Consider the following 72089-nt stretch of genomic DNA (forward strand, 5'->3'; position numbering starts at 1 on the left):
TACAGGTTAGTAGTTAGTCATCTATATTAATCAAACCTGTAGTCATGTGAGGTATGTTTTCAAGATCAAACAAAGATATATTTTATATAGATATGTGGTCTTCAAATACTTCAGAGATCTACAGAATATGGCATTTAAGATATTTTAATAGCATAAGGCTTTTCAAGACAGTGAGACACATCTCTTTCTGACAGTACCAATTTACTTCAAAAAAGTATGAGAGGCATCAAATACCTCCATATGCAGTTTGACAGTTTGCTTTCAATATAACAAAGCTAGTCATTTGGGTAAGAAACTGCCCTTGCCTTGACTGCTGACAATATACTGTCCAAACTGAACAAACAAAATACAGAAGAAAGGAACAGTTAAACTTCACCAAGACAAGGTGGAACAGCCCTTCAAAATTCCTGCTTCACAGAAAGTCTGTCAGATATTCAAGGCCTGTAGGCTGAATATTGTTGCTGCAACATTGCAGAGGAATCTTAGGTAACTTTCCAGGAAGCCAGATATCTTTGTTATTTCTATAGTTTTGGAAGTTGCTTGCTCTGCACTTTTTGTGTACTCAGGGAATATTATATCTTTCTTGGATCTTTAATGGGATTGAGTACTAGGTAGTTATAGTTACAGTTTTTCTTGTTACCAAATTCATAAAGGAAATTCACAAAAGAGGTGTAAAATATATAGAATTGAGAGATGTAAAAGTTTAAGTTATTTAAAAAAATGTTTTGGGGTATAAAAAGATAGTTTGGGGTTCTTAATACAAGTTAAGATAAAAAGTAAGTTAGGTACAAAGCGTTGAACATACAAAGATAAGATAGATAATGGAATATTTTCTCTGAGTTTGACAAATACAGATAGACTGGACAATGTAAATGCATCTCTTACCTGATAGTTGTTCTTATTGTATATAGTTTTACTATCTTAGAGCTAAAAACTTTTCTTTTTATTTAGACAACAGGGGGAAATGTTGTGGGATATTTGTACACTGTGAGAAGATATATTGCTTGATTTATGTAATAAAAAGCTGAACAGCCATAGCTTGGCAGAAGGTATAGGTGGGACTTCCAGGCAGAGAGAGGAAGAAAGAGGAGGAACCTAGTTATGAATGAGAGAGACATACAAGGAGACACAATAGAAGTGGGGTGGGTGGTAAGTGATGGAATGTATATTAATACAAATGGGTTACATTAATAGATTAATGCATAGATTTATAGAAATGGCCCAAAGGAAAGTCCAACTACAGATGATAATGGATTAAACCTTTGAAAGTGTGAGCCAATCCCAGTTAAATGTTTTCCTTAATATGAGTTGCCACTTCCATATTCATTATTTCACCAGCTCACTGAAGTAATAATTGGAGGTAAGTAAAGTGTTAATAGGCCCATTTTTAGATAAATAAGCATTTTCAAAATGCTTATGAAACTTAACAAAGGTTATTCATCCGGTGATGCATATTCATAGTGGTGAACTCTAGACCTCATAAGAATAGCTGAACATGACCTACACTGCTTGTGTTAATTATGCAGTCTTATTTTATTTCAATTCATTGAAAATATGCAATCTAAGTGTAATAAAAGGGGACACTCAGGATTATCCAGAATATTTGATTAACCTTAATGCCCTAAAACAGTCTTGAACAACCCAGTTTTCATGGTTTAGAAATAAGCCCAAATTTGTAAATGACTTTAGGAAAGCAGAGAAACCCTGGGTTAGATTTTTTTTGAGGTATAAATATCCAACTTTCCCTTGAAAGCAACAATTCATCAAAATCTGTCTTTGATGAAAAACTGGGCTGAGACCTTGGAGGCATGTGATTGCAGTTGGTTTATGCACCAAGTGTCCAAAAACATATTCCACACCACCGACAGCTTCAAGAATGACAGAGAGAGCTGTGAGAGTTTTTCTTTTTCTCTCCAGTTCAGCCTCCTTGGATTGACAAATTGGTTTCCCTGCATCCTTCCTAAAAGACATTACTCAGGGCTTTGCTGATTTCCTTGCCCAGCTGGGTAGAATCTGGGAGGAGACTGAAAGGAAGGAACTGAGTGTCAAACTTAGACTCCAGTGGAGGGAGCTCTTACTTAAGAGCTAAACCGGCTGCACTCTGAGAACACACTGAAATTTTCAACTTTGGTTACCCATGCTTAAGATAAGTAGGAGTACCAGCAACACCCAAAGCTGTGTCTGGGTCTGTGTTTACAGAGGCATACAGAAGAAAGTGTTGCATTTTTCATCTGCTAAGCTACTCTATCAATTCCGCAAATGTTTACTACTAAAAGGGCCAAAGAATTTAACTCAGGTATTCCGATGATTAAAAACAAAATTTTATATTAAAAGGCTTTTCTCATTTCGTTGGGGGTAATTCCACTTAAAGGTGTTAATGCTATCTACCTGAATTTTTAAGGTAGGCCTAGAGATAATTTCATCATCTTTAGAATTCGAAAATATTTTTGCCCCTTTGTGATCAAATCCTTCTAAAAGGTACTAAAAGGTTTTCCAAGAAACTGGGGGTTCTTTTAGAGACAATGTGGTACTCATCACACATACTAGTAAAAGTAGTCTGCTGTAATGAATTACTTAAGAAATGCAAAGCAGGTGTGGATCTGAGTAATAATGAAGGCACTGGCAAAAATGCCTTCCCACTCTTCTCTGGAAGGCAGTAAACAAGCCACTTCATAGCAAGCTACCGAGTTCTAAAGGGAGGTGACCAGGGACAACTCTAAATCCCTGATAAAATGGACACAATGTTGTATGAAGGCCGCTTGTTTGTTTTTCCCCGGCTGCTCAGCCCCGAAATAATCACATAGAAAGTATATTATTTAAATCACCGCTTGGCCCATTAGCTCTAGCTTCTTATTGGCTAGCACTTATATATTAATTTAACCCATCCTTATTAATCTGTGTATCACCACGTGGCAGTGGCTTACCAGCAAAGTTTTGGCGTGTCTGACTCTGGCAGCAGCTCCATGGTTTTTCTCTTACTACACAACCTCATTCCCATTCTTCTTTTCCAAGGCTTTCTTTAGGTCAATGTTTTGAATGAGAGTTAAATGTGGAAAGAAAGTAGAAGGAGGAAAGATAAAGGGTTGACTCAACTTCTTGATCCCTTAGTCTTTCCAACTCATATGGCTTTATTAACATGTCTGTGCTAATTCTCTTGCCACTCTATTTCTAAAATTGATGGCTATGGAGATATACCATGAGAAAATGAACATGTTTTTAGGTGATCACTGAAAGTGATCATTCTGCCTCTATTTCCCTTCAATTCTCCTTATTCCCTGTACTAGGTAATGCAACAGCCTACTGGATTATAGGCTGACCTCCCAGCAGCCCTTTCTAATCTAGAATTTATCACTGCATGGCAACAGTTCATGGCAAAGGAGTCAGAATGTTACAAGAGAAATGACTCAGTGGGTGAAGAGTCTTGTGGTGCAAGCCTGGCAACCTGAATTCAATCCCTAGAAGCTACATGAAAGTGAATGAGAAACCAAGTTCACAAGTGTGTCCTCTGCTGCACTGTGGTATACAAGGAGATACACATGTACACACACACATACACTTACACACACACAGAGAGAGAGAGAGAGAGAGAGAGAGAGAGAGAGAGAGAGAGAGAGAAAGAGAGAGAGAGAAAGAGAGAGGACTACAGGCATTCCTGGGACTAGAGTGTATTAAATTCAGGCTGACCAAACATTGTGCTTCCTATGGTACAGGGTGAATTGTAGATAGTAACTTACTTGAAAGGAAATAACCCAATGCACCCTCTACCCTGCATGCTAAGATGGTTAAAGACTGGCAAGTCTCTGGGACCCTTTCCTCCTCCTGTGATGCCTCATCCAGATTTGATAGGAGAGGAGGTGCCTACTCTCTTTTTAACTTGATACGCCATGGCTGGCTGATATACATGGGAAGTCTGCCCTTTTTTGAAGAAGCAGGAGGAGGAGTGGATCGGGGGACTGCAGAGAGGGAATGGGAAGAGAGGAGAGAGGGAATGGAAACTGCAATCAGGCTGGGAAAAATTAACTAATTAATTTTTTATAAAAAAGAATGGCAGGCCCTTAAGTGCTAGCTTCCATCTCCTATAGGGCATATTTCCCTTCCAAGATCTCCAAGCCCTCTTCTTGTTCACCCCCCTGCTCATCAGCACTCCATCACGTAAATGACTGGCCTAGAGACTTGAAGGATGTCCATATGATCTAGACTTCCTCTGCCTTCACCATGACAGGGACTGAGAAAATTCTACCTTGAGGCAAAATGATAGATAAAATAGGGTGTCTGAAAAAAAAAAAAAGAAAAAAAAATAGGGTGTCTGGTTTTGTTTTGTCTTCTTATGAAAGGGAATTGTTTCTAGTCTTCTTTCTTGACTAAAGGAGAAACAAAAAGACACTCACTGTATCACTGAATCTTTACTGTTTAATCCACATTTATCTTCTCTAGCAGTGAACAACCAGGGCCACGTGCAGCAGCTATGATCGGTACTACAACACAAATGACGCGGGTCTGTGCTGATTTCCTAGGACTCATGTGGGTTCTATGTGGGATGAATGGAATGAAACAGGAATATGTTTGAGACCACCACCACAGAATTCTTTAGATTTTAAAAATTATTTTCTTCAACATCTGCCCCTTTGGTACAATACCATTTTACTTATTTGTGATTATGGCCAAAGCATAAAGAAACACTTCAACTTACTCAATACAATGGTTATTATGCCTTAATACCAAAATGTAGTGTAAAACTTACCACCTAGCAATCTCAATTATACACATTAAAATACTATGTCTATTTTATGATACATGTAGGACCTGGGGTGACTATTAGGAGCCTTCATATTTAGGGGGTCAACAACAGCCATTATTGACAAAGGTTTATTACCTTCCATCCTTATGCTCCTCGATAGCATAAAGATGCTTTTACATTCTTAGATATTCATGTCAATACAGATCTTGCATTCAGACAGACTCGAGACAGTTAAGTATTATGCTTCCTTCAATATAAAGTCACACATGTAGGTTATTGAGTCCGTTGAAGAAGGACTGGAAGGATCCTTATGATTGGTAACAGGGACTGGTCACCTGAGCTACCTATCCTATCCACTTAATAGATTCTACTTTAAAAACTATTTTTGGTCCAAAAATCATTCAAAGAAATATAGCTTTATTTGAGAAACAGTAACCGGCCACCTGCTAAACAGCTGTTCATCCTTTACTGCAGTTCGACTATTCTACCCAATGAGAAAGCTCTCTTAACCACCTCCCCAGTTCTCTGCAGGCCAAGACCCTTTGACTCTCACTCTGACCTTGTCTGTTCTTGAAAAAAGGAATTGGTTTAAGGGGGAAAGTAGATCAAGCTTGATTCCCCTGGTTCATTTTATTTTTACTTGGAAAAGTTTGACTATATTTCTGTTTAGATTTAAAGAATGCATAAGAATACTTTTATGCATGTCATCTGCTGCCTTGAAGAGAAGCATTAAATTAGTGGTGAGATGTTCAAGTCTACGTAGATGAGGCTAAGCAAGATCAAGCTGAGATTGTCATCCCTCTGTCTTTGCCGATGACCGGTTTGAGAGTGCATTCAATGAGACTGTACAAAAGCGTATGTCACAAGTAGTTCAAATAAACTGTTTTACCAGAGAAGTTTACTCCACAGTCAGAGGAGCACTGAAGTCATGATTGTACCACCTATATTTGCAGTCAACTGATGCTACTAGAGCACAGAGAGCTGCTGACAATTTAAGATAATACAGAAATCTGCTAAAAATGACATCAGGGTTCCATCCAGGCTAGAAAGCTCAGAATTCCTTTACAAGTCCTTCCTCGTTGTCCATCACTCCTCCTGCAGATTGCTACCTTCCAAATCAAGATGGAAAAATGTAAAGCACCAAATTTTAAAATGCTAAACTTAAAAATCTACATATTTCTAAGAGTAGTAACTAGTGGTTTGTTTGTTTGTTTGTTATAAATGACTGGGGAAATCTTTTCCTCACCTTTTGCTGAACTAAAAGACATTCTGCTCCCTTAACTACATAGAAGCAATATGAACTGCAAACGCCTGGCTGAAAAAATTGGAGAGATGGGAAATACGAATGGTTAATGATTAGAATGGACAGTTCTCTAGTGAATGTGACCAAAATACACTCAGGAGAAGGATCTTGGAATGAAATTAAAGTCAAAGTTGGAAAAATAAATTTGGAGGGATGCCATGGCAGATTTAGAGGCAGGCAAATTAACAGTAGTGAATTTCAAATTAATTTCACAGATGGTATCCAATTCTGGTGTGGCTGGCAAGGGTCCAGATTATATAGGAAACATAAAGAAAAAGAAAAAAAAATCTTACTTCAGTTTTCTTGTGAGATGTGAGATGCCTGATCTCTGTAATTGTATATATATATATATATATATATATATATATATGTTGGTATGTGTTTGTGCACATGAGTGTGGGTGTTTTATGTGTATCTAGTCAATATGGTATAAAAATTAACAAGGAGAAAAAGTGAACCAGCCTGCTAGTCTGCTAGGAAATAAATTCTCAGACACTTGTCAAGGGAAATATCAAGTAAATATTTATTGGATCTACTTTTAGGAACCGCCAGGCACAGCTTGTTATGACATTGAAAATAAACTTGATCCTTACTCAAGGGACATAGCTGAGCACCAATGACATATATATGAAATCTGGAGTCTTGAATCTATGCTACTCCCGTAAAAGTAGTGAAAAACATAGCTGCCCTGAATCTATATAATATTGAATACTTTATAGCCAATATCACATATATACACATTTTACTAACCCAGAGAACTGTAGGATATTATTTTACTGGTAGTTACATACTTAAGGATTGTTTATCTGGTTCTTCATTCTTGTCCCCTGAGAGATTCTGTTCTCTTTTTGTATTGATAAGCATATCTGTATCAATTTTGAGACTTCTTAATTCCCCAACATTATGAAGTTTAAAACCTTCTATATAATTTAATAATTCTATATAATTTCAAACATAAGACTCTTATCAGATTTAAATATAATTTCTCTATAATTTTAGATGCTTTTCACAAATTTTAAAGTACATGTTTCCTTGAAGGTGAATGTTTGTTTTGCTCTCATGAATGACATTTATAATTTTCATAACTCAACACAGATGGACTGAAATGCACTTCATGTAATATTACACTCTGTGGGCATTTAATTATACTTGTATTAATTTCAAGTTTTAGATTTTTTTCCCCTGATTTGAAAGCCAATAGATGTTTTTCCACATTTCAAAAATTCCATTGCAAGGTGGTAGACTCATCTAGACACTGTGCCCATAATGCTTAATGGCTAAAACGGCTGTTACGTTACCACTAATGATCCTATATTTTGTATAAAACCAAGGTTTCCATGCTGGCCTAAAATGTCCCACAGGCCTTTTTTTGTGCCTTCCTCAGTTCTGTCTCTTACATTCTTTTCTTTTTGACTCTGTTCAAGCCACACTGTGAATGTTTTGTTTTGTCTTAAAGATTTTCTTAGAAAAATGATCAAAGTTTGAGAAAATACCAGGGAAGACCGACCATGCTTATTGGCAGATAGGAAAAGAAAACAACAACAACAACAACAAAAAACAGCTGGAAAACAACAGAAGACTTCCTTTTTATTATTAAACTTTTTTCCTAATTTATTGCCTGGGTATCACATGGAAGGAGACTTCAGACCAATCTTGAAGGAAAGAGTCAGGTACAGTGGAATTTGCCTGAAATCTTAGAATTTGCAAGGTTGAGGGTTGATGATCAAGAGTTTAAAGTTCTTGGCTACATATCAAGTTCAAGGCTAGCCTGGGATATATGAGACCCTGTCTCAAACAAATAAGCAAAATAATATTAATAGTATATGTAATGTATATGTTTTGTAACCAAAGAGACAGGGATTATTTATTACTGGCAAAGAGTGTCTTCTAAGCCCTTTCAAGGGATTCTGGACAGGCACAAGTTCTGCATAGACTATGAATGAAATGCTCCATTGCCTACCTTCAGCTAGAAACTTCCTTCAGTTTCTTGTGACACAGGTGTCATTGCACAACTCACAGCATGGCAGCTTTCTCCTCTCAAAACAACTAAAAGCAAGAGCAAGTCAGCATTCAAGACAGAAACTGTCTGTGTAACTGTTTCATTGCTGTGAAGAGACACACTGACTACAGCAACTCTTATAAAGAAAAGCGTTTAACTGGAGGATTGCTCATGGTTTCAGAGGTAAGCTAAGGTACATTATCATCATGTGGAGGAGTATGGTGGCAGGCAGGCAGGCACTGTGCTGGAGAAGTAGTGGAGAGTTTTACGTTCTGATTCTTAGGCAGCAGGCACACACAGAGAGAGAGAGAGAGATAGAGATAGAGAGAGAGAGAGACAGAGACAGAGACAGAGACAGAGAGACAGAGAGACAGAGAGTCAGAGATAGAGACTAGGCCTGTCTTGGACTTTTGATATCTCAAAGCCCTCTCCCCATCCCCAACCTCACCACTATGACACTCCTCCAATAAGGCCACAGGTACTCCTATAAGGCCACACCTCCTAGACCTTTCAAATAGTTCTACTCTCTGGTGGCAAAGCATTCAAATACATGATCCTACAGGGCTATCCTTATTCAAACCACCACAGAAGCCACAGCCTTTCCCTATAACCAATATAACCTGTTCAACATGGATCCTATTTCTTCTTCCCCTATCCCAGGAAGGGGATTTCACCTGGGCATGACTCTCTGGAAGTGAGCATTGATGAGAGTCATTCTAAAGTCATGATCATTCCTAGTAGGAGATTCAGAATACCTGAACAACTATCACTAGAGTATGAAACTAAAATTTGAAAAGACGAAGAAGAAGAAGAAGAAGAAGAAGAAGAAGAAGAAGAAGAAGAGGAAGAGGAAGAGGAAGAGGAAGAGGAAGAGGAAGAGGAAGAGGAAGAGGAAGAGGAAGAGGAAGAAGAAGAAGAAGAAGAAGAAGAAGAAGAAGAAGAAGAAGAAGAAGAAGAAGAAGAAGAAGAAGAAGAAGAAGATAAGAAAGTCAGATTTTCAGATGTTTCTGGTACAATTTGAGTGTTCTGGGATTTCAGTGAGCTTGAAGGATGTTAGAGAAAAAGATTTTCTCTTCCATTTATACTGAAGAATTTAGGGTCCATCATCTATGTATGCATAAGTAACCAAGGAGGAAATCACAAAAGTCATATCTTAGGAAAGTACTCCCGTGTTAGGGCACAGACAAACTGAGCATGGGAAAAACAGAGGTCAAGTACGGCTCCGTAGCATGGCCTGATCTGGTTGGTAGACACGGCTCTAAACAGAGTCAGAGAAACTCTAAACAGAGTCAGAGACTGTGAAAAAGGAGAGGTAGAGATGTACCTGACAAATATAGACATAGATTGAAAGTGGAAAAAGAAACCACAACAATGAATTGACTTTAAAGATTCCTGGCATGTCTGACTAAGCAGATGTTGTTGGCGTGAATCAGATAAGGGAAAGAAAGAACGGCTTTCTCTTTAGATACACAGAGTTTTAAGGACTTTACAGCACTCATCGTAGTACAATATGGACAGGCTCGACTCCAGAGACAAGGAAAGGGAGGGAACTCAGAGCTTTGGATGGAGACATGCAGGACTGAATTTAGTTTTATGAATATTTATTAAACGTTTGCTGTAATTCTTGGCAACATCCTGACTATAGTGTCATAATGACTTATACCAAAGCACTAACACATAAATTCTATTATAAGGGGGAAAATGAGATGTTCTGACTTATCAATGAGTTCTATTTTACCCTTCTAGCCAAACTGTCCTCAGAACATACTCTGAACTTTCAAAATAAATGTAGACATCAAGATGGATATGAAAAATAAGGAAAATGAATGGCTGATACATACACCAAGCAACTGTATTTCATCATGTTGCAGTCACATATACTGTTTCCTTTCCCCGAGTTTACCTTTTATTGCAATTTATTTCCTCTTGATTCAATTAGAACTCCAGCCCATAATTTGGAAGCAAGTCCACACTTTATGTGAGTGAGTTTCACATGAACTGCTAATAAAAATGTATTATTAAAAGACAATGCTCAATGAATCTTGCAGGCTTCGACTTGATTACTAGAATTAACATGGCCAGTTCCATTTAGCACATAATGCTCATGTAGCTCGGGCCAGTTTGCATTTCTCAGCTTCGTTAATTAAAGTTGTAGTTACTTATTAAAACTGTAATTGCACAATGTTGTGATTGGGGGACTTTTAAAAATTGAACTGTTGTTTACCCAAGTGGTGCTGAGGTTTTAGCATTGGGTATATCTGAAGAGTAAAATATTTAAGACATTTTCCCCTCGTAAATCTGTTCTTACAAAAAAAAAAAAAAAAAAAAAACTGGCTACAGCTGTTTAGTTTGGGTATCAGGTTAGTTTGTTCTGGCTCCAAGTGCATGCCTTCCTGCTTTTTCTCTCACTTGCCAGAAGCATGACTCAACGAGCTTTCTGTATTGTGTAAGGCTCCTACTCGTCACAAATTTTGCTTCAATTTATACACACTTGGGAGGTGGCTAATTTGGTAAAGTACTGGGCCTGAGTTTGGATCCCCAGCACCTACATGAAGAGTCAGATACAGGAAGTGCTCTATAACCCTAGCGCTGGGAGGCAGGAGCTGAGGACCTCTGGAGATCCTTGGCCACCAACCTAGCCAAGTCAGTGAGCTCCAGATTCAGTGAGAGACGCTATCTAAAAACACAGGGTTGATAGTGACTGAGGAAGGTACCCAACATCAATCTATGACCCCCATATGAACACACATTCTCATGTACACAAGGACATGGGGTGGAGGCCCCAAAAATGTGAGCCTATTTCCACCTTGTCTGACAGTCAGAGTGAGTTTGGAGGTTGCTCAAAATGGTTGACAAGTGTAGCTGCCCATCCCGGCTCAGGATGTGATTACCTGGTTCTTTTGACATTAAGCTGGCTCATACAAGTAGATCCATTCCATCCTGACAGATGGTCAGGATATGCAAATGTACTTCTGCTCCTTCTTTTATAATATGAGGTTACTTGGGAAGTGGCTGCCTTCGGGGACACTTGGTCTAGAATGGCTTCACTGCCTAAACAACAGAATGCTAATGATTTGATGCCTCAAAGTGTTAAAACAATAAAGTGTTTGAGTTGTCCTTTGTATCATGTTAATAAAGTCTTTTGTTACCTTCTTCTCCCTTTTGTACTGGGTATAAAAGTGTATGGAAAATTAAATGCGGATTTCAGTATTCACTGGAATGCCCTCCCCGTACTTTCTATGGTTTCTGTTTTTATTATTTTCACACATCTTTAAATTTTTTACTTTCATTTCTAATTCCCCATGCCCCTACCCTGGTAAGAGTAAAATTGTCGAGACTGATCCACAACATTTGGAGCCCAACGTGGCATGGTCACCAACAGTTATGCGCACGCACGCACGTGTGCGCACAAGCACACACACACAATCAATCAAATATGCTCCATCAATTTCATGTCAGTTTGTCCATTTTAACCATGAAACCTAAGCCAACAATGTGGTAATCTTTCAAGGTATTTAATGCTACCCACTGTGTCCAAGAAGTACTTCATCACAAACCCACAATGGTTGTAATAATGACCACTTGGGATTAGGTTAATATTAGAGGTTATTGTTCAAAATTATGCATTTCATCACATTTTCATAGATCTATGTAGTATACTTTGACCATATTCACCTGCATTTCCTCTTGTGCCCTATCCCTCCCCGCTTCTTCTTACCAAACCATTCCCTTTCTTTCACAGCTTTTATCTTAAACGAGAGGAAGTGATTTTTTTTTTTTACTGTTATCAACAGACATTGAGCTTACATTCCTAAGGAATGAAAGAAAAAAAGCAGAGTGACCCTCCCCTCCCCACCCATGAATGTGGAAAGCAAGACCTCCAAAGAACAGCAGCACCTCTTATTTTGTGGGATGGGAGAACCACTGGTTCTAGGTGGGAGCTAAACTTTTTTTTTCTCTCATTTTCCGGTTGTATGAAAGAGCTCGGGTATTTATACTTTCCCTTATTAGGAACACACTTGGCTACCTGTACCTTTTCTTTAGTTCCCTTTTGACTTTATAGAAATGTGATTGTAAGATTTTTGGTTTCTTGCAGTGCTCTATTTATACCTAAAGACTACTTATATATATTTTCAATTTTTGGTCTAAAAAAAACCCACCTGACTGGAATGTTGTAGTAGTCAAATTTTTATGAAGAAATGTAAGTATACAAGCAGTGTTTCAGTAATGGAAAGAATATCTCTGTTGTATTCAGTGTATCTACCTCAACATAGCCCAAAACCTAGCACATAGAAAACATTCATAAACTATTTTCTGATTGAAATAAGTAATGATTTACCAATGACAGTCCTGTATCTAATTTATCTACTGGATAAATTAGAGTTAAGAAAAGTAAGTAGGCATTAGGATGACAATTCCCCAATTCTCCTTTGGCCCATGGCCTGGATACATAGAGTGAGGCCAACATGAAGTGTGTTAAGTGCTGAGCTATACCAAGACCAAGAATGCAGCCTAACAGCGGATCCAGCACCCTCTTCTGGCCATCACCAACACCAACAGTCATGTGCAAGTACCCACACACATATCCAAATGCACACATATAGTTTAAAAACCTTTCAGTCTTCACAGTGTTTACCTGCTGGAACACCATCTTCTTTAATGACCAGCAATTAAAAGTAGTGAGCTAAAAATGCAAAGTTAGAGATGGAAACCACATGCTCTCCAATTAATTCTTCCAAGAGCTAGCTGATAAGTCCTTGGCTCCAGTTCCCCTCACTTTGACAAGTGAAAGAATTGATCTCCTCTAGCTTTACGTTTTTCAATACAATCAATAATTTATTATGCCTTTGTATTACATGCCAAAACACTCTACAATTTACAATTTCTTCTTACTAAGATTTTTGGTAATTGAGCAGAAATCTAGTATTCTCTGCCAAAATATTCAACCTCTCCTCACTCCTCTGAATACAACATCCACCCCTTTTTCTTGGTCTGAAGTCTTTCATTATGTCCCAGACTCCATTCTTTCTCACTCCTATGCTCAGTCAATGTACCCCCATCTCTCCTGAATCAGTTTGCCTTTTATAGGATCAATCTAGGGAGCCAGAGATATGGTATGCCTTCTCTCTCAACTTATTAAATAGGAAGAACTGTAATGAGTCTCCATCTATCGCCAGCTACTCCCTATTGTTTCTCCCTTTTAGAAAAAGCTCCAAAAAGTATTATTTAAGTTGGCCATCTGCTTTCTCCCTCTTTCAGTTATCTCTGAAAGAGTTTGCAGCCCGTCTTTTGGATCCTCTACTCTGATTGAACTGATTTCACATGACCATGCGCTCCAATGGCCTCCACATTGGTGTTTCTTGAGTTATTTGATCTGTTAGAATCACTAGTACATCTGTTGCTAACACTTGACCTCTTTTGTGAATTTAGGATCTAGGACACGATCCGGTTTTCACTGGCCACACCTCCCCAGAGCACCTCTTATTGATGTTCCTCATCTCATGGATCTGTTATTTTCATAGCATTCTGTAGAATGAGGAGGACTTGTTTGTTCCTGGCCGCCTGGCTAACTTAGACCCAAAATAATCATACAGAGACTGTATTAATTAAATCACTGTTTAGCTATAACTTCTTATTGGCTAATTCTCACATCTTAGTTTCACCCAGTTATAGTAATATGTGTATTGCCACGAGGCTGTTGCTTACCACGAGGCTAAAGTTTCAGCATATCTGACTCTGGCGGCTCCATGGCATCTCACACTCCACCTTCCTTCTCCCAACATTCTGTTCAGTTTTCCTGCCTAGCTCTGTTCTTTTGCCCTATCACAGGCCAAGACAGTTTCCTTATTCATTAACCAATAAAAGCAACACAGAGACAGAAGGAACTCCCACACCAATTCTGGGGTCAGTAGGGTACATGTCTTAGTTACTTTTCTATTGAGGTGAAGAGATAGCATGACCAAGGCAACTGAGGAAACAAAATATTTATTTGGGCTTTTGGTTCCAGAGGGTTAGATTCATGGCTATCATGATGGGGGAAATGGTAGCAGGCAGGCATAGCTCTGGAGCAGTAGCTGAGAACTCACCTGTGGAGAAAACAATCACAAGATAGAGATAACTGGAACAGGGTGGACCTTTTGAAATCTCACCGTCTGGCCCCAGAGACACACCTCCCCCAATAAATTTAAACTTTCTAAACTCTTTCCTAAACAGTTCCACCAACTAGGAACCAAGTACTCAAATATGTTAGTCTATGGGAGCCATTCTCATCCAAACCACTAGAATAATATAACCATACTCGTGGTATTAAATGACACCTATAGTCTGATAACACCCAGGTTACTTGTCATCAATTTGAATTTTGGATTTTTGTGTCCGGGTACCAACTGACCACTAGGGTATTTGAAGACCGTTTCATACTTTACATTTAATACCTGTGTTCTTATTATTTGACTCTAGCATGGTTCTCTCACACCTTTCTCTCTCTTCATTTATGGTAACCATGTTGTTGTTGTTGCTGCTGCTGCTGCTGTTGTTGCTGCTGTTGCTGCACAGGCCACAGGCTTAGATTCACCTTTGAATTCTCCAATTATTTCATAATCCATTCAGCAAGTCCTTTCAGCTCTCCTTTCACAATGTACCACTGTGTGAGCACTGTTCATCTTTCTCCCTGTCATTGTCTGGGCTCCAGTTTTCAAGATGTCTTTTTACAATTGCTTCATCAGCCTCACCTACTTTTCTCCTCTGTTCTCAGTCTCATACAATCTCTCATGTTCCACGAAATTCTGCTAAATAAGAGATGAGAGTCAGACCATTTTTTCCTCTGCTCATCTATTTCCTCTGCTCATCTAAACCACCTTCATGTCTTAACCTAGAATAAATGCTTTCTGTGGCTTGGATCTCTCTCTCTCTCTCTCTCTCTCTCTCTCTCTCTCTCTCTCTCTCTCTCTCTCCTTCCCTAAAGTGTGCTACTCCAATTAAAATTCCTGCTGAAACTCCCTACTCAAGGCTTTCTGTGAGCTGCTTCTTCAAGCCATTGGTTCCATGAACTGCCGGTGGCTTTGGCTATGCAGTACTTTTATCCAGTACCTCACAATTTGATCTCATATCTTTTAGTTCTTTTGCGTAAAGTCATGTGCTATGCACATAAACTCTTATTTACCTACCTTATTTAAAACAGCATGGAAACACTTTTCTTTCTTAAGTATTTTTCCATATCCCTTATCACTACTGGCACAGTATATATTTTACTCTTATTAGTATTGTATGTAGCTAATCATTTATCATTTGTTTCTCCCACTTAAACATGGATAGCAATGATTTTTGTTATTTTACTCACCCAGGACCAAGAACATTACCTGCCATGTTTTAGATTCTAAATAAATGTTTAGCGGATGAACACTGAACGAGTCAAAGAAAGAAAGAATAAAAGGAAGAAGAAAGATCAGGCCATTTCACTAATCAATTTCACAGACACAAACAGAAATATAATGTTGTGTTAATAATAATAGTAAGAACATTCACAAGATTTTCTATTATTGATTTTAAAAAAACAACCAATAGACAAAAACCAAAAAAAGAGAGCTCTACAAAAGAGTTATTGTTTTAAGACTGTATAAAACTTCCTGATATTGACATTTTCATTCATTAGTCTTCATCTCTTCTTGTGTGAAACAGAGGGGGAAAAAAAGAAAAGAAAGAAGTTTTGCAAGTGAAGGCAACCATTGATCATCAGAGACAGAAAACAAGCTCCTAATGAGCTCTGAGTTGTTACAGTGCTCACGTTCAGGTACAAGGGAAGGAGCTAATAGATCTAAGCTCTGTATAATTCTGAGCAGGCATGATCCATTCAACCATTTGCTTGATCTAATACTTTCCCAAGGATGCAATTCATTGCATTGAGCACCTATCTATTCAAGGTTTCTATGAGTAAATACCTGGAATGACATTTTGATAAAAGAACTCCCTAGAGAGTAAGTCTCCAACGTTTATGAACTCTGGAAATACATCGCTTAAATGGGTATCACTCTGAGAGGGGTCCTAGCTCCTAAGCCATCAAAAATAAATGATGCACATGAAAAAGAAGTTCCGAGGCAGCACAGTGGCCCACACCTGGACTCTTCCCACACCTGGGGTCTCAGCACTTGGAAGCTAAAGCAGGAGGGTTATCCTAACTCTGAAGCCATCCTGGTACATATAGTGAGTTACAGACCAGGCTGGCAAGAGTGAGATAGCTTGTCCCAAGAAGTGGAGAACAAAAGGGGAGTTCATCAGTTTTCATCAGGAGGAAAATGAAAAATAAGTTACCTTTAAACACCCTTTAGAATGATTAAAATTAACCAACTTTCCATATTCAATGTTGAGGATAATGTGCCCCAAAAACACTGCTGCTGGGAGCATAGGGGGTGAAACAGCCCAGCAGGGCTCTATACATCCATATAAAGGCACTGCAAAAGTGTTCAGGTCATCTTTTCTGTGACCACCCAAAATTGGAAATGACCCAAATGTCTATTCATAGTGACTAGATAAACAAAAGAGGTGAAATCATAGAACCGCATGAGGGGTTTGTCTTTAGTACATGCTTGACGCGGATCATTTTAGCATCAAACAAAAGAATATTGGGAAAAAGAAGTGCCTTCAATATGTTCCCATTTTTATAGAAACCTCGAAATAGTGACTATAGTTCTATAAAGACAAATTAGTGATTTCCTGGTATATGGTACAAAGACAGAAGCTTTTGTGAGTGGAGGACATATGTGCCGTCTTGACTGTGCCTATAGGTTCGGGTATAAAAATGTATCAAGGCCTAGCACAGTATTTGACACACTTCTACAGTTCCATCAACGGGGAGGTTGAAGCAAGCCCAGCCCAGGTTATGTAATAAACCCCCATCTTAACAGAAAGTTCAAACTTCTTAAACTATATGTATATAGTTTTATTATATATATAATCAGCTTTATTTAGTAGAAGTAAACTATTAAAATAGTAAGCACTAATTCTTTTAAAATAAGAATATATGACATCTACTTACTATAAAATATTTTCATGATCTAAATGTAGAATGTGGTAAAGATAAAATGGTCAGTTGTAATCAAACCTTTTTGTGGAAACTTCTGGCTCCCCAGTAACTACATGGAGACATTATTCATCATAAAAATGGCCATAGCTTAGGCTTGTTACTAACTAGCTCTTACAACTTAAATTAACCCATTTCTGTTAATTTGCATATTGCCACATGGCTCATGTCTTTACCTGCCTGTCCTACAGTATGTCTTGCTCCCTACGTGTCTCCTGGTGACCTCATCTTTCTTCTTCCCAGCATCCTCTATGTCTCTGTGTCTGGCTGTCAAACCTATACCTCCTGCCTAGCTAACTGACATTTAGCTTTTTATTAAATCATTAAGAAGGCACCTTGGCAAAGACATATCTTCACAGTGTACCAATAGAGCACTTCACAACAGTCAATAAATAAGGTAGAGTAAGTCCAGAAAGCAGATAAAAAGACAATGATTTTGAATTGGGAAGATTTGATCTAAAAAAATGTTAAGTGCGACTTTGGATGCATAAGCAAAGCCTACTTGCCATTTATGATTTCTTTCACACAAAAGCAAGCAGGGAATCTGATTCTTAGGATTCAAGGCACAACATGTGTCCTGGTTGTCTGTTTGAGCTTTAATTGAAAAGCACATTAGAACTATGGTTGAGAACGGACCTTAACAGTCCCACAGTGCTTGCTCCAGAGCGCTGCATCTGTGGACCTCCTGTTATTGATCATTAGCACAATGATCATAGAAACCATGATTTTTTTTAAAATATTTATTTATTTATTTATTATGTATACAATATTCTGTCTGTGTGTATGCCTGAAGGCCAGGAGAGGGCGCCAGACCTCTTTACAGATGGTTGTGAGCCACCATGTGGTTGCTGGGAATTGAACTCAGGACCTTTGGAAGAGCAGGCAATGCTCTTAACCACTGAGCCATCTCTCCAGCCCCTGAAACCATGATTTTAAAGACTCCTAATGTGTGAGGAACAACAAGAAAGAATGGGGTCTGCCCCTGTAGCCCACTTCTGGGGACCCCAACCTCATCACATAACTGCCCCACAGACATTGGAAAGAGCAAGTGAGGAACAGAAAATCTTGGCTTAGACAGCTTATTCCTGAAAATTTGGCAGGCAACACATACTTACCTCCTTTATATCCTGCACATCTGTGACTACCCTCACTTGATTTGACAGCTGCATCCACTACCAACATACATGATATACCGTCTTCATTATTATCAGCAGCCCTTCTTGCAAAAGTTTAAGTCAAAGGTGAGAACATATACCTCTAATCTTAGTAGAGAGGAAGCTGATGCAGGACCACACATGAGTTCAAAGCCAGCAGGAATACCCTGTAAGAACCTTTATCAAAAATGGGGGGGGGATCCTGCCAAATTTCATTCTTCCTTTGTTATTCTGTGAGAAACCCTGTGACTTATCATCCCTTCACTTTTCACCCCTCAGAATATAAAAATGCATTACAATACAGATTAATTTGACCTAATATTGCCATCCTATGTAAATAAAATTACTAAAGCAATTCTCTCTAAAGCAATCATGCCTGTTTTGAAAGAGCTCACTGTGTTTAAGTTTCATTTGTTATATAAGGAAGCTGTAAATTTTGTCTGATTTGGAATAGACCAAGTCTAGGCAACAAAGGTATTTTTGAACACATGTACAGTTTTTTTTGCATTAAAAAAATCTAAAGACTATTTTGTAAACCATTAGCAATAATGCCAAGCACATTTCATGAAGAACTCTCTGAAAAACTGTAAGAACAAGAAACTTCAGAGAATGTGTATGAGAGAACATAGCAGAAACTCTGGTACATGGATTTTTTTTTTTTTTTTGCTTTACACTCCTTCAATAACTACTCCTCTTGAAATTTTAGCAATCACAAGACCTTAATGTGTTCTAATAGTTCTTTTGATGTCTGTAAAACTTTGAAAAGAGGATGGGGTACTGATTTCTAGCATAACAAAGAGCCCCTCCCCATCACGTACTGGGATATGTGGTTACAAAATGATTCAACCGCAAGCAATCGGATAATTCCCATGCAGCAAGGCTCCTTTCATCCCAAACCATGTTTATTTAATTAAATCTGATGCCCTCATTAATGGTGTTTTCAAGTATCTTTTGATCCCAGCTAAGTGTTTCTAAATACTGGACTGCAGTTGGCAATAGCCATGACGTTAATGGAAAGATGTTAGACATTTAAATTATCCAAAGCAGTTGAGGAGAGCTTATAAGTCACGAAAGTTGCATGAGGAACCGTTCTGTGATGTCAAGTTGTGATTTAAATCTTGCATGTTCTTAAGTATGGGATTCTAAGTGAGCATTTGGGAAGCAAAGGAAACTTTCACTAATGAACCTTCAGGGACCAGTTAGCACAGTTTGTTAAATTGGAATGCTTATTAGGTCTAGGCAATAGTCTAAATCAACCTAAGTGCTTGTTAGTTTGACCAATTATAGGTGCTCGATAAGTGTTTGTAAAAATTCAATAATTCTGTGTCCAGAAGGGATAGTCTATGAACAGTTGAATTGGAAAAAAAAATAGGTGATTAGTCATGAGTAAATTTTACATAAACTGGGACATTTTGTCACAACTACTAGAGGACCAACGTTGCACCAAAGTTATAACAGTGATAGCTTAGTCACAACCTTTACTTCTGCCAGGCCCTATAAACAATGTTTCCTGGTGAATGCAGATAATTTGAAGGATCTTTTGGTGGCATATGCCATCTAACAAAGAAAGCAAGAGCTGAAGATGAAGCACAGTTATTAGTCAGACCCAGACACCAAACCATTAAATGACAATAGCTCCATACATTCATATATTTGAATATATGAATATATTGAATGGAATTGTTTAGGAAGCATTAGGAAGTGTGGCCTTGTTGGAGGAGGTATGTCACTGGGGTTGAGTTTGAGGTTTCAAAAACCCACACCATTCCCAGTTGTCATATTCTCATTTTCTCTCTTTCTCTCTCTCTTCTTTATCTCTGCCTCGTGTTTATGGATCAGATGTAAATTTTCAACTTTTGCTTCAGTGATAAACTAGCCTACCTGCTGCTGCCGTGTTTCCTGCCTTGGTGGTTATAGACGCTACTGGATTTGAACATAAAATTTATGCCCTGGCAATGCTAAGGCATCCACGGGCAGCCTGCATATGGCGGTTTTGTATAGACTCTACTACCTTTGAGAAAATGAGCCTCAAATCAAATGCTTTCTTTCATGAGTTGCCTTGGTCATGTATCTTAGCATAGCAATAGAAAAGTAAGACAATGACAAGCCAAGTCTGGAACCTACGATGGTCACCTATGGGGTGGCTTCCTCCATATTGTTTCTTAGATCTTTTTCCATTTTATAACTTCATCACCTATCCCTAAAGCTTCATCCTTCAACTCAGTGTGTTTTTTAAATACTAATTCTTGGGTTTAAACAAGCGGTGGCCAATGGCTTTTTAAATTACCCTTTAATTACACTGTCCTGACTCCACAAAACCATCTCAGAATATTTTACATATTTCCTGGGTACTAGAAACGCAAAGGCCAGCATGTCTCATGACAACATACACAAGGCTGACTTAAACTTGAAATTACATAAGAACCAGGGGCACTGCTATGGGGAGTGAGCAAGACCAAAAGAGATTATAATTTGCCTTATGGGGAACTTGAGTAGAGTCATTGAATCACTGTGTTGAGGGAGGATGCTTTAATTTCAAATACAAAGGTGGTATTTAGGGAAAATGTAACCAAACTGCTGGCTTCAGCAGTAAGTATTAAATTTATTTGAAAGTAGCAGAAAACCCCTAAGCAAGGATTTATTTGAGATACAGTCATGATTTCGCTCTTAAATTACTCGGAAGAAAAAAGCAGGAAGCCCTTTCACATTAAGGATAATCACCAATAGTCACATTCATAGCTGACTGACCAGATCTTAATGAAATAGCCTGGACAAGATACAAGGAAGGCTGAGACTTATTTTTTCACCCTGGGTATCCTAATAAAAACCATGTATCCTCTCTTTAGAGAGGAAGATACTGTAGACAGATGCTAGAGACCTCACTAGCACCAGGTCTTTGAGTAAGAATTTTCTGCCGGAAGCCTAAATGAAGGTGATACTTATTGTCTTAGCTGATTTTCCTGGTGCTGTGATCAAATACCCTGACAAAACCACCTTAAGACAGAAGTGATTTATTCTGACTTGTGTTCAAGGATCTAGTCCATCATGGCAGGGAAGCCGAGGCAGCAGGAGCACATTAGGAAACCAAGGAGAATCAGCACATGCATGCTTGTCCTTAGCTCACTTCTCTGCTTCAGAGTCCCGCCCAGGGAAAGCCGTGCCCACAATCAGCATGTGTCTCTCCACATCAATTATCATGATCACGATATTCCCAAACACAAATGCCAAAAGGTTCATCTCCTGATGATTCTGGAGCCTGTCAAGTTGAGATTTGGCACTAATCATTCGGCTTTTGTTGTTTCTTAATCTTCAGTAGTTTATAATACTCTCCTGCATTAGCTACTTCTCGGAGTAGTTTTTCCCTGATAGCGTGATATTGTCATGATTTTCCCTGGATCTCTCCAGCTGGTCCCAACTTTCGTTATTATTGTTCTTCTTTGTCCTCTTTCTGTCTCTTAGTGTTCCTGTGGCTCTGTCCTGGAAAAAAAAAAATCTTCCTCTTTTTCTTGTGATGCACAGTGAAAGAAAATACAGCACAAATGTATTTATACACACTCTAGGCTGGAAACTATAAATGCTTTCCACACAACATCTCATTAAAGCCTACTAGCAACCCTGAAGGTAGGTAATGTTCTTACTCCTGTATTTTATATGGAAGATAATGTAGTTTTTGCTCATCACTGAGTAGAATATCACTGAGTTGTACCATTTTTAAAAGATTTTAGCCCAGGATGTCTACACACACAGATGCATGCGCATGCACACACACACACACACACACACACACACACACACCAGGGAGGTTTCATCATTCATTATTCTGCCCCCCCAATTTACCTTCCCGGTAAATTCGTAGTTCTTTGACTGGTTGTTTATTGAGCTTTAGCATGGTCAGATCCTGCTGGTGGTGCTGAATCTACCAAAGTAAACAAAAGAAACAATCTGAATTCATGAAGGTTACTGTCTCTTTAGGGAGATGAGCTATTAAAAAAATCAGTTTGTGATAAGTAATAGAACTGAACATAAAATGAAACAGGTAGAAAGATCCAGAAGGCTATGTGGCAGGTAGAAGAGTGGCCCACAAAACATCCATTGCAAATCCTTGGAGACTGAATATCTTAATAAAGTTTATAGAAATGGGGATTTTATAGAGACGATTAAGGAACCTAACATCATGAGATTATCTTAGGTAGTGTGGTCAGCCCCAGTTTAAGCACATAGGCCCTTAACTGTAAAATGTCAGTGGTTGTTTACTATGAAAGAAGAAGCAGGAAACATTTAAAAGCTGAGAGACCCAATGGTCATGACTATCTTTTTAGTAGAGGGATAGACCACAAAGACAATGAATGGAGCATTTTCCAGAAGCGAGCTTGGCTTATAACCATTGATAAAATGTGAGTATTGGTCATCCTCTAAATACAAGGTGCAGGATTTCTAGTGGTGTGAGCAGAAAGGTTCTCCAGGACTCATGAGAAACAGTATGGCACTGTTGGTAGATTACATTAGGCTGATAAAACCTATGATGATCTTCTGACCTACTGAAGTGTTTCCATAACTCTACGCCACTGGACTCTGATAAGTCATTGTGGTGGTTGGATAAAAGCATTTCCATAAGCTCCTGTAGGTGAACACTAGTGGTACTAGTTCAAGGATGCTTAGGAGGTACAGCCCTGTTGGAAGAAGTATGTCACTAAAGGAGTACCTCTCTGTGTCTCCTTCTAGCTGGACTGATTAACTGAGACTTTCTCTGAGGAAGAACCTGATGTATGGAAATGGAACATAGCTCCTTCCCCAAACCAAGAACTTGCTTGACAGAGCTGGTAATGGTTTGGGACCAGGGCCTTGGGGGAGCTGCAGCTTCAGATCCTGAGAAATCAACTCTCCCGACCTTAGGGGCTACGGTTATTGGTCCCACCAGTCCGAAGGCCACTATACTGGGTCTCTGGTGTGTTTCAGACGGCTTGTGTTTCCTTTGTGCAACATGGTTTGATTTAGTCCCATTGTATTATAGTTTTTGTCCCATTTCGTCCCTGGATTCAATGTTCTTATTACTAAGCTTGCTTGGCCTAAGACATAGCTTGTGCAAGACCTCTTCACTCCAGCTTTTCTCTGTCTCATATCTTTTCTGTCTTTCTCAACCACTGGAACCTCCCCTTGAGGACCTTGTCACTGAAAGATGAACTGCTGGTTCAAGTGTTGGTCTGCCCGACACACCTCGTGTGTGTGTGTGTGTGTTTGCCATTCAGGATGTGAGCTGTCAGCTTGCTGCTCTATCCATCATACCTACCTGTTCCTATTCCCCTGAAACCATAAGCCCAAAAAAGTTCTCCTTTCTATACATTATCCTGGTCATAGTTTTTTATTACATCGTTTTTTTATGACAGCAACTGTTGTAGCAGCAAAACAAACTAAGTTAGGTTCTTATTAATTATAGTAGCCGTGGAAAACACTCTTTGTGGAGATCTTGAGAGACAAGCTTCCCAAGCAAAAGAATGGGAAGTCAAAAACGAGCAATAAGGCCACTGTGCCTGGCATGGAAAGACGCTAGGGCAATGGGATGGTAGGAGACCAGACAGCACATGGGCGATATGCAGGTCATTCGGTGTTTATTTTTCTCTCAGAATTATAGGAAGGCTCTTCCACCAATGTTTAAACAGCCCCTCAAACCTCCCCATGCCGAAGTGCTGCTCTTCCTCTGCTCACTCCAACTTTCTTCTACCGCACTTTTCTTCATCTCACTGGCAGGCATCTGTGCTTAGCTATGAGTTCTGCATTTCTCTTTTCTATCCCAATTCCAAACTTGGTTTGGGGTGAGGAAACTTTCCCGTTATAGTTGGTTTTCCAACCCAGGTCCCTGAGTCTTGATTCACATGTAGTTTGGAATGGAGGCATGTAGTGAACAGAATAGCTACTTTCCCAAAATATTTATATCCAAAACCTCTGAATCTATGAATATATTGACAAGGGGCTGAAGATTGTTGTCAGGGTTTCTGTCCTGCCCAGTTTCTGCAATTGTTAATTCCCAAAGAAATCACACAAAGGTTGACATTAACTATAAACTGATTGGCCCATTAGCTCAGGCTTCTTATTAACTCTTAAAACTTATATTAGCCCATTATTGTTATCTGTGTTAGCCATGTGGCTCAGTGCTTTTTTCAGCGGGGCAATCACATCTTGCATCTTCTGTGGTCAGGTCAGGACTGCAGAGGAATGGGCTTCCTCCTTTCCAGAATTCTTCTATTCTCATTGACCTGCCTCTGCTTCCTGTCTGGTTGTCCTGCCTATACTTCCTGCCTGGCTACTGGCCAATCAACATTTATTTAAAATAAAATTGACAGAATACAGACCATTCGCCCACACCAGGAGATCAAGGTAGTAAATGGAATTGAAGTTGAAGAACATCTGACCTTAAAACTAAAAGATATCATGAACTGCTTGGGGACATTCCAATGCAAGTATAAGATCCTTGAATGAAGAAGAGGAAAGCAGAGGACTCAGAAGCAGGATGGTATTGTGAGAAAATCTTGAGGGGGTCAATGATGGCTCCAAAGATGGTAGGAATTGGGTGCTGAGCAGGTAAGGAGCCGCAAGGCATAGGATGGATAGAGCTCTTAGGAACTAGAAGAGACATGGAATCAGAAACTCCCTGATAGTTTAGAAAGTCACAGCCCTGCCAACATCTGAAGTTGGTTCGGGGAATCTGAGCTCTAAAACTGAGTCACCCACTGTGCCCTTCCCTAATTCAGATCACCAGGATCAATACCTTTCAGAAAAGAGGGAAGCAATATTCACCCACCAGCCATGCCCCATCGAAAAGCAAGAGTAAGTCTTCTACCCTGGAGATTTCTTGGTCTCCTGAAAATACTGCAATGACTTGCGTTTTCACTCAGATTCAGAGCCTTTTGCGCTGTGTTGGGTCCTCCAATCTGTCTTCAATCATATTTCCCAGTACTTATCCTCATATTAAATTTCTTTTACTTTATGGAAAGCATTCCTGCCAGTGCTGGTGACGGCTTCTGGGTCTCCGAAGCTACAATGTGGGCACAGTTAGCTCTGCGCCTCCACACACTTTGAAGTCCCAGATTACCCCTTTCATCTTGTACCAGCTCTGCTAAAGAGTTCGTGCCCTGATGTCAGGACCTCAAATCTTCCCTCCAATATAGTCATCACAGTAATTAGTGTTTATTCCTCACGAGAGCGGTTTTTACTAAACTTTCTACACCATTTCTATCCTAGCACTCAGCCCACAGAAGGTGCACCGTTAATGCTCTTCTGATCATCAGCAGATTAATAAACAAATAAATCTCCATAGCAACGGTTCTCAGCATGTGGGCCATGACCCTTCTGTTGGTCACGCAACAGATTTCCTGCCTATCAGATATTTACATTCTGGTTGCAGCAAAATAACAGTTATGAAGTAGCAGGAAAATAAATTATGGTTTGGGTCACCACAACATGAGTAACTGTATTAAAGGGTCACAGCATTTGGAAGGCTGAGAACCACTGTTCTACAATGTTTCCTAAGCCATTTTTAGTAGCTGTTTTCTGGAAAGTCTGAAGTACATACTTCTTAAGATGTCATCATTCTGTCCCTGTTACCAATTTTCACATTCTTGACTTTTTCTTTTTCATTTGAAATGCACAGTAAACTGTAAGAGAATAGTTTTTCTTTCTTTTCCTTTTTGTAATTGTTTATACATTCCTTAAGCTATTTAAAAAAAATCATTTACTAGTTACTTATTGAGCCATTTCCATTAAATCCAGAGACTACAGGAATTGAATAAAATAGAACAAGTTTGTTTTTTACTGAGATTGAGTTTTAGCATGTCCATAGAGTAAGGGGAAATCAGAAAGTAAACAAACCGCACTATCAGGCAGTAGAACAACTGTCCTTGGCTTGCGATTTCACTTTTTACTATTTTAGGTAGTTTAGGTCAACTGTGGTTCAAAACTGTTAAATTACAATTTCTAGAAATAATTACCAAGTCGGAAATAACTGTGACAATATATTGCTTTTTTTTTTTTTTTGGTTTTTCGAGACAGGGTTTCTCTGTGGTTTTGGAGCCTGTCCTGGAACTAGCTCTTGTAGACCAGGCTGGTCTCGAACTCACAGAGATCCGCCTGCCTCTGCCTCCCAAGTGCTGGGATTAAAGGTGTGCGCCACCACCGCCCGGCAATATATTGCTATACTTACAATATCATTAATATCTTACACTGTCTAATTTATATTTTAATATTTTCATAGATATTTATGAATAGAAAATGCAGAGAATTATCCGGGGCCGAATACTCTGCAATTTCGAACTCACATTGGGGTCTTCCTGTGAGGGATGGTTGCCGTAATTTCACAGTCAAAAAGTAGTGCATGTGGGCACGTGTGTTACTTAAGAGAATCTTCGAAAATATTCGAGCAGGGAACAAAAACAAGCTCCGGGGTTGAGTTTCTTGTTACACAGAAGTAAACAAGAAACAGAAATCATATTTTCTGCTTTCGAATAGCAGAAAGCTATATTCAAGTGACAAGTTCTTCAACCCTCTGAGCCTGCAACCTGACAATAATTAGAAACATCTCATAAGTTTGTTATGAGAAAATGCTCCACAAGAACCAATGCAAAATTTGAGCTCTATCAAGACACCTAAGGCAGCCCAGACTGGACTCCGGGAGAATCCCTCCAATCCACCACTGGTACCGCCCCCTGGCCAGAACTCCACTGATGATTGGTTAACTTTCCGTCCGTCTCAGGCGCATAGCCCAATCGCGATCGGTTTTGCGTGGCGACTGGTTCCTAGGTCTTCCGGGATGACGCCTGCGTCGCGGCGGGGCGGAAGTGGCGCCGCGGGTTTGAAATCAGCAGAGTCGGCTCCAGCCGGACCAAGCGGCCGAGTGCCATGTCCACCCCACCGCTGGCGCCCGCAGGCATGGCGCCCGGGCCCTTCGGCGGCCCGCAGGCACAGCAGGCCGCGCGCGAGGTCAACACGGCCACGCTGTGCCGCATCGGGCAGGAGACGGTGCAGGACATCGTGTACCGCACCATGGAGATCTTCCAGCTGCTCCGGAACATGCAGGTGGGCGCCTGGGGCGAAAGGGGTGGTGGAAGGGGGGCCTCTCCGGGCAACCTGGGGTGGCCGTGTCGCCTTTCCATCCCGTGATCTCAGCGTGAGCATCCCCCTTGCCCTGGGAGAGCTCAAGTGCAGACTCCCCGTCCCCTCCTTACCAGTGCCCCCAACTCTGGAAGAGCTCTGGATGGCCGTCCCCTTATATTACTTGTTCCCAGCATCTGTCCGTCCCGTGCCCTGGGAATCTCTCAGGCGTGGACACACCCCCTTACACCCAGGGTCCCCAGCACGAGTCTGCCTCCTGGCCTGGGAGATTCCAGATGTAGTCACCCCACTTTTCCCAGAGCTGTTTCCCAGTATGTCTTTTCCACACCCCAGGACACTCCTGGAGCGGCCGTGCCCATTACCCCCAGAAGTGTCCCAAGCGTGTGTCTGCTACCCCCATCCGCTCCAGGAGACATCAGGTGTGATCCCCTTTACCGCCAACTCCACAGTAGCCCCAGTGCCTATCTTCAAAGATCTAGGACATCGTCGGTGGTATTAAAAGTACCGCCAATTTCTAGATTGGACCAAGTTGTGTCAAGCTTGTTTTATAAACGTTGTGTTCTCCAAAGTGCAAGTGGATCACACCATTCTTGCCTTTTAAAATGACTTTAGAAGATTTCGAGCAAAATTTCTCCCTGAAGGAGATGGCCCTGAAGCTGAAGAATTGAGACAATAGTTATCCCCCTTTCTAGGCTTAACTAGACTACAGTAAGCTGTGCTAATGGAACGTTTTGACATATTTAGGGGTATACTTGTAACTTCACCATAGTCACAATAGTGAAAATAGCCATTGCCCAAGAAGTTTCTTTGTACCACCTGTGACTTTTTTGCCTCAATCCCCAAGGAACCCGTGCTAGTTTGAGTTTAACAGCTCTGTGTAATAGGAATCATGTAGCAGGTGAGCTTTGTGGGCCAAGGTTGTTCTTTCAGCATCTATCTATATAGCTGTCACTTCTTTTTCTTACTATTTTCTTGAATGGATGCATCGCAGCGTTTACATTTCTTGATGTGTGGGTGCGAATTTGGGTTGTTTCTGCTTTGGAGCCCTTATCAACAGCGATGCCCTCATAAATAATGTCAAAGTTTGTTTTTTACGGACTTCTGTGTGGGCGTGTGCTTCATTTCCCTTGAGTAGATGGTTTAGGAGTGTAATTATTGAATCATGTATATATCGTGTCCTATATATATATGTGTGTGTTAAAGTTTTAAAATAATTTTTCTGATGTGGCTGACCGTTTTGAATCTCCATCAGCAGTCTTCGGGGATTCTAGTTTTTCTCATCTTCATCTTCATTTCTTATCGCTGTGCCTTTTTACTCTGCTGGATGCTCCTGTCACTCTGTGGCTCTCACTTCCTTCAAACCATCTTTTGAGAAGCAGAGATCTTATAATTGTGGTGGAATCCCATAACACTTGTTGATTTGTTCTGCTACAGATCTTTCGGTGTCAGACTTAATTCGTTTGTGTGTAACCCAAAGCACTGAATGTTTTCTCCTAGAAGTTTTGCTCTTTAAGTTTTCTTTATGTTTATAACCTGTCTAAATTCTGGAAGGGTAATTATAATGATTATCTGGGTCTAAGTTCATCTTTTGCCCTCAGATATCCAGATTGTTCCCACACACTTTGTAAGTTGTTGTGAGTGTTTGCTTATCCTAAGACTACAAGATGGAGAAAGCATCTTTGTTCGACTGATAAGGGTTCTATGGGCCAGAGAGGTATATTGGCGCCCTAAAGCTGCTCAGTGTGGAGTAATTGAGACCTGTCTTGAGAATTTAATAACTTTTATTTCTATGGATGCCTTAAAGACCATTTTATTGCTTTTCTTTGTGTCAAGAAAAGATAGTTGAGATTTTTGTCTTATATCTTTATAAATATGATTTTGTTTCATGGGAGTCTGTGTCAGTTACTCAATGTGCAATGTCATACAAAGATAGTATCATTATAAATGCATGCAAAGGAAAGAATGAAATTTTATGGCAGTTCCAAGTGAATAGATTACTAACAAAAATGACTGGAGTGTGGATTTCATGATGTCTCAGAATTTAGCATGCACTGTTTGTTATTTTTAGCTTTCCCTGTGCCAGCATCTGAATTAGAACATGGAGAAGCAGGTATGGTCACAGATAGCTAAACAACTATCAGCTACTTGGCTAGGTCCACAAATCTAAGAACAATTTTGAGAGGTGTTTTTAATTCCTGTTTTATAGTTAAAGAAACTGAGGGTTAAAGAGAGGATAAGTAGAGGACCTACCATCACAGACTGATGTTGGAGTTCCCTTTGTGTGTTGTCATTACCATTAATGAATAAAGAAACTGCCTTGGCCTGTTGATAGGGCAGAACTTAGCTTAGGTAGGCAGGGAAGACAGAACTGAATGCTGGGAGGAAGAGGGGCAGAGTTGAGAGACGCCATGGATTCCCTGCCAGAGATAGATGCGCTGGAACTTTGCTGGTAGGCCACAACCTCATGGTGATACACAGATGAATAGAAATGGGTTAAATTAAGATGTAAGAGTTAGCCAGTAAGAAGTTAGAGCTAATGGGCCAAGCAGTAGTTTAATTAATACAATTTCTGTGTGGTTATTTTGGTTCTGGGCGGCCGGGACAAACAAGCTGTTCCTTGCTACAACAGACGACTTTAATAACCTGCTGTTACATCACTTAAGTTGTTCCTGAGCCATCTGTATTATTAAGAGAGCTAGAACTGAACTCCATCTGAATAGAATGTGACTCTTTCTGAAAGCTCCTGCCCATAACTGGGCTCTAGGTAGGCCTGGATTTTGAACTGGTTTGTGAGGGCTGCCACGGTGTGCATCTAACTTCCACTTTTTGCTCAGACTCATCTCAAACCCTTTGGGGGACCTTACAGTGATCCTAAAAGCCTGTTGAGTTCCAAAAAGTCAGAAGTGATGATGTAAACAAATGTTCTTAACTGTGAACAGCATGGCTGTTCATCTAATCGTAGGCAGCTTATCCAACTTCCGTTACACATGGTTCGTAGTGGATATGTAAGAGGACGTTTTGAGAAAAGGAATGTGCGGACTGTTCATACCTAGCTTTCATTCCAACACACTGTTAACAATGCTCTGCTTTACTTTTACTCATTTTGTGCTCGGTCATCATCTGTATACACTGGTCAGACCCTATGAACAGGGATATCATGCCACAGTTTCTGGCATCCACTGGGAAATGAGGATCTTCTAGGACTCCAGTAGGCAGGACAACCCCATGCTCTTCAGTATACTCAGATTTCAAAACAACTGTATTCATTCGTGAAAGTGAAGCAGCATAAATACACACTGCTAAAGTTACTTCCACATATTTCTTTGAGAAAAAGTTTGTCTATTAGATCTCCTTTAGCTCCTCAAGACTCTGAAAACTGTAGACTTTCCTTAGAAACAAAATAATGAGTAAACACATTTTGAAAAATGTTTGCAAGATGTTAAGAAGCATCTCCCCAAATATCCCTGAATCCCAGATTAAGATTCCCTGTGAACAATAGCATTGCTTTGATTCTGCTTGTTATCCTTTTAATCTTTTATTGCATATTTTGGTTATATAATATATTCATAATTTAGGAATAGCAGAACACACTGCAGAGAGCATTCTACTTTCTATTCCCTGTCTGCTAGGTACCTAATCCCTCTCTGTAAGCAGTGGCTGTTAATGATTCTAGCCACTGGTTATGTTTATCTTGCAAGTGCTCTTTGGATATTTAATCAAATCTGTGCCTACATATTGTCTCATCACTCCCCTTTGCACAGACATCTGTGCATAATATTTTGTACTTTGCCTTATTCATTTGCTACACTGTAACTTACTCATATCCATAAAATACGCCCTTTCTCTTCTTATACCATATAGTAGTACACTAGGTGGAAATACTCTGATGTTGGAGCAAATGATTATGTCCCATCCAGAAGAGCACTGTAGGGCTAGAGAAATGGCTCAGTGGTTAAGAGCATTGTCTGCTCTTCCAAAGGTCCTGAGTTCAATTCTTGGCAACCACATGATGGCTCACAGCCATCTGTAATGAGGTCTAGTGCCCTCTCTGGCCTGCAGACATACAGACAGAATATTGTATACATAATAAATAAATATTTTTTTTTTAAAAAAAAACAAAACCAAAGGAGCACTGTACCTGCTGATGAGCTTTTAGAAGCGGCTAACTTATAAGAATTGTAGCGGAAGGCCGGGCGATGGTGGCGCACGCCTTTAATCCCAGCACTCGGGAGGCAGAGGCAGGCGGATCTCTGTGAGTTCGAGACCAGCCTGGTCTACAGAGCTAGTTCCAGGACAGACTCCAAAGCCACAGAGAAACCCTGTCTCGAAAAACCAAAAAAAAAAAAAAAAAAAAAAAAAGAATTGTAGCGGAATGAGTCCTCTTGTACTGCCCTCTCAAAGTTGTTCCTGTGTCCTGACTCAGACCATCACAATGGATTGATCATGCTTTTAGGTGTTTGATTATCTGACAGATAAACCACCTAACCTTTCTCCTTATTTGAGTTTGAACATTTCATCATGTATTTATGAATCTTGTGTGTTTTATTTTCTGCTATTGCTTAGTCCTATTTCAGTGTGTGTGTGTGTGTGCGCGCTTGCGTATGTGTGTTTGTGTGATTTTTTTTATCTCCCTTGTTTTCTGTGATATATTTGCAAATGTTTTCCCCAAGTTTCTCTTTTGTTTCTTCCGTTTTGTTTTGGAATTGGGTCTCACTGTGTAGCTGGAGCTACCCTTCAACCTGTGATGCTGCCTCAACTTCCTAAATGCTGAGATTATGGGATTTTAGAACTGAGCTACTGTACCTGATATATTCAGTCTGGTCTTTCTATTTTACCTTTTGATTCCTCTAGATAGTTTTTGCCCTGCTTATTTTTTAAATCTATGATTTCTTGATTTTCCAGTTCATATGATTTATTAGGTTACAGATTTTATGTCTAATTAGGAATGCCTTCTCAAATGATGAAGAATTCTGTGTGTTTTCACTGGAATTTTTGCTTTGGTAAAACTTTGGTCCTTGGAAGTAGACAAGATTCCAGGGCAAAAACTGGGAACTTGCGGGTGAGGTGGCATGGGGCAAAGGGGAAATGGGATGAGAAATATGAGAAGGGGAGGATGGGAGGAGCTCGGAGGATTGGGATGGTTGGGATATAGGAAGGATGGATACGGGAGCAGCGAAGTATATATCCTATCTAAGGGAGCCATCTTAGGGTTGGCAAGAGACTTGACTCTTGAGGGGTTCGCAGGTGTCCAGGAATATGTCCCCAGCTGGTACCTTGGGCAACTAAGGAGAGGGAACCTGAAATGACCCTATCCTATACTGATGAATATCTTGCATATCACCTTAGAATCTTCATCTGGCGATGGATCGAGGTAGAGACAGAGTCTCAATTTGGAGCAACGGTCTGAGCTCTTAAGGTCCAAATGAGGAGCAGAAGGAGGGAGAACATGAGCAAAAAATCAGGACCACGAGGAATGCACCCACCCACTGTGACAGTGGAACTGATTTATTGGGAGCCCACCAAGGCCAGCTGGTCTGGGACTGAATAAGCATGGGTTGATTCCGGACTCTCTGAGCATGGCGGTCAATGAAGACTGATGAGAAGCCAAGGACAATGGCACTAGGTTTCGATCCTAATACATGAACTGGCTTTGTGGGAGCTTAGCCTGTTTGGACGCTCACCTTTCTGGACGTAGATAGAAGGACCTTGGTCTTCCCGCAGGGCAGGGAATTTGGACTGCTCTTCAGTATCGAGAGGGAGGGGGAATGGAGTGGGGGGAGGAGAAGAGGAGTGGGGATAGGGGGAGGGAAGTGGGGGGAGGGCAATATTTGGGAGGAGGGGAGGGAAATGGGAAATGGGGAGCAGGTGGAAATTTTAATTAAAAAAGAATAAAAATAAATAAATAAGTAAAAAAAAAAAAAAAAAAACTTTGGTCCTTGTGGGATTGATCCTGTTAGGAAGTGTGATGGACAGCATTCACCTTGTTGCACAGTGGTTCATTGAAAGCTCACCTCACTACTCATTTGGTCCGCTTGCAGCTCTGTACAGATGGATTTGGCTGGGGGTGCTGGGTTCTTTCCCCTTTGCTTCTATCACTGAATGCATTCTAATTCTAATTCTAATGTAGTCTTTGAGTTTCTGTGATGGGTTTATATTTCTATGTCAGAGTGAGTGTCCTTTTTACTTTTCCACATACATCTTAGATCAAGAAAAACCTGTTAGTGGTTTTATTATGTTTTTTTTTTTTTACAGTCTAGAAAACCTTGACACTGTTAAGTCTTAGTAACCAAGATCATGGAATCTTCTTTTCTTGTTTTGCATTTGAGGTTTTTATTTTTATCATTTCTAGGTTTATTCCTAAATCTTTTCTTCTTTCTTTCTTCCCTTCTTTCTTTTTTCTGATGTACTAGGTTCTTGCTCTTCCATTTTCTTTTTAGAGATGAAAGCACACCTCTTTCTTCCTCTCCTTTAGCTTTACACTTAACTCCTTACAGAATTCCTTTACCATTGGCAGCTTTTTATGATGTCATTTGGAAACAGTGGTCCTATACTACTTCCTTTTTTATGTTTCAACCTTTCTGCCTTCCATGGTCACCCTGGCCAGCTCCTTCGCCACAGAGTACATACATCGTCAGTAACCGTGGTCTCAGTATGTGTCTTTTTCTGTTCCTGACCTGAGTGGGAATTCCTCCAATGGCTGCACATCCATCGTGATGCTGACTTTATAACCTAAATATGTTTTTCATATATGGGGGCTTTTATTATAAGAATAGATGATGAATTTAGTTGTATGCCTTTTTAGTATGTGGGAGTGTGATATATTTATGAGGTTTCATCCATATTCATGAGGGAGATGGTTATTGATGAGCCTTCCAGCTGAGTAGCTCCACCACAGCATGCAGCAGGGAGCTTAGGTGTGATTACCATACGCTCTGTAGCGTGGGGAAGCTTCATCACTCATTTAAACTGCCACTCTCGCGTCCAGAGCAATGCTTGACACACGAAAGGTGAGGAGGAAGTATAAAAACTAATATCTAAACGTACTCAGTTGGCAGATTTCAGGTGGATAATTCGTTGCATTTCAGCAAGATTGCTTTTCTTTATAATAAGACTCATCAATCATTTTGTGCATGGCATACGCTTCTCATAAACACGTAAACACACACTTAGGGGTAAAATGCTCATGAGAATTATTCAAACCATACACTAAAACTCTTGTGCCAAATATGCTACAAAGAGGAGTTCCACTTTTTACCAAGGAGCAAACCGGGTTAGATGCCATGATTCAGGAGGCCACTGCTTCTCTGCGTGAGATGTAATCGCCACACCCGTTATCAGACAGGACAGTGGGGTCATCTAACTGTCTGCGTCACTGGTGCCTGTTAATGTCTGTAAAAGGGGTTCTTAGGGGAAATCCCACACTGTATGGACGTATGAACCCTTCTAATGCCATCTTACTTTAAAATGTTGTGAGCCACAGAGCCCTTGGTATTTCGTCACACTTCCAGGTGCATTCTAACATGGGTTAATGCTGAGGATTCCTGAAACTAGAAACCATTCAAAAATTTCAGAAGATATGTCTCCTGAGCTGAGAAACTGTAACATTTATCAAAGGGACTCTGGGAAAGAGAAACAAATTATTCAAGTCTACCCAAATTCCATTTGACTGTGACTTTATTGTTTTTTTTCAATGAATATTTCTTTGGAAAAATTGTTACCGATTAATTAGCTTTGATAATCATACCCTTGGCTGATATACCTAGGCCCTTGTGTGTGTGTGGGGGGACAGATGCTATGTCTCTAGCACCTGCCTGCCTTGTACTCTGTTTTTGAAACTTGGTCTCATTACATTTCCCCACGCTGGCCTTGAATTCACGTTAGGTGGCAGGCTGGTCTTGAACATGTGAACCTCCTGAGAGGAGTTACAGGCCTGGCTGATTCTTGAATTAAGAACATTTGATGACTTAGAACATATATGATAAGAGTAATTTGCGATGATTTATTTATTATGTTTGAGTATATGTTCATTTGTACCCATATCTTCTATTAAGACTTTTTCATTAAACTCTGGTGGTTTGTGTTTTAGTTTGTACTTTGCACATCTTACCCTCTTGATCATCGTAGTTTAGATTTGAAAATGCTTCTGCAAGTTTGAGAACACACTGTTCCAATTCTGCAAAACAAAACCCTACGCTTCAGTTTTAAATATATGTGCGTGTGTATAATATATGCATGTATATTATATATTATATGTATGGATGGGTATATATGTGTGTATAAAATTCATATAAATTTATGTAATACATAAAAAATTTGTGTATTCACAAAGGTTCATCAGCTTTCTGCTTTCACGTGATAGTGATATTAAAATTGTGTATTTATAATATTAAAGGGCAAAGGCCTTTCAGCGGGTCAGCAGTCTGTTCACAGAGCCTTTTTAAAGGCTCTTTTATTGCAGTGAAACACTGTACCAGGTTGCTAATAAATTAATGTAGATTACTTTTAAAATTTCAATATTTTTATTGTTTTCTTTTACCTGCCAAGCTGCCAAATGGCGTCACTTATCATACCGGAACTTACCAAGACCGGCTAACAAAGCTACAGGACCATCTTCGCCAGCTTTCTATTCTCTTCAGGAAGCTAAGACTGGTCTACGACAAATGCAACGAGAACTGCGGCGGCATGGACCCCATTCCTGTCGAGGTACGTGTCCGTAGCAGGAGTGCGCATGTCAGAGGCGGAGGAAGGTCAACACATCAGGTTTTTTTCTTTCTCCTTTTAGCAATATTCTCCATTTTTAATATTTTTTTTGCTTCTGAGAAGAGATAAAATTGTGTTTATTTTTCATTAATGATTTTTGTAGCATTTGTTTTCCAGCCTTGTAGTGATATTTTTGTGTTTATGCATTTGTTGGGATTTTAATGACTGTGATTTCTTCTGTTTTTCTTAGAAAAATTAGTTAGTTATCATGGCAGTTTTTAACCATTGCTAGGAAAAGTTGTGTTTGATAGAACTTGATCGAAATGGTAGTGACTAGAAATCAGAACACAGTTGATCTGGGAATGAAACAGGAAGTAACGAGCTGAAGCCAGCGCCAGCGGTCAGAGATCAGACTTTGAGGAGACATAGATTAGAAGTGAGGGGGAAGCGGTGACGGGGAGGAGGACTGGAATCGAGGGTTGGGGCACTGACTTCTGCCACCAAATTCAAGAGACCAGAACATATGAACATGATGAAGGAGGGAAAGTCTGTGGAGAGGTTGAAGGAATAAAGAGAAAACAGGAGCACTGCCATTCTGGAGTCTGTCTTCAGACAGTGCTGCAGCAGGAGACGAGAGAAGGGTGCTTGTGGATGCAGGTCAGGTATATGTGCCCCAAGAATATAGAACCGTTTGCCAAATGGATCCTTCTCTGACTGTTCCTTCATGATAATTTACCATGTCCGCTGCATGTACAAGGGGTTTTCTCCAGTAAGCATTCACAGGCCACACATAATTTAGAATATTTTTTGCTAGAAGTATCACTGCTCTGTATTTTTTTTCCTTTTTTATTATATTTTTTTTTAAAAAATACCAATCCAAATTCCCACTCCCTCCCCTCCTCCAATTCCCTCCACACACCCTCCTACCCCACCTCCCTCCGATCCTAAGAGAGGGCAAGGGCAAGGCTCAGTTCATTTCTTAAAAGTAGTTCTCAGCCGGGCGGTGGTGGCACACGCCTTTAATCCCAGCACTCAGAAGGCAGAGGCAGGCGGTTCTCTGTGAGTTCGAGACCAGCCTGGTCTACAAGAGATAGTTCCAGGACAGGCTCCAAAACCACAGAGAAACCCTGTCTCGAAAAAACCAAAAAAAAAAAAAAAAAAAAAAAAAGTAGTTCTCATACCTAAAAGAAATTAAGACAAATAAAAATTCTTGCAGCCAGTGGAGTTCTGAATGTCAAGTTGATGGCACTTGCATCACAAATGTCCTCAAAGGTCCATTCTTGTAGTGTAAAGGAAAGAGTGCCTTACTTGAACAGACTGAAGGTCTCTGAGTAGATGCTGCATCTCACTTGACGTGCGTCTTTCAGTGATTTAGCCAGCATCTAGCAATTACGTATTTGCAGACTGAGTGAACAGAGTCTAACTTGATATATGACAACCAGTAGTTTTTTGAGGGGAGGATAAGCTTTGTTATTGTTGCTGTTTTCAGTTAAACACAGTGAACTTTATTGGAAAACGAAGGTTTTTTGTGGTTAATCTTTTTAATTTTTGATTAAATGGTTCCTCAGTGGATGCAGTCTCTGTAGTAGTCTGATTCACATATCTGGACCCCGTTTTGTATTTCTCTTGGTCACTTCCAGCAACTTATTCCATATGTGGATGAGGATGGCTCAAAGAACGACGACCGGACTGGCCCACCTCGTTTTGCTAGTGAAGAGAGACGAGAAATTGCAGAAGTCAACAAAGTGAGTTATTAGTCTGCTCATTTTATATTTCAGAGTCCTCGATTAAGAATTATTATGGAGTCTAGCCTAGCTTAACTCTAAAACATAGTTTGAGCTTGGGAATTGTGTGGTGTTGTTTTTGCAGAAGATTCACCCTATTTAGAGCAGTTGCAGGAGGAGAAAGGGAAGCGGAGCTGCTGCCCGAGGAGTTGGGGGAGATGGTGGCTCTCACTCAGCAGAGCCTCAGAGAGGAGAGATGGTGGCTCTCACTCAGCAGAGCCTCAGAGAGGAGAGATCATGGCTCTCACTCAGCAGAACCTCAGAAAGGAGAGATTGTGGATCTCACTCAGCTAAGCCCTCAGAGAGGAGAGATGGTGGATCTCACTCAGCAGAGCCCAGGGCACTCAGTCACAGCCTGTTCACTTCCCTGAGCCCAGCTTGGTCTTCTACATGTCAGCAAATAATGAAAACTTACCAGCAGGAAATGTGATGGAGAAACTACAGAATTATGACAGAATTATCGTACCTCTACTCTAAAAAGTTCTCACAGAGAAGCATTTATTAAGCTTCAGATTCTCATGAAACAGAATAGGAGGAAGAGTTGAGGGTTCATTCTGTGGTGGAGATTTGGCCCAGCCCACCAAAAACTAACCACTAAGCTACCAGCCTTACTCTTTACCTTACAAACACAGATGCCCCATACTGTCTTCATTCTACTTGATAGACTCCACCAATGTGTTAACAGTCTCTTGTAGCCAAATGGCCTCCTGAGCTGTGTGAAGGAAATTCAGTTCACACCCATAACACAGACTGCCAGTTCTTGGGAAGTGCTCTTCTCAGGTGGTTGAAAGGCGTTCAGGATACTCCAGCCCATGTGTGCTGACTCAATGCTTGAATCAAGATCAGTTTCTCTTTTTACCTTCTTATTTTTCATAAGTAGCCAGAGTTTTATACAAGTAGAGTATAAAAATATTCCTGTTTAAAAAGTCATATAATAAAATCAGCCAGTGTGCTCAATATTATTGGGAGGCTATGACCAGTTCAGAAAGACAGCACCCAAGTGCTCAAAATCTGGAGTCATTATATACAAGCTTGTTAGCGTGTTCGGAAAAAGCTCACCTGATAAACTAGTATAGTCTATAAAAAGTTCTGTAAAAGAAGGGATTAGCGCCAGACAGCCTGAAACTATCCACTTACAATGCTGTTAGCCACTGTGTCTCTTCCCAGCTCTCTTCACAGTAGAAACAAGACTTACTAAGTGAATAGGAATTGCAACAGTGACTGGCCCTGTTAAATCCAAAATTTTGAATAGCTAAGAAGTCCTTGGGAAAGCAATAAATATTATAAAAGTACCAATCTTAATTATTTCATAATTTGCTGCAGAATAATCCAAATCCAAATAAGACTTAGCTTGAAAGCATGCAAAAAATAAGAGTCTTTTCGTACAATACTAGGAAAAGAAACAAGTAAAGCCAAAATGAGATCTTCTTTTGAAAATATACAAAAATATACTTTAAAATCCAATAAATAAGACTAATAATGCAGAATTGTTTGCTTCAAAAATTAAAGTTAATATGAAGCAAATTATAAAGGCATAAATAAGCATGTACTGCTGATTGGTAAAATAATAGCCAGAGAAACAACTTTTTTGGTGAATATGAGAATTTAATATGACAGGAAAGGGATTATGTGGAAAATGAATCTTTAGAAATAGAAAATTGGTGGAATTAGCTAACTTTTACAGCACTGTATATTGAAATGAATTTCAAAGTTAAGAATTATGTACAAAAGAACTAAACTATTAGAGAAATAATAAAGAAAATGTGCATTAAAATCAAAGAGAAAGAAAAAAGTGAGTTAGAATTAAATACTGTAACTTAGGACTCTATTCTTTGAGAGTTATATAGTATATTGTTTCCGGTTTTTGTTTGTTTTTTTTCCCCCAGATCTTTCCAGATCCCCCACAAACCTACTCAACTTCATGTTCTTTCTCTTTCTTAAATCGACAACTGGGGGATCTGCCTGGGACAGACCTATGCATATGTTATAGTTGTGTAGCTTGTTGGACTCTGAACAGCAGGAACAGGGACTATCTCTGATTCTTTTACTGTCTTTTGGGGTCCTACTCCTCGTACTGGGTCACCTGCCCAGATGTACTATGTGGGGAGGTGCTTAGTCTTGCTGCAACTTGATATACCCTGTTTTGTTGATACTCATGGGAGAACTGCCATTTCCTAAACAGGAGCAGAGGAGGAATGGATTGGGGGTGGGAACAGAGGGAGTTGAGGGAGGGACTAGGAGGAGAGGAGTGGGGGAAACTGCAGCCGCGATGTAAAATAAGTAAATAAATTTAAAAAGAAAGAACAAAGATATAGTTTAACACATTTTAAGCATAACAACAACAAAGAAAAGCAGCCACTGAAACCATGGAGTCGGATTTGCATGGACCAGCTGATCTTGAGCGTGGGGCCTGCTCTCCAGTGTGGTTGATGCTCAGTGTCACTCCACTGCAGAGCACTGGTTTCCCTCCAGCGGCAGCAGCTACCATTCACAGAGAGTCTTGGCCAGGAATGGGGACTTGTGCCCACTTCCTGTCCTTTGTGCTGGGAATCGCCTGGCTTGAGCTCGTATAGGTTTTGTAGACGCTGCCGTAGTCTCTGTGAGTTCGTATTGCATCTACCCTGTTGTGTCTGGGAAAAGTTGTTTCCTTAAAATTATGCACTCTTTCCGGCTCTTGGACTCTTCTGACCCCGTTTGCACGGAGATCTCTGAGCCTTGAGGGGAAGGATGTGATGAAGGTGGTCTGTTTAGGGCTCAGTACTTTCACTGTCCCAACGTTGTCCAGTTGTGTCTCAGTGTTAACTGCCATCTACCAAAGGAAGAAGCCTCTCTGATCAGGGTTGATCTGTGGTGATAGCATTGATCTATGGCTGTAGCAGTATATCATTGGGAGTTGTATTGCTGTGTTCCTTTAGCAGAATAATAATAGCAGGTTTCCTTCTGGGTCCATAACCTATCTAGTCTCAGATTCTTGGCCTCATTAATAATACCAGCTCTAGGTTCTGTCTCATGGAGTGGGCCCTGAGTCCAATCAAACAGTGGTTGGGCCCTCCCCTAGCATTCATGCCAGTATTGCAACAGTGACCATTTCCTGTAGGCGGGTCATTATTATAGCTCACAAACCTTACAACTTGTTTTTTAAGGGTAAATAATGATTTTAAAAAGAACATCTCCAGCAAAAGGAGAAATAATTAGTCACCGTTCTGACAAAAACAGTAGGAAATTGCTTGGCTGATTACTTTTCCCCATGTGGTTTTATAAGTTTTGTTGCTGTGGAGAAAAAAAAAAAAGAGAGAAGAAGAAGAGAAAAGATGATCATACATCCTTTCCCCACAGTATTTTCCTGGAATTTTCATTTTAAGTTTTTGAGTTTTTTGTTTGTTTGTTTTTTAACAGTTCATCAGATAGTTAGATACACAGATTCCCAAAAGTCTGGCAGTTTAGCAGTCGGAGTCCCTGTTTCTGTGTTTATTTTCTGGTGCATCCTGAGTGACTTAACCCAGAGTCTATATAGTTACATTAGTGAATTGCAGGTTTTTACAGAGAAGAAACATTCAATTTAGGTATTTTAAATTCCCCATTAAAGCCAAACTCTGTATTGTGTGGAAATTTTTTTCAAAGGAATGTGGGGTGGGAGAGGGAGTATGTGTCTTCTCTTGACAGGCCAGAGACAGCGCCTGTCCGACGACCTCTAGCTTCTCTGTATTGCTTAGGAGCTCTCAGACCTGCATTCTCTGCTTTGGATGCATGTGTGTGTGTGCTCGTGTGCTGGCCAGAGATGTAGGGTGGCCTACCCTATCACGCCCCACCCGGTTTCTTTGAAGCAGGGTCAGTCCTCTGAACCTGGAGCTTGGCATTTTGGCTAGAGCAGTTCATGGGACCTGCACCTCCACACTGGGGTTAGAGATATATGTGGATGTACCCTATTTCTATGTGGGTGCTGGGACCTGCACCTCCACACTGGGGTTAGATGTGCGTGGAAACTCCCAGCTTCTACGTGGGTGCTAAGGATCCAAACCAGGATTTCTGTTCTTAAATAGCACACACTTTCCCCATGGTGTAATCTCCATAGCCCCTATTACAGATTTTGGATACCAGAGAATGGTGGTGACCAGAAGCTAAACATAGAAGGGCTTAGGATTCATTAACGTAAACTTCAGACTAGACTGATGAATAGAATAAAATTCACTGCTGGAAAAAAAATGTCAGTAGATTGGGAGGATATTGAGGTCAGAGGACAACTTTAGGGGATTGGTTCTCTCCATGGTGTGGGTCAGTGATCAGATTAATTCCTCAGATTTGGCAGCTGGTACCATTACCCACTACCAGCCAGCCTTGAAAATATTTATATACTGAGTTCTCCTGGTCTGTTGATATACACATACAGGTATATGTTTATGTGTATATACATTGGCTTAAATAGTTGCCCTTAGATGATAAATGTATAAATCTAATCACATGGTTGCTGTACTGAAACAAATATTTCATTGGTTTCATTTGTAAAGGAGTTATAATATTCATAAATGTGATATATTTGTCTTCCTCACATATGTTATGTTAAAACATATTCTTAATGCAAATACATATTTTCCCTTTTCCCCATCAGTTCATACAGTTGGTAAGTAGTCAGGACTGTACCTTAATGTGTCAGCTTTCTGTTATTGTAGCAAATATGAGACAAACAAGCATAAGCAGAGGAAGCATTTGCTTTGCTTCAAGATGTGGAGCTTTTAGTCTATGTCTGCTGACCCTGTTGCTCTGAGCCTGCTGTGGCTCAGCACATTATAGCAGCTCTAGAGATGTAGAAGCAGGTGTATCTCTGTGTGTTTGAGGCCCGCCTGGTCTACAGAGCCCTTCCAGGACAGCCAGGACTTTTACATATAGAAACCTCACCTCAAACAAACAAACAAAAAGATTCTGAGATTCTAGAGAAAGCAGCAGGGTTCCCCACCCCGTGGCATGGTTAGGGAATATTTGCAGAAAGAAGACTATTTGTGCCATATTTTAGTACGGTGGCATTTGTATTAAATAAGGTGCTTCTTGGCCTTTGAGTCATGCACTCGGCCCTCTATATTTGATGGAAATCACTAGGGGAAATGGCCTGGTGGCCATAGCCAGGTTTTGCTGTTTTAATACCTTTGCCATTCGCATCCTGCTTTTGAGATCCTTAAGCCCTGTTTTCCTAGTAAAGGGGGTCTGCTTTGGGAATCTCAGAATTGAGTTTCCTCTCACCTAGAAGTATTTTGTTGATGGGAAATGAGATTGGAAGAGGTGCTGGGTAGTATCGAAAGGTTGACGTGTAATCGAGCCCAAACATTTGGAAATTAAAGCATTTTTTTTCTCAAGTGCCACAGCCTTTATATGAATATTAAATTACATGGTCTGACTTAGCAGAAACATCTTTTGTAAGATCCACTCCGCTTCCACGCTCACCTGTTAATGGAACGAATTATGCACAGCTGATGGGTTTTGAAAATAGCAGCTGTCAGCCCCTGTTAAAATCAATCAGTGGCAAGATTGTATACATTATATCTTATATCGTGTCATGAAATGTATTTACAGCTTAGCCACTAATAAGCATGACTGTCAGCTTCCCTGTTGACAGTCTCATGGCGTGCTTTGACTCCACAGATTTTACTTGTGTGATAACTTTTTCATTAAAATTTTGTCTTTTTTGAGTTATACTACCCTGATACCTTGTTTTATACTTAAAAAAAAAATAGTGTTGCTCGGATTTTGGTGTTAGCTCACAAATACCCTTAAATTTTAGGAGCTAATGAGACCAGCATATCAGAATTCATATTTGCAAATGAGTGTTCTTGAAAACTGAGTGGGAGGCTCCACATTTACCCAGTGACGGCGCCATCGAGGTCGCCCTCTACAAATGCGTTTTGGATACTGTTTAATAAAATCTGTTTTAACTACCCAGGATCATGATTTTGTTTCTTCTAGTTTCTTCCAAGTCTTTACTGACATGTGAAGGCTAGGCTTGTTCCTGAGGCTTAGTTTTAGGTGGTTCTCAGCTGTCTCTGAAACTGGAGTTCCCCACTCCTGTCCCCTGTCCTCACATCTGCAGTTCGCCTTTGCATTTCGGTTTCATGGTCCTTTCGCCCTCCACCTCCTCGTCACCCATCGTCTCACCAAGTCCTTTCGCTCTGCTCACTGCCAGCTGGTTGAGATGCCAGGAGGATACTATCATTTGCTGGCCTTTGGGAGGCTGTCTGGCCGTGCCTTCCCCCCACTTGATGCTGAGGTTCCGAAAACCTTCAAGGTGGTCACACTCAAGATATGTTAAAACTTCATACTTCGAATTATTGTTTGTTTGTTTGTTTTGAGAACAGGTTCCACAATGTAGCTCTGGCTGGTGTTGAACTCACTGTGTAACTCAGCTGAGCTCAGGCTTACAGCCATTATCCTGCTTGAGCATCTCAGCTGTTGGGAGCAGCCATGCCCCACTTTTAAAATTAGATTGTTTTTTTAAATTACTGTTTATCCTTTTATTTTTTCTCAATAGCTCTCTGTCTCTGTCTCTCTTTTCATAACACTTAAAAAGTTGGAATTAAAAAGGAGACCCTGGTACCCAAAGTATTCTCCAGCTAGAAGTGATGGTTTATTGAGGCACCATAGACTTGAACATCCATGGACCCACCGTGAAGCCATGTGCCAACATTACTAACTCAAATTCGGTGCTTTTCAGCCACAAGTCTGTGATTGATCATCACTTCCTTTGCGATAATCACACAGAAAGTGTGATTACCGACAGTACCTAAGCTCTAGCCCATTCATACGAGAGGAAACTGAGGAAAACTTGTCTTAGTCGGACGTTTCTTCTGTGCCTGTGCTACCCTACTTTCACACGTGAATTTCATTTAATCAGTATTATTAGTAGCATTAAAATGTCTGTAATTGCTTCTCTGCCTTCTAGTAAAAGTATTTAATGTCCCCTTTAGTGACCTTCTTCCTGCTTGTGACTTCTGAGTCTATATACAAGTAATAAAAGCAGGTCACTTAATCTCAGCTTGCTTTTTAATGAAGTAATAATACTTTAGACTTTTTCCTAGTGTATATATAATAGTTTACCTGGAGGCAATTAAATAGAGTATTTTTAAAATAATCTAATTAAATTTTTATATCTTTGGATTTAATGTTTCCCAAGAGTTACTGAATAATAATTATTATTATTATAACTGGTAAGGATGCTAACCAGAATTTCTGTTTGTATCACATGTTATCTAAGCTGATATCTATCACCTAGAACTTGAAGAAAGGAGTCTTAAGATATGTGTGAACTGTAGTCTAGTCGAGCCCAGGAATAGAGATGCAGGGGCATATGCAAGGCTTACTGTGGGCGTCTTCCTTGTCACTAGGCCACTTTCTTTTCATTTCTAGAATTAGAAGTAGTCTGTGATTCATCTTAGAACAGTAACTTCTGCTGCACCTGGAAGACTGATTTTGCATGGACCATTGTATTATGTTTCTTGTCCTGACAGCTTACATTCTGTGTCTATCACCAAGTGTCAAGTGCTTACTTCTGTGTTAAGCAACTGTAATATTTTAGGCAAATCAAACCACTTGATTCTCCCATGAACTCTTAAGAGGTAGAGTCAGTGATTACCTTCATCCTTCTGGTGTGAAGTTGAACAATTTGGCCAGTGTCCTCCATTTATAATTGGTACAGAGCTGAGCATTTGATCAACCATAACATCTGGATGGAAAGTGTAGTGCTAACCATTATGTTCCATTGCCCTACAACATCTAAGTACTGGATTTATCACAGTTAAATGTGTCACATAGTTAAGGTAGAATGGGGGCAGAGACCAGAAGCCTCTGTGGACTTATGTTAGAAATAAGGGAATGAATCTGTTAGGGTCTGTGAAAGCGAGAAAGGGTAGAAGCTATGATGCTTCGAATGAGAACGGCCCCCACAGACACGTATGCTGTGGTAATTCCTTCAGCCAATAGCCTTTAAGATACTGGCCCACTTTGGGCATGGTCAAATGTACTGCATGCACAGATGTAAAAAAAAATGTGTGCAGCCCAGGGCTACTGGATTTGGTTCCTGTTCCCTGTTCATGCAGACGACTGCTGATCTGAGTCTACCCCTAAATAAAGAAACCTTTATTATGCTCCGTTCTGGGCTAATGTGGTACCACTGTATTATAATCGACAACACTCGTATATTTGAATACTTAGCCCCTAGTTGGTAAGAAAACAAACAAAACCTGGGCAGTATAACCTTGTTGGAGGAGGTGTGTCACTAAGGATGGGCTTTGAGGTTTCAAAAGTCTCAAGCCATTCCTAGCTTCTCTCTCTCTTTCTTTTCTCTTTCTTTTTTCTTTCTCTGCCCCCCCCCCTTCTCTCTTTCTCTCTCTGCCTGTTAGTAGTCATCTCAAAATGTGAGCTGTCAGCTATTGCTCCGGTTCCATGTCTGCCTCCCTGCTGCCATGCTCCTCGCCGTGATAGTCATGGGTTCTAACTCTGGGATTGTTAACCCCAGGTAAACTCTTTGGTCATGACTTATTACGGCAATACAAAACTAACCAACACAGAGAGCTTTCTGTCTGGCAGGATGTCTGGGTTCGCTTCTGTCTGGATCATTGGGTCCAAGCTTAGTGCAGTTCAGTCTTCTAGTATCGTTGTCTATATATTTTACTTCACATTGTGGTAAATTCTTTTGTTTTCACAGAAACTGAAACAGAAGAACCAGCAGCTGAAGCAGATTATGGACCAATTACGGAATCTCATCTGGGACATAAATGCCATGTTGGCAATGAGGAACTAAACTGATTTTTAAATCTCTTGCTCTACGCGTGTGATACAATTGGATTTCCCCCCAAGTATTCTTCCTTTGGAAAGATTATTTATCTCTCTAGTTTAATGGCTAGCACTGAAGTTCCTGTTTTCATGTTAAAGTATTCACTGCCTCTTTTTTTTTTTTTAAATGCTCTTGGTTCTATACAAGATTATTATAATAGTCTTTGATAGGGTGTGAGTTTTGTTTAATCTTCATGAATTGAATAATTGCTTTTTAAAAGCAAAATGAAGCTTAATAAATAAATTTTTAAACATAACCAGTGTGTTTGCTTCTTTTATTTATCCTTTTCAAAGAGAGGTAAAGTATAAATATTTCAGCATATTACCAACCAAAGTTTATCTCTGAAAGAAATTAATTAAAATTAAAAATACATTACCACCTAAGCTTCTATCTTAATTCAATTTCATTTTTAAACCAGTAAAATAAGAAACTAGCTTGTTGCTCAATTACTTTTCTTGGGTTCTTTGGGTGTTTTTCTGAATTGAAATGAGAGAGGTGATCAGAGGACTGTACAAACTGGTCATAGATATGTGCTCAGCTGGAACCTGCCATGGGCCTAGTAGCAGAACCCTGCCTGTCAGAGACATGCTGATCCCAAGTGTGTTTCCAAACACTGGAGTTCTCATCTAGACCGTTCTTAGGACACTGGCTCTCACCCTTCCTAATGCTGTGGCCCTTCTGCATATGGTTACAGTTCTTCATAACCATAAAACTGCTTTGTTGCTATTTATAACTTTACATTATAAATTGCAATGTTAATATTTGATATGCAGATGGTTTTAGGTGACCCTGTGAAAGGGTTGTTTCACCCATCCCTACCCCACAAGGAGTCTCAACCTGATTGAGGACAAGTACATTTTCAGTCTACATGTCTGGTTATGGTGGGCTTTCCAGCCTGAGTCACAAGGCCTGATTTGACTATGACAATCCTGCATTTGACTCTTGCTTGGGGATTAAGTCTTTCCAAAAGGTTGCATAAGAAACTAGTAACCAGCTTTCTCTGGGAAAGGGAACAGTGTGGTTGGGGTTCAGAGTTCAGAATGTGCTGGCCTTTCGTTGTCTACACTTTCACGCCCTCTCGATGTTATAGCCTGTGCAGAAAGTACCCGATCAAAACCGCACGTTTCCTCCAGTCATGCACATTGCCACCAGTCGCGGGTGACAGAGCACAAGAAGACCTAAGCTCACTTTGTCGGTGAGAACCATAGGGCACTCTCTGTATTGCTGCAAGGCAAAAGCAACTGTATGAAACTGACACAGAGAAACACCAGAGCAAAAGTCTCAGCTTAGTGTGGTGCTCCACACCGAGGACCTACAGATACCACTGATGGAGGTGGGTCTTGTATTTATCTGTTGCTTTCATTGGTTAATTAATAAAGAAAACTGCTTGGCCCTGATAGGACAGAAAATTAGGTAGGCGGAGTAGACAGAACAGAATGCTGGGAGAAAGAAGCCGAGTCAGTGAGTCGCCATGATTCTCCCACCCGACACAGACGCAGGGATTTACTAGTTCCTACAGTCACAAAAAATGAAAATAAAAAATCTGCAGTGACTAAAGCATCAAGAATTACAGCCCAGATCTGATACCTTCAAAAATCTCTTGGTCCACCCGAATTTACACTTATGTCTGCTCCTCCAAATGGCAGGAACAATGCTCTTCTATGGTCTGGACATTTCTATATCCTGACCTCAAAAGTTGAGAGGCCTGTCGACGCTTAAGTTAAAAAATCTTCACAATCGACCCAGAATCCTTGAAATGGGTCTGTTGTGTAGATGGACACTATGGCTGAACTAACCCATGTTATCAGTCTATCTGTAGCTAGGATGTGGGTGGGGAGGGCCTAGAAAAGGATACTCCTCAGGGAACAGGATTACAGAAGAGGACCAACAGGAACATTTTGAAGAAAAAGAAACCATGGTAACCACAGATAGTGGTGGTCTCCATTATTGTTATACCATTTCAGACATAATAAAGGAAGTTATTTAGCCTTCAACCCCCCCCCCCCAGGACATTTGCAGAAAGCCAAATGCATCATTCACCACCTTGGGGAAATGTCTTATCTTCTGAGCTTGTAGACTTCTGACTAGAGTTTTTCTCTGCAGCTGTTTTCCTTGCAGCTGTTTCTGTTTATTACAAGGCGAACTTGTTAGGCCTCCTTTCACGGGTTAAAGCTCAGACAGGACGGAGTTAAGAAACTGAAAATTCCACCATACTGGTAAGGATATTATCTTTAAATGACTTGGCACCCTCCGGCCTTCATCATTCAGACATTACATCCCATGGCACCGTTACAAGCCAAAATGTGTTAATTTGACAGTCTGATGTAGTTCCAGCTTGAGTGATTCATTTTCTTTCCCTAAATTCCCACTGCAGCATATGCTAGACAGAGGGGATTTTTAGCTTAGGCTAAAATGCATGCTTATCCTAAGGTCTCAACATGTAAGTTACCCTAGGCATCCTTAAGTTGTTTTAACATACTGGATGCCTTAAATTTTTCTCTAATCCTCTCAAACACAGAAGTGTCAAGGGTTATTTTTTTTCCCCTCAAACTAAAAACATACTCAGTGGAGGAATTTTTCTTTAATACGAGAATGCTGAATTCTTTTCAGTTTTCTAAAACTGAAGAATTGAAGTTATTAGGCTTATTGAGTACTTTGTTAGTTTATATTTTTAAACAGATTGACATTGCATAATGTCAGAGATTCATTCTTTTTTCCCCAAAAGTCTTACTTCTGCCAGAATGTATTATGCATTCAAATAATTACTAGAAAACTATCAAAGATAAAATAAATCCGTATTTTCTCTGTAGTCTAAAGTGTATATTAATCTAACAATGGGAACACAACGCCATGGAGTGGTGTGCCCTGGGTAAGACCCACTTGAACCTGTTCTCATGTTCTCATTAGGTGTGTTGTGGAAGCAGCGTGCAAGTAAGCACACACAAGAATCACTAATGTGGCGGTCCTTTATTATATGCGTATTTTTGGAATTATCACCAATGCATTGAATCAGAAGCTAAAGTGGAGTTTTGAAAGTCCGCACCTTTGACAAGTTTTCCAGGTGATCAGCCACTGGGACTGAGCAATGTTCTCAGCAGTTTGCTGAAAATGGCTGCAAGTGTTTCAATAGGAGAAGCTTCAAAAATAGTAGTAGTGGCACAAAATAAAACGCACGGGACCGTATTTGGAGCTCTGGCTTTAAGTATTCGGGGTTCTGTCAGCGCATCTCAACCTCAGCTGCCTGCACTAGAGCCCCCTGGGGAAATGGTACAATTCTCTATGCCAAAGCCGCAGCTCAGACCAATTAAATTAGAAATCTGGGTGGGATCCAGACTTCAATGGGCTTTCCAGTTCCTCTGGTGATTTCCACGTGAAGCCAGGGTACGAGCTATGGGAGGCATGGAAAGAATCGTGAAAGACCCACTAGTCTTTGGAACAAGGAACTCTGAGAGGACAGAAATCTGAAACCCACCTATGCATGCTAGTGTTATGGGGTTGGAGGTTTGGTTTTTGTTTTTAATCCTTATTTTTATGTGTATGAGTGTTTTGCCTGCAATTATGTCTGTGCACCATGTGTGTGCCTGGTGACCTGCTGAGGCTAGGAGAGGTCGTAGGATGCCCCAGGACGAGTTACAGTGATTATTAGCATCATATGGGTTCTAGGTATCAAACCCAGGTCCCCTGGAAGAGCAGTAAGTACTCTTAGCTGCTGAGCCATCTCTCCAGCTGGACGATTTGTAAGTGATACCCTTGCCATCCACACTTCCACCACCAAGAGAAACAAGAGAGGGCAGCATGCTACCAGCAACACTTTTAGGCAAAAGCATAGAACATATTTATTGCATAGAACATGGTTATTGCAGGGTCCTTTCTCTCTAAGCAGGTGTGGCACTTCGAAAACATTACAGGTCAAGTGGAGTCCAAGGAAAGACTACACTCCCCTTTGTTGCCATTTCCAATCAGCACAGAGCCAGCCACAGCTTGTTTTACACTGACAAGGTAGTTAACCTGGATTCTTAGTTTACTTTCTATCACTCATCACAGACCCTAGGAAGCAAACAAGGAATGCGTATTCCGGAATCCCAAAATTCTGGAATGCGAGTTGACTCTACAACAGCCCTTGGATTTCACTTTGATAAATTCGATATATGCCCCTCTCTCAAAAAAAAAAAAAAAAAAAAAAAAGTTAATGGACTGACCTTATGACCTTATTCTCCTGAAATTTAAATATTTCATGGTGCTTATAACAAACTTCGAATTCAGAGTCTTCTGCTCATGTTGCACAAAGCATTTCCGTGATAAAAAAAAAAAAAGTTACAGCTGTATATGCCCAAACCTGTAGCAATGTAACCAGACAAAGAGGCAAGCAGACAATGCTATAAAGATGCTCAACTCTGGAAGATGAGGAAGCATTGCAGCTTTAACTGTAGCAAGGTGGGGGAAATAGTTTTCCAAACGGCTTGAAGAATCCAGGGGGAAAAGTCATTTGTGAAAGCCCGGTATCTACAATCTGCAGATGGCACAGCTACCAAATTAATCAATTAAAGACTGCAAAGTGTGAGCAGAAACATAAATGTGAATTAAAGCCATACAAACTTCAAGTTATGTATGAAGTAAGTATTTTAACCACTGGCACTAAAATCTTAAATTGAATTCTCCGATGAAACAGAAAGCTGATATAATTGCCTCCATAAAGGGTAGTTTGAGAATTACAGCTGGCGGAATAAAAAAATAAATGTCTCTGTGTTTTGAATAGACAGCAAAAGCATGACAGATGAATAGAGAGCCTGCCAAGACACCGACAATGGTCCAGGTGAGGACGAACTAAAGCATAATGCAGTTTCTATGGCAGACGGGGATTTAGGAAGCAGCGAGTTTGTTGTCTTGTGACGCTTATGGTGAAGGATTCCTCCGTGAGGTTTGTTCTCCCCCACCCGTGGAAGGTGTTCTGTGGTCTATTGACTTAGTTCAAAGGATTCAGGGTGTTTCCTGGAGCAGCTGGCTTCTGGTTTATTTATTTTTCACTGGACTGTCAGAAGATTTCATAATGGGTACCTTGTTCAAGTATTGGGTTATATCTGTGAAGATTTACTTTGCAGTAGTAATATGTGGTATTATGGTGTGTGTGTGTGTGTGTGTGTGTGTGTGTGTGTGTATACACGAGTGTACAGATCAGAGGACAACTTTTGCGAGTTGGTTCTCTCCTCCCTTGGGATCTAGAATCTAGCTCAGCTCCTTCTTGTTGCTAATATTTGCTGCATGTGGGGCAGTCGAAGTGGATGAGGGAAGCTCTCTTCCTCGCGGATCATGGAAACAATGCTCCTTTCATTCAGAGGATGCTCGCTCTTCCATAGCAGAGCTGGAAAGAGTCAGTGTGTGGCCCCTTGGCACCTGAGTCCCCATTCCCCTTAGCACCTGGTCTCTGGAAAAAAAAATATCAACTTGCCACTCTTCAAACTTTTACTGAAACTTTCAGACTTTCAGTTTGTCTTCCGTAAAAGGGACAAATAAAACCTCTTCAGTCATTTTTTCTTTCAAATTTCAGAAGAAAGAGTATGAGCGCCACATGTGCAAGGCTCTGCCACTGACTGAACCACCAGCTCCGCCACTTGTCACACAGATAGGGTGCAGTGTAGCTGTTCCCCCCAGATTTAAGTTTTCCCTCCTGAGAGCCCTTGTAGAGTTGGTGAGGAGTTGCCTCGAGGCTCATGAGACAAGAAACTAGGAGTTACAGAAGCCTAGGAAGCTTCTCACCCAGTGCCCGCTCAAGGACATATAGACAGTAAAGTACTGTGGGACCGGAGACTCCAATGGTGGAGCCACCTGCAGGCTGTGCTGGAGCTTGTCATGAGTCCTCACCCACATTGAGATGGGCTTTTTGGTGATGCGGTTGCTGTCATCATTATTCCCCTGTAAATAACTCAAATTAATCCCTCAACTCACCAAGCTGGACCTCATTAGAACTATTTGGTCTGGGCCTTTCCCTTAGCCTGATGCCCTGTCTCCTCCTCTTTCTGTCTAAAGCATGTGAGGCTTGATAGGTAGAAGCAGAACAACACCAGCGTGGTTCGCAGTGTTCGCACAAACCAAATATAATATCTCTGGTAGCAGAGGTTGTACTTGCTGAAGAAAGCAGTTGCCGTAGGAAGGGCGTGGCTTTCAGTGGACACACAGCCATGGCAGCTGTAGCGGTGGCTTGTGCTGATGTGTAAGTCATGAATCTTTCAGGGTATGTGAAGCGAAGCGAAACAAGAGCATTCCCTGCACATCACAGGCATTGAATCAGGATTTGTTTAGTACACGGCCAACTCAGAGAAGGTTGCCTGGGATTTGCAAAAACACAGGGCATCATATATAGACTTCTGCATCACGCGTGTTTATAGTCTTTGCTTCACCTCATCCTTGCAAGACATTATCATGAAGTATGTTTTCTCAAAACCCTCATTTTGCAAATGGGGAAACTGAGTCAGATAACCTGCACTTGAAACTTTTTAGTGATAAGTGATAACAGAGAGATTCAAATTCAAGCCGTTGTCATTGTAAAACTTCTGTTCACAACTACTGTGTACTCCACTCTTAATGGAGTGCCCCTCCTTGACCAGGTACATCATAGAATCACCTGAGAAGGAAGCATGGAGTTTCTGCCCCCTTCATGAGCACTCTCCTCAGGAAAACTATTTTACAAGCAACATTTTGGTTCTCCATTTGGTGACATGTCACAATCACAGGGTGTCATTCTCTGTGGCCAATGTTTACTAAAGAAATAGTTCTCAAATCTTGAAGTGTAGTATGCTGTAAGACGAGAAAGCTGGGCAGAGGAATTCACAAGTTGTCAATTCCATCCCCTTGAGAGTTTCCCAAGAAGGAAGGGCCAGTTATGCATCTGTGGAGAAGGAAGAAAGACACGGGCACTTTACCCATCACTTGAGAAGCAGAGTGTCACCCGTATTCTTCTCCTCCAGAATTGGAAGGGGCTGGTGCCTTTTGAATTCTACTTGAAGACAGAGAGGAGGTTGTAAGGGCTATTGTTGCCTTGACAATGGAGAATGATTTTCATAGACAAGTTGATTGCTTTAGAAGCTGCAGAAAAATAAAGCCGGTTTCCACAACTACCTGAAACTGAGAGCGGCCACTTCTGAAGGGACAAAGCTAAGGGAAAGGAAATGGTGGCAGCTTTACCAGTCAGCTGTCCCCCGTCTGCGGGGACAATGAGGCTCATGTTTCCATATTAGATCATTGTGCATCCTTCCAAGGTTCTGGCAAAGTCTGTGACTGCTAAAGTTTATGCAAGTTTATATAATATAGCCAGGAAAAAGGATAATGAAGCCCAAACCCATGTGTGTGCTCTCTATTGGCACTAAATGGATTAGTTAGTGGATATCAGAAGCTGTTTTCTGAGCCATTGAACATTGAACTCTGAAAAAAATCTATCTCCCCAGATAAGAAGGGACTACCTTCTTGTAAAGTCAGAAAAGTATGATAGGAAGAAAGAGATATGAATGAAAGTGCACATACTGGCACATCCATGAGATGCGTCTGTGAAGTGATGATATACAGCCGTCTTCATGAAACCAGGCACCATGCTACATATTCATTTCCTCTAATAGAGGGTTTGCCACTCAGCTCCAGCAATTGTCACATTACCCCAAAGCAAATCTCTGCATGGATAACTGATGAGCCAAACGGGTGGACAGCATCATACCCAGTGGCCTGTGCAGACCATATAGATCAAATGATTAACTACCCCTCACTTTTCTGGGTGGTATTATCCTACTTCTCAGATGATTTAAAGAGATTTGGTAACTTTGTATTAATAAGATACAATGGCACAGGTACTGTATTAATCAGGGTTCTCTAGAGTCACAGAACTTATGGAATGAATATGTATGTATATATTTATATATACATACATACACACACACACATATATAGATATAGATATAGATATAGATAGCATTTTTAGAATGACTTTCAGGCTGCTGTCCAACTAGTCCAATAATGGCTAGTTGTGGATAGAAAGTCCAAGAACCTAGGAGTTGCTCAGTTCCACGAGACTGGCTGTCTCAGCTGGTCTTCTGCATATGCTGGAATCCCGAAGAAGTGGGATCCAGTGCCAGTGAGGGAGTGGATGTGCTGACAAGGCGAGGGCAAGCAGGCAAAGAATGAACCCTTTCTTCTTCCACTGTCCTGAAATAGGCTTGCAGCTGAAGGTGTGGCCCAGATTAAAGCCTTCCTGCCTCAAGATTTAGACCAAAGTGTGGGTCTTCCCACTTCAGGATTTGGATCAAAAGCCTCAGTCTTCCAGTCTCAAGATCCAGATCACAAGTGTGCCCTCCTTTTCTGGATTGTAGCTCACTGCAGATATAGACAAGTTGACAACCAAGAATAACTACCACAGGTTGAACCCTAGACCCATATGGTAGAAAGAGATAACCATTCATCACAAACTTTCCTCTTCATATCAATGGACCCACCTACTCCACACCACCCCCACATATAAAAGAAATAAATGTAAAAAATTACATAATAAAATAACCCTTTTATCCATGTGTGGAAAAACAGTAGCTCTTCTGCTAGTAGGCACAGACCAAAATGTTTAATATTAATGCTATCACTTTGTAAACAAGGAGAGATTTGTCATACTTGCTAAGGTTGGCTTTCACAATTCCCAGGACCCAGACCTAACTTTCAAGGATGTTTCCTGAGTCCTTAAATGGTATTTTAAACCAGCAGCAGCATACAGAACTCCTGTCTCAGTGGTCATTTCTGGTCCTCCAGTGGGTATAGCTTTTAGATACGGTAGTTTGATGATGTCCATGTGGGACCATCCATTTATGATGTGTATAACCATCTGTAATAAAGCAGGTTTCACCGTGAGATTTTCCTGCCACACAATCTTAGTCACCCACATGATCTGAGGATTGACCTTCTGTTTTGTTGTGCTTTGCTTTCAAGCCCAACAGAATATTGTGAGTTGATCAGATGGATACCTAGACAGTCTCCCAGCGTCTGATGCTGTTTCCACTTCCTCTGATGCTAGTTAGAGTGTTGCTTCTTGCTGCCTTATATTAATAATTCCTGTGGCTTTGGTCAGGCCTAAAAAAAATAGAAGCTTAGTGGATCAGCTGACTGTGAGTGTTGTCAGTGATTAGGAAAGTCTGGTCCACAGAACAACATCCTTAGCCCCACAGAAAGCTTGTCAGTGGCATCAACTCCCATGCCATAGCCTAGGTTGTGCTGATCTAGAAGATGCATTTTAACACAGCTCCTAAGAATTCCATCTGTAAACTAATTTTATTTAGCTAAAACAGTTTTCTAGCTAGTCCAACCTGGACCACTGTCCTAAGATTTACTATAAACTCTGGTTTGTATATATTTGGTACTTACTTCTTTACACAGAGTTTCTTAATATACAGTGTTGTCTTTGCCTTCCCTGTGTTTATGTTTCCCTCTGTGCCTGCCTTGTGAGGGCTTCCCCTTTGGTGAGCTCCACCAGCTGGCACAGGCTCTCGGGAGCCTATTCTTGATGGTCTTCCCAGATCTGCTGTCACTGATGTTCCGTTAGCCGCCTGTGTTAGTCACTGTGAGAAAATGGACAGTCTTGAGATAGGAAGATGCTACAGCTCAGAGTGTTGTGTTCCCAGAGAGCTAGCTTATGAAACTAACCTGGTTATAAGTCAGGTAGACCGAGTCTTGGCATAGTAACTTTACAAAAGTTTCCTAATCTACTGTCATTTCTAACATATTAGTTCTTCATGCAATGAACTAAGCCTTGGTCAAAATGAGCAAATGATACCATTTGATAATCTCAATGAAATGCTATAGCTCCAGATTTTAATATCACAAAGAGAACCTGAGTAATCCATTAAAATGTTCCTTTAAGACTGAGGTTTACTCCAAAGACATTTGTCTAGCCTGCCTACTGGCCTGGGTTTAATCTTCAGAAACACACACACACACATGCATGCTCCTTTATAACTTGACTCCTAGGATTTGTGTTTTTTAGGTTTACATTTGGACATAGGATTCCTCATTTTAAGACTATCCCCTGATTAAATGCAATTGATTTTTAGAATATCATCAAGGAGAGCAGCTGAAGTGACTCGGAAGGTCAAGGTACATACTGAAAGTCTCATGAGACCCAGGCGGTGGGAGGACCGAATCTAACCAACCCCTGCAAGCCTCGCTCTATATATCTCCCCCCCGTCTTATGTGCATGTGCGTGCACACACACACACACACTTGCACACACACAAGGGCATAAAACCATGTGCTTTGTGAACACAGTATCCCAGCTCTCATCTCAATTGCATATCATCAGCATCATTATTATTTAAATGGATTTGGGAAATTACATGTTTCCTATTAATAACCCACAAAAGCAACACACAAATAGAAATGCAGAGAGAAGTGACTTATTAGGGGCCTTTGGAGGCGCTGGTGAGTGAGTAAGCTCAGCTGTTCTTAATTGATGGGATTAGATTAAGTCAGGTCAACTGGTCCTCGCTGACTAGAAACTATGGAATTTTCCATCACAATGTATATTCTGGGCTTGTGAATAAAAGCGAGAAGGGCTGACGTCACTGGGCTGACAATCTGTGGGGCGCTAGCTTGGGGCCCTGCAAAGGCAAGCGTTTGTCATGAGGCAGGAATTTCTACAATGCAGTACTTGGTATGGTTGCTACTTCGCGTTTCTAACTTGCCTCTCTCGGTTTCCAGCTGAATCTCTGCTAAGCTTCACTTCCTTCCAACCCTTCTGAAAGCCTTACAGGATGGTGAGTGCTAATTATCGCTTTTACAGAATAGCTTGGGAGGCAAGCGTGTGGGCATGCCTATAGAGGATTGTCTGGCTTATAATCGTTGAGGTGGGAAGATGTGTCCACAGTGGGTGGCACCATTCCTTGGCTGTGATTGTGAACTCTAAGAAGGGAGAGCCGGAAGCCAGCAACAACACACTTTCATCTCTCTTGGTTCTTGTTTGTGCCTGAGATGTGACCTGTTGCTTCAAGCTTCTGCTGCCTTGATTTCCCCACCATGCTCAAGTGTACCTTGGAATATAAGCCAAAATAAACTCTTCCTCCACTGGGGCCGTTTGCTGAAGAACTTTATCAAACAAACAAGAAACCAATACATCTTGTAAACGTCCCAGCACATAAAGACCCTAGAAATGCTTGCTTGCTGTTACAATCTGGTGCAAACCAGCCTCCCACTTTGTAACTATTATGATAGCAAGACCAAGTCCATAAGAGAGCTCACCAAACTTTGATTTTACCTTGAATCTCACTGAGTTCCTACACAGACTGTGTCAATAAGTCATGGGCGGCCTGGTTCTGTGTGCTAGCACACCTCCAGCTGGTGCCCAACTCTGTACCATGGCTAGCAAAGGTGTAAATTTCTGACCCCAAATTCTGTGCCTAGCGCTATGAGAAATGCAGTTTAAGCCGTGGATAGTGTTCACAGAGAAACAAAACAATCACACAATCTACTGTATAAAGTGTATGGAATCTGAGTGTTTGTGCTCACAGCTCAGCATAAACCCAAAGTGACGGTAAAAGGAGGGGAATCTGTCGATCTGAAAGACCTGGGCAACCTCAGAGTTGGCTACTAGATGAGACAACTGCCACTAAAATAGGCATTGGAACCAAGCTTCGGGCAGCACTGTGAAGAGTTTGGACTTCTGGCTTTGCCTGATGGTAGCTCTCCATGTATGACCAAGAATGTCTCCATAATATTTAAAATAAGCATAGCTAATCTGCATATTTATGACGCTCATAGCTAATCTGCATACTTTGAGCACCAGCAGTTTCGTCAGAGTCAGTCTGTTTATGAAAACATGCTAATAGCTGAACCTCTGGTGTCACTGGAGATAAAGATAGCTGGATATTTGTAGTAACCACTGCTGTATTTTGCCTTTTGATTAAATGCCAGCGAACCCCCCCCCCCCCGGAATGTGTAAACAAATTAGGGCAACTAACAGCACTTATTTTATCATAGTCTTTAGAGAGATATTTTAAAATAAATTACAGACCACATAACAGACTCTTAATAAAAACAGGAGATTCAAATTGGACTCTGAGGCAGGAAAGATCAATTTAACAGCTGAGAGCTGTCAGTGCGGAGGCAACAGGCGGAAATAGCCTCTTTCCGTGGGGCAGAAATGTTCTACTAACATTTCCTTACCAAGACCTGAGGGTCACCCCCAAAACTTGGTGTCTGTGGCATACATTTTTTTCCCAATACATTTCTGCCTGGTCACCTTTGTTGTCATGACTCCAGCATAGCACAGCCTCCTGTCAGCCCATGAGAAACAGAACCAAATAATTCAAATCAGAACTGACAATCCTAGAGCTTCTATAGCCAAGGCTTTCCAGTCTTCACTTTAAAACCTTTGCTCAGACCTCTTATTGCCCTGTAGTGCCAGCACATAGCCTCTGCAAGCAGCAGAATGGTCCTAAGTGAAGTTTTTCTTCCAAACTCACTGAATCTTGGAGGAAAGTTAACCTGATCTAGTCAGTCTTCAGTCAGTCACTTAATCAGCTAGGAAAGAGAGCCCTCAGGAGATAAGCAATTTGCTCCAGTTCACACAGATGGGTGACTCAAGTTTTGAACTCATTTTGTCCTAAAACAAGGTCACTGAGGCAGCGAGGTGGAGTTGCGCTCTCCTCTCCTGAGATGCTGGAAGCTCTGTAGAGCTCAGGGCATTCCTAGAGCTGGATTCCTGACGTATCCAGCCAGTTAGCTCTATGCTTCAGCTCCAGGAATACTGGGCCTTGCTTTTCCTTTTATCCGATAGAAATTTGTCTTTCCATAATGCCTGATTTCACCCCCAAAATCCACAATTAGGATTTTCTCTTTTCTCAGAGCCTTCTGGCACTTGAAAGCAAGCTGCTAACCAGACCCATTGGCAACTCATAGCAAAGACAATATGGCTACTCCCCCATCTGAGAACATTTTTCTTGAATTTCTCAAGTGTGCAATGCTTAGAATTGAACTTGTTTTACACACAGCTCATTCACTGGTGTATGAGTGTATCATCTCAGTTTGGATTTCCCCATTTTGGTCTTCACTTCTTAATCCATTTTTATACTTAGTCTTTTTATGTCCCAGGAGATCTCAAGTTAGACAAAAGTAGGCTTCCTTGAAGTGCTCTTGCTCCTCGGTGTCACTAGTTAGAGTACTGGCAAATCATAGTAGGAAGGGAAAATGGTAAGGGGAGGAGGCAAAGGAGAATGGAGACAAAAGCCATGGAGAATCTGGAGGTAACGCCACACAGTATAAAGAATCTGAACAGGTCACTTCCCAGAGTACTTTGCTATGTCGTTATGAGGATAGTCTGTCTTCGACTGTTGACAGATCTCTAGTCTTCCAAGCCTTGTCTCATTTGTGTGGGTACCAAGGCTTAAAACTGACTACAACTCAACCAGAGTGGGCCTTCTGTTTTGTTTGTTGTTGTCTTTATGTTTGTTTTGTCCCAGGGTCTCATAAACCTCTAACGGGCCTTGAACTTGCTGTGTAACTGAGACTGACTACGTTTTGTTTTGTTTTTAGACAGATTCTCTATGTGGCTCTGGCTGTCCTGAAACTTGCTCCATAAGCTGGCCTCAAACTGACAGAGATTCACCTGCCTCTGCCTCCTGTGTGCTGGGATAAAAGGCGTGTGCTGCCACTACTGTGCCGAGGCTGATTTTGAACTCCTGATTCCCTTGTCTCCACTTCACAAGCACTGAGAATTCAGGTGTGCACCCCTAAGTCTAGCTTTTTTGTTTGCTCTTGTTTTGTTTTGTTTTTCAGTCTTTTCTCCTCTTAACCTGACACCCAGTGAAATAATTGACAGAAGCATTCTTAGGAGCCTCCCACTAGCATCTCCTCTGCTGACAAGTTGATAGCACCTCTCAACCGCTCCATTTCCTCAACTCTAAAAGGAGGCGTTGGCCCAGTGGCTCAAAAGTTCTCGTGAATGAGTCAATGCACAGCATTCTCTCATACCGTATGATTCTTCAGTTGGTATCTAACCCTCACAGGTTCAATGTCTGGGGCCTCTCTGGACATACTTTTTCTTCAGGGCTCATTCACACCCACCCTCTTTCTCCAGCACCAGCTGACGTCTCCTCAGAGCCTCAACGATACTTCAAGCATGAAATAAAAAGCAGTTCCGTTCCCCAGGCGCCTGCTCAGAAAACCTGTAAATTCATCTCTTACACTTTTGTTGCACTTTTAAATATTACCATGACGACAGCAGACAGCGATAATGGGCAGTCATTGTACCATAGGTTCTTCTAATTATCTTACATTTAATTAACAACTATTTTAACGTTCCTAACAATCCCATGACTTCGTTATTATTAGTCGTACTAGGAGAGGGAAGCAACACCTGAGATCACCTGAGCTGCAGGGCTAGGAATCTGCCTGGGTCTCGGGGAGGAGCCAGTGGAGAAGGGGAAATCAACCAAGTTCACAAGGAGAACAGAGGCAGAGAAGCCTGCTAAGTCTCCTGCAAGGAGAGACAGCCCAGCTGCTGCTCCTGGCTCATGTGTCACCTCAGCTCTGACAGGGCCAGCAGCTGTTCTCTGCCAGCCCTGCATAAATCTGCAAACTGGAGACTACTGCCGCCCTCCATCCTGTTGTACCGGCATTTCTTCTCCCTGGTGACATGCCGCAGCAGAGATGGAAGGGCCCTTGTGTTCTCGGATGTCAGCAAAAGGCTGCTGCTTGATTTCCTTGTCCTTTTCCCTAGGGTGCTGGGTGCGTGTGGCCTCCAGCCAAAGAGGAGGGAGCTCTGAGTACTGGATAGGAAAGGAAGCAGGTACTGAGAGTGGAGGAGGTGACTTTCTGGAAACAAGCAAAATGGTAACATGCACCCGAGGAGACCTGCTGTCAGCATGGTTATCAGACCAGCTCTGTCATTTTATAATGGGGCTGGGAGACAAGTTCCAGGCTTGGGTGGCTGTAAAGGGGTCGAATGTCACCATGCTTCCAGAAAGCTAAGGAGATTTTGTATCCCTAAGCTTTGCCTCATGAGACCACAGGGTGGCCTGCCCCTTCTGTTCTCCCTCTGTGAGCCTCCAGCTGCTCCCCCTCCAATGAAGGCAGCTCACTGAGGGACAGTGCTTTTGCAACAAGGGTCAGAACAATTTGAAAAGTGACGTAAATTCACCTTAACTCTATTCAGGGGGAGTGACTGTTTCTTTTCCTTCGTTCCTTTACAAAGTGGCTTTGGGTTCTTTTCCAAAGTTTCTTAGTCTCAGATGTTGCCAAGACATGCTGAGAGAGATTTATGTTTTACCATGCCATTTAATACTTGCAAAAATGCATCCTGTCTCACACAGAGTGTCTTTGCTCATCAGAGACAGGGTGAATGTCAACATGGGTAGAGACAGCCTCTTCCCCTTAATGCACGCTGGATACTGCATCGACTGCATTTGCATATCTGCCTAGAAACTAAGAAACTGAAGCAGCTCCCAGTTCTTTAACTTTCCGTGTCTCCTCCCTTGATCTTCCCTTCATTCTTCACTGATGTTGATATCAGTAAAGGCTTCAGCGGTCCAAGGGACGTATCTGAAGGGATCCTGGAGACAATCGCAGTGAAGAAGTCCTTCCTGATGCCAGAAATATCCCCAAATGCATTTGCTTTCTTCATTTGTACTTACGTCAGTAAATCTTAGAAATTGACAGGGATGTAGTCAAAGAACATCAAGAATTTCCAGTACAAAAAGAACATTATAATATCTTTCTCCTGTGATGAAATCTTGACAAGGACAATGTATGTAGATAGCTTCAGATACAGTGAGTCAGTTCATGGCCATGGCTATGCGCATCCAGAACGCATATCTCTCCACCCTACAGCTCTTGCTCCTCTTCCTCGGTGTCCCTGAGCCTTGGGAGGGGCTGTCCCAATTGGGGCCAACGCTGTACCATGACATAGTCTCAGCGTTCTGGCCTGCTATGGTTTTCTCTGTTAGCTTTAATCCACAGCAGCAAGAAGCATTTCTCATGAAGGTTGGTTACAGCACTAATCTCAAGTGACGCACTGAAGCTGGGCTTGTTATTTTTAAATTAAACTTGACTTTTATCAAAACAATTTATAAACACAGTCAAAAATCCAAACAGTAGTTTAAAAAAAAAGCCTGCACTCTATAAACTATCATTCATGCTTCAGTATCAATCTTTCTGGTTTTCAATTGTTTTTTCCTAGAGTACATACATAATTCTGTTATACACTCTTTTTTTTCTTCATGTGTCAATTTAAAGGTTTATATTTTGGTGAATGAACTCAGCTCCCTTCTTCAAAAATCACTGACACACATGACTGCCCTTCAAATATATTTATATCCATATGTTTAGGTTAAATTATGTTGCATGTTCATGTTTATTTTTGTGGCTGCATGTAACATTTCATACAAAGCCTTTTCTTTATCCCTGAGTTTGCATTGTCTTGTTTCTTATTTGGTTAACTGTCTTGTGTCTGGTCACTGAATCACCCCTTCAACTCTGATAGATCTATGCTCTTCAGTTCCACCATTCTTGCTATCCTCATAAGTAAAGGAATGTAACAATCAACTACAGCTTGTTCCTAGGGCTCTGGCTCCCAGTCTGTAGGTCACTATCCCCAGGGAGTCAGGCAGCCCTTTCACAGAGGTCACATATCAGATATCCTGCCTATCAGATATTTACCTCACAGTTAATAACAGTAGCAACATTATATAGTTGGGAGTCACCACAACATAAGGAATTGTATTAAAGGATTGCAGCATTAGGAAGGTTGAGAACAACTGGCCAGCAAGCAACTATCACTCATTACCTTGCCAAGTAATAGGACCAAAAAGGCAAGCTCTGGACTCCTTGAATCTCTGAAGATCTAGTTGGGCAGAGTTTGGAATTCATGGTTGACAATCTGTTTTCTCATCATGGATGTGGTATCTTCTCTTTATCCTCTTGGCTGGATCTAGTGTTTCTCTAAAGAAGCTGAATTTCATTCTTATTTTAGGATCTTCTCTGTGCTGCCAGCATGTGAAATTTCAGCATGTCTTAGTGTGGGTTTTCTTCATCTGGCCTGTGGAGTGCTCCAGGAGCCATTTTAATGTACGAACTGGTGCCGTTCTCTGATTGGCAATTTTCTTGGGCCATTTCTTTGGTAATTTGGTCCCTTTCTTGTTTTTTTTTTTTCTTCTGGAATTTGTGCAAGGTAGATTGAGAAAAGACAGTTATTTTGGATTTCTGTTTTTCTTATGTTTTCCCCTTTAATTTTGGTGTGATTTTTCCATTGTGGTTTTTTCTTCCAGAATGTTCCCTCAAATTTACTTTCAAGACTCTGAATGCAATTTTAAGTTTGACCACATGTTCGCTTAATTCTAAAAATGTTCCTACATCCACGTTTTTATTTTTCCTATTTCTGATGCAAGAATGCAATATATAAATATATTTATAACACTGTGTGTGTGTCTTCCTAGTGGGTAGGGAGAGCATGAGAGATAAGAGGATGGAAGGGAAAGGGAAGGAAGAGGATGGGAAGGGAGGGGAGGGAAGCATAAGAAAGGAGAAGGAGGGGAGGGAAAGGGAAAGGAAGGGAGGGGACGAGAAAGAATAGCTTCAGGGGGTTGCTCTTTTTCATCAGTTCATCCAGTTCTTCTTTTCTGTTTATTATTTGTGGATCAGGCATTTGTGGAGAAAGATTTCCCCAAATGTGAAGAGATACTTGGATGAGAAATTAAACATTAGTGTGTGTGTGTGTTGATGGGTCTTGTGAACTGGCAATTGCTACCACCGGGCAATTGAGATTTGTGTTAGTCTTTTGTTGCAGGATTTCTACGTATCATTGTCTCTAAGTCTTTTTTGATAGAGCTGTTCAGCCTCTCCATCAATGCCCACTCATCTCTTCTGTTTGTGCACTCGGCTCTAGAGATAAGGGGACTGAAGTCTCTCTGAGCTTCAGCTTTGACTTAGCTCCCTCATTTTCAAGCCTCCTCTCTTGCCACTTTGGTCCACTTCTGCGATTAAATTTTTATAAAGAATAATCTTTCATGTGTGTTAATATGTTTACTGTGTTAATATGTGTGTAGTGCACATCTGTGTATGTGTGAGAGAGACAGACAGACGGACGGACAGACAGACAGACAGAAAAAACACCACCAAAATCATTATGAATGGGTGAATAGATAAAGAAAATGTGTAGAATACTATTTGGTCATAGAAAGGATTAGTTGTTTTTGTTGAGATAATATGGATGGAACAAACTGTAAGTCATTTTGTTAAGTGAGACAGACACAAAAGATAAATAACACATGACCTCATGTATGAAATTTTTTTTTTTTTCGAGACAGGGTTTCTCTGTAGCTTTGGAGCCTGTCCTGGAACTAGCTCTTGTAGACCAGGCTGGTCTCGAACTCACAGAGATCCGCCTGCCTCTGCCTCCCAAGTGCTGGGATTAAAGGCGTGTGCCACCACCGCCCAGCTCTCATGTATGAAATTTAAAAATATCAGTTTCATGGGAGTTAAGAGTAGAGTTGTGTTTTCCAGAGGATTGATTTAGCAGAAGTAGAAATGGGCATCAGGTTGACTAACTGGTAGTGCATTTACAGTTAGATAACAGGTCTCCAGGTCTACTGTGCAGTGTGGTAACCACAGAAAACAATTACTTATTGCGTATTTCATAAAAGTCAGAAGAAAATATTTTGAATACTCCATCACAAAGAAGTCTGTGTTTGGGGAGATATATGTTTAACCTGATTTGAAATTATGTGGTGTATACACACAGTGAAGCATCACAAATCAGCTCTTTCTTCTTAATGCATCAATTAAGAAAAGAATGGGAAACGGGGAGCAGGTGGAAATTTTAATTAAAAAAGAATAAAAATACAAATAAAATAAAATAAAAATATATATAAAAAAAACATGACTACCAGAATGAAGACGAGGGCCCAAAAATCCAAATGCATGACACAGACTTTTCACCAATCACCTATCTTTAGCCCCTGTCTCTCTCCTACATTCCAAAGCACTGGTCTCCAAACTGTGGCTCCTGAATCTCGGACACTCACTTAACTTCCTCTGCTTGCCGATCACCTGGCAGACATCCACCCCTGTTGTTTGGCTGGTGCCATCCTTTGGCTGTGTTCTCCTCCGTGGTACTCTCACCATTTTCCCTATACAAATTCTCTTCCTCCATCCTCGTGTTGTTTCACGAGGAGGGAAAGACACACTGCCCATGTTAAATCTGAAGTCTCTTGGCCTTCTTCATGCTCATTCGAAACCCTGTACAAAGCCTTCATCTCAGGGCACTTCATTTTTAATGAAGAAATAAATCCACCACTTTCCTCAAGAGTGGCTCTTTTCTTGCAATGAACTCCGTTGTGTTGTGCTTGATGAGTTAGCAGTTAACTTTTATGGGATGGATAAATATCTCAAGCCACAAAGACACACAGACATAGACACATGCACAGATACACAGATATACACACACATACACATACACAGACACACACACACATACACAGACATACACACAGGCACACACACACAGACACACGCACAGATACACACACAAAGGTACACACACACAGATACACAGACACACACACATAGGTACACACACAGACACACACAGATACACAAACACATGCAGACACACATATCAAACTCGGTTTCAGCAAAAACACAGGTCATCACAGAGAGTAGTTCATACATTCAAGTTTAATCCCCAAATCCCATTGTACAGTTCCAGTTCAGATATACAGAAGCCCAGAGGAAGCTTGCTAAAGACTCACAATGTATGCACACATATACACCAACACATCTAATTCACGCACCCTAGCAATCAGTGGTCCCAGGTAAACAAAGGAGATGCGTTTCATTTCCATCCTCTCTGATGGAGGCTTCTTTTAAAAGACAAGGCATTCATCTATCTCAGGACTGTAGGTTCTGTTTCTGTGGCTTATAACTCTGCCCCCAGGCATCCTTCCTGATTGCTGTTCACCTGGAATGTGCCCTTGCCAAGTGGAACTAGGTTTACTTTCTGTACTCGTCTTTCTCTGCCAAACAAGGACGCAACTGCAATCCATAATGCAGTGCCCACAACTTCTGCTGCAGCTCAGCCTTCCAGATGATAAGGGCCTTCAAATTCCAGGTCCCATAAAGAAAATTTAGAGCTTAGTTGAAGATAAAGCCCTTATGTTGCCCATCCATCAGAAACTTCCCCACTCTTTCCAAATCCCACTCTGGCTGTGTTCCTGGATTGCAAATGCACCTGGAGTGAAGGGCAACTGGGCGGCAGAGTTGAGGAACGCATAGAGGGGCGAATGATTAGCAATGTGACTATAGAACATTTAGAAAACTCACCAGGAGTTTTGTCTAGGTGTACCACATCCCTCCTGTAATAAATCATGTCCATGTCTTCTAGGGAATAAACTTTCCTCTTGGAAAAAGACCTTTTTACTCAGAGATCCTGAGTTCAGTTCCCAGAAACTACGTGGTGACTCCCAAGCATCGATAAGGGGATCTGATGCTCTCTTGTCTCTGATACCCTCTTCTGTCATGCAGGCATACACACAGACAGAGTACTCATATACATAAAATACATGAATAAATAAATCTTCTTTAAAAAGTTATTAGGGTAATTCTCTTTACCTTTTAGTTATCAAAATCAGAGACGTATGACTCGTTGACATTGAGAGATGATTTTTTTTATAGATATCAAGGGGAAGTAACTTAGCAGGGCCATCTACACCTGCTAAAGCAGCCAAAACCCAGCTGTATTTTTAGAACACCTATCAGGAACAGCTTACATTGTTACAAATGACTTTCTCTGAGACAGTTGTCTTGTGTGCATGTATCTAATAGCACAGCCTGGAGGAAGGTGTGTTTCTTTGCAACAGAAACCGTTGCAAACACCCTAAATGGAGATCATACCTTATCTGCCATCACATTAACTATTCTGCATGAGTCAACAACAGCTTGATGAGGTACCTGATTCTGCAGAAAGAACATACCACTCTGGACTTTCTGTTCCTTACAGGAGCAGGGGAATGTATTCTTTTATTTATCAACATCAGGTCTCTCTGAGGGTTAGTACCAAGGGCTCCGTTTTTAAACCATGCGTAGTAGCTCCCTAGACAGCCTAGGAATTAACTGGTCAATTAGACGTCTAGCCTGAATGTATGTCTAATTGACAATGACTACATTTTGATACTATATCTGCTTAGGAGATTATCTACAAATTGCTTTATGCTTTGGATGGTTCCAAATTGCTCTATGGACATCTGTTTTTGTTGGCCACAAATGTGCTATTTGCAATGACAGTCTTGTCATTAACATGAAATCATGGCTTTACCTACCTTATTATTTTCTCTAACTTTCTTATAAATAGCTGGGGTTTTTATTTTGTAGGAGTATGATATTTATAAGGAGAAGAATTTCTTAGGCAATGTCCCTGATTCAGTCATCCAGAAGACTTCTGCACATATGTTTACTTTCTCTAATGCTGGCCCTGGAGTAGCAAAGAATTCCTTTCCTCATCTGTACACATAAGGCAGGACAGCGCAAAGCTTACACAAGGCCTTTTTGGTTAAACTTAACATGCGCTTGTTTGCTGTGTGTGTGTGTGTACGAGTATAAGTTCAGGTGCTGGTGGCCCCCCAAAGGCGTTATATTCCACTGGAGCTGAAGTTAGAGGTGTTTTTAACCTGATGGATATGGGTGCTGGGAACTGAACCTGGGTCTTTTGCAAGATCAATATGAGCTCTTCACTACCAACTCATTTTTCCGGCTCTTAGTTGTAAAAGGCTTGCTGTGTAATCATAGGTTCTTAGGTTCAATCCCTAGAACCTGGATTAACAATAAAAATTGGATGTGGTGGCACCCACTTGCTAGTCCCTTTTGGAGGGGGGCAGAGACCTGCAGACTCCTTAGGCTCAGTGGCCAGACAGGCTAGAGCACTCAGTGAGTCCCACATCCCAGTGAGAGACTCAAAACTCAAGTATCTAGGACTGCACCTGAGGAAAGAAACCCAAGGTCAACCTTTCACTGTCAGGAACCCTTTCTCAAACACACGCAGACACACAGATCTCAACAACACGGATCCAAATTCATTGTGAAAATTTAGTGGAAAATAATCTGATGACTAATCTATCAGCTGTGAAAAGTTATCAGACTAAGGTAAGATGTTAAGAATCGATACAGGCACATAGTTGTGACTTCTTTAAAGGAATAAATATTTGAGTAGTTTGAAAATAATTAAAAAAAACAAACAGAAGAGGAGAATGCCTTAAAGGTATTTTAAAACTTGTTCTGCAAGGATCCTTGAGTTCTGGGTCAAAAATCTCAGTCACTAATTATATTCTCATGCTGTGATTAATGTATACCTGAGGGCTGGAGAGATGGCTCAGCAGAGGTTAAGAGCATTTGCTTCTTTTGAATAGGACTCAGATTTAGTTCCCAGCAACACACATCAGCTCACAACTACCCAGAGCTCCAGTTCCTAGGATCTAATGCCATCTTTTTACCTCCCGACACACCAGCCATGCATATGGTACATAGACATACATGCTGACAGAACATGGTACGAGTAAACTTACCTAACTGCATCTTAAAAAAATCATCACTGGTCTTAAATCATTTAGGTAAGTTATTTTCTGTGAATCCCTGCATCCTCACCTATAAAATAGCAGTAAGTATGTCTACTCTACAGCTACCTCCAAAGACTCATTGGGATAAAGGTTAAAAAATGCTCCATCCTGTATCCAAATAGGGGGTGTTTACATAAATAGTGACTGAGGGAGAGACAAACAAGAGGAGCCCATCTCTTCCTGAAACACTGGGCAGGTGCTATGCGGTGTTAATTCACTTGTGAAAATCAATAAAAAATATTACTCCCTATAAAAATCAGTATTATTGACAGGAGTGGTTCTTTACTGTAATAATTTCTTCTAACCTCAATTTTCCTGTAAATAAATTTGCAAGGACAAAGACTGACGTCACTCTGTCATTGACAGCTGTTCATCTCTTCCTTGCTAGCCTAGCTACCAGGAGCGATGGGGCTTTTGTTTAGGCAGAACCATCCCTGCCCCAGTGACAGTCACTCTGAATACTCACAGAGTTGTTGCTTTCCAAGGGTTGTGTCACCACCGGTCCCATAACCTGAGTGACAAGGGCTGCCACTTGGACCCATGGCATTGTACGGGCCTGGGGTGCAACCGGGGCCATGTCTGGGTCTGTGGTCCTGCCACAACCAGGGTCCGCATTGATTTCTGAGGCTCCTGTGGCCATCTGGGTCACCACCTGGGTCTTTGTTGGTGCTTGAGAGCCACTCTGCCACTGGATCTATGCTAATCAGTGTGACCAACTGGGGCAATGGTGACATCTGTGCCCAGGCTACTGCCAAGGCCATGTCTGGGTTCATGGAGGGCCATGTCTGGACTCGTGACCCTGATGCAGCTTCATCTGTGTTTAAGTCCATAGCTCCTGTTATCACTGAAGGAAGTGAGGCTGGGACTACACAGAGTTGCCCCACCACTCATTGGCTGAAGCACTGGGGGAGTGGATAGTTGAACTTTTCTTTGGGTCACCAGTTCACAAATAATGACATGGAGACTTATTATTAAATATGAAAGCTTGTCCTTGAGCTTAGGTTTGTCCCCAATTAGCTCTTTTAACTCAGATCTAATATCTATGTTCTGCCGCATGGCTTTTACCTCTCTCTGTTTGTCCAAGTTGCTCCGCACCTTGCTTATGTTTCTCTTGTACCTAGATTCATTTTGAGTTCCTTTCTTTGCCTGTAAGTCCCACCGATTCTCTCCTGCCTAGCTATTAGTCATTCAGCTTTTTATTAAACCAATCAGAAGGTGCCTTGGCAAAGACATATCTTCCCAGTATACACAAATATCCCATATCACCCTTCACCTCACCTCGGCAGCACAGCAGAGCTGTCCCCATTTGTGGGGTTATCAGTCAGTCAACCCTGGAGGTGAGAGAATGGGAGAATTAGTCTGTCAGGAAATAATGGGGGTGAGGGAGAGATACCACCCTTGCTCCTCGCCGCTTACCCCTCACGACCTACTGCAGGCAGTAAAAGCTGGGCCCAGGCTCACGAGAATGAGAGCTGACCCTGCCCCTGACCGATTGCAGCCCTCAGAAGAGTTGGTCCTGCACCTCACCCGGGTAGCATGTTAGAACTGACTTTGTTTATGCGGGGCAGAGGTGATCTGATCCATGAACGTTTGTCTGAGTGGGAGGTCTGGCCCCACCCTTCATTTGCCATATGGTGGAGTGGGCAAGGGAGAGAAGACCTCTCCCCTCCAAGGTTCTTGACTTCTGTGGTGGGTGGAAGAGGAGGTCCTGCTCCTCACCTGGGCAGTACAATAGAACTGATCCTGTTAGTGGGGTTGTAGTTGAGCCCACCCTAAGTGTGAGATAGCAGGAGAACTGATATCCCTACCCTCACCTGCCTTGTGGTGGCATGGGTGAGGGAAAAAATGTGTCCCCCACTTGCTCCAGGCAGAAGAGCTAGCCCCAGGTCACAAGAGTGGAAGAGCTAACCCTGTCCCTACACCTAGAGCTGACTCTGTTAATTGGAACACAGGTGATCCAGCCCAGAGGGCATGAGAGTTGGAGAGCTGACCCCACCCCCACCCCCAAGTTCCTCCATAGCAATCAGGAGAGGAGGCCCTGCACCTCATCTGGGCATGACAATAGAGCTGGCACTGGTGGAGCGAGCGCAGGCAAGCTGGACACAAGGATCTGAGACCGGGAGAACTAGCGCTGCTCCTTACAGCCTGATGCATTGGGTGAGCTAACCAGGGCAGAACTGGAGAGCTCTCCAGAGTGGTGATGACAAGGGAAAGCTGGGGTGGTTTACACCCCAGCTACCACCCAAGCTGGAACCCAGTCTGTGAGTTAGCCTACCCCAACACCCATCTCATTTTGAACTGCAGGAGCTTGTGAAGGGGTTGGACCTACAGATTCAAATCTCCATGACACAAGAAAACAGGATATCCAAGGGGAGCCCCAGTGAGGGCCCATTAGCGATAGAGCAGCAGAAACTGGAGGCCTCCAACCAGACCAATGACTCACAGCAATGAACACTTATAAATAAATATGTACGGACTAAAGGGTAGACTGTGTGACTCAATGGGCCACAGTACAGCTTCCACACCAAGAATTTAGTTGTTCTATTGTTTTGTTTGCCTGGTTTTGGTTTTGATTGTTCTTTTAAATTTTATTTCGTTTTGGGGGTAGCCTGCAAGGGTAGAGGGCAGAGGCAAGGAGACAAGACGATGAATGGCATCAAGATGTTTAATGTGAAATCCACAAAGAATGAACAAACGGTTAAAAACAACATTAGGTTCAATCAAAGACTCCTCTTGCATAGCTCCTGCCTACTTTTGCTGTCTGCCATTAGTGCAGGGTGCCTGGGTAACATGAAGAACAAA

The 72089-nt window shown here is 41.2% G+C and overlaps 1 protein-coding gene across 1 annotated transcript; it reads left to right on the forward strand.

The window, feature by feature from the left end:
- The first annotated feature begins 27076 nt into the window (after nucleotides 1–27076).
- On the forward strand, nucleotides 27077–46921 carry Med30 (mediator complex subunit 30). Its single transcript, XM_057792339.1, has 4 exons — nucleotides 27077–27336; nucleotides 35917–36075; nucleotides 37713–37817; nucleotides 46543–46921. Exons 1-4 carry the CDS (start codon nucleotides 27160–27162, stop codon nucleotides 46636–46638), a joined length of 537 nt encoding a protein of 178 aa, XP_057648322.1. The 5' UTR covers nucleotides 27077–27159; the 3' UTR covers nucleotides 46639–46921.
- The last annotated feature ends 25168 nt before the right edge of the window (nucleotides 46922–72089 follow it).

This window comes from Chionomys nivalis, chromosome 17, assembly GCF_950005125.1.
Source record: "Chionomys nivalis chromosome 17, mChiNiv1.1, whole genome shotgun sequence".
NCBI lineage: Eukaryota > Metazoa > Chordata > Mammalia > Rodentia > Cricetidae > Chionomys > Chionomys nivalis.

Coding starts and splice junctions, on each gene's coding strand:
- Med30 (XM_057792339.1), top strand. CDS start 27,160: ATGTCCACCCCACCGCTGGCGCCCGCAGGCATGGCGCCCGGGCCCTTC. Junction 36,076..37,712: donor TGGACCCCATTCCTGTCGAG/GTACGTGTCCGT, acceptor GGTCACTTCCAG/CAACTTATTCCATATGTGGA. Junction 37,818..46,542: donor AAATTGCAGAAGTCAACAAA/GTGAGTTATTAG, acceptor TTGTTTTCACAG/AAACTGAAACAGAAGAACCA.